Genomic DNA, 70,440 nt, shown 5'->3' on the forward strand with positions numbered 1-70,440 from the left:
CACCCCCATGTACTTCTTCCTCCTCAACCTCGCCCTCCTCGACCTGGGCTGCATCTCCACCACTCTCCACAAAGCCATGGCCAATTCCCTCTGGGACACCAGGGCCATTTCCTATGCAGGATGTGCTGCACAGGTTTTTCTGATTGTCTTCTTGTTTTCAGCAGAGTATTGTCTTCTCACCATCATGGCCTATGACCGCTACGTTGCCATCTGCAAGCCCCTGCACTACGGGAGCCTCCTGGGCAGCAGAGCTTGTGCCCAGATGGCAGCAGCTGCCTGGGGCAGTGGGGTTCTCTATGCTCTGCTGCACACTGCCAATACATTTTCCCTGCCCCTCTGCCAAGGCAATGCTGTGGACCAGTTCTTCTGTGAAATCCCCCAGATCCTCAAGCTCTCCTGCACTAACTCCTACCTCAGGGAAGCTGGGCTTCTCACATTCAGTAATGTTCTGTTTTTGGGGTGTTTTGCCTCCATTGTGCTCTCCTATTTGCAGATCTTTAGGGCCGTGCTGAGGATGCCCTCTGAGCAGGGGCGGCACAAAGCCTTTTCCACGTGCCTCCCTCACCTGTTTGTGGTCTTTCTGTTTCTCAGCACTGGCATGTTTGCCTACCTGCAGCCCCCCTCCATCTCCTCCCCGTCCCTGGATCTGGTGGTGGCAGTTCTGTACTCAGTGGTGCCCCCGATATTCAACCCTTTCATCTACAGCATGAGAAACAAGGAGCTCAAGCGTGCTATCAGCAAAGTGATTACATGGATTTTTCTTAAGATTGGCACATTTCTCCTCTTTCTCCACAAGTGACTTCCTTTGTTTTCACTTGGAGGCTTGGTACTTACTTTCATTACCATGATGTTATATTTATCTTCAGTGTCATTTCCATGTATTACTTTTGTAGAAAGAAGTATTTTATTCACCCCACTTCTCCCGAGCTATGAAATTGCTATTTTTTTTTCTCTGGACATTTTTTGTCTACCTGGATGCCAGTACTCTCTCTTAGCATCTGCTTAATAAAATGGAATCTCCCCAGTGCACTACCTGAAATCCTGTCTCTTCTTTCAAAGATGTTGCCAATAACATGGCTGAGCAGTGTGGTGGTTTCACATCGATGGGCAGCTGAAGTCCTCCACACTGCTCTTTCACCCCCCTCTAAAGGAAAAGCTGGAGAAAAAAGAGTGGAAAAGGACTCCAGGGTTGATTTAAGGGAGAGGCAGATGACTGATATATTTCAGTCATGGTCTTAACAGACTTAGTAGAGAGATTCAGGTAAGTTATTGAGCATTACTAACAGACGAGAGCAGTGAGAAACTAAAGGCCTAAAAACACCTTCACCCCAATCCACCGTCTTCTACCTCCTCCCCCCAGTGGTGCAGCGGAACGGGGAATGGGGGCTGCAGTCAGTCTATAACACTTTGTGTCTGCCGCTCCTTCATGGTCACCCTCTGCCCCTGCTCCAGTCTGGGGTCCCTCCCATGGATGCCATCCTTCCCGAACTGATCCCCCCAGGCCCCCAGCTCCTGCGTGGGCTCCTCTCCATGGGATACAGTCCAGCCTGGAGTCTGCTCCGGCAGGGGTCCTCCATGGGCCACAGCCTCCTCCAGGCCACATCCACCTGCTCCACCGGGGGCTTCTCCATGGGCTGCAGCGTGGAGATCTGCTCCGTGTGGGACCCGTGGGCTGCAGGGGGACAGCCTGCTCCACCAGGGGCCTCTCCACGGGCTGCAGGGGAACTTCTGCTCTGGTGCATGGAGCACCTCCTGCCCTCCTTCTGCACTGACCTTGGTGTCTGTACCAAGGACTGCTTCTCACTACATTTTCTCACTCCTCTCTCCCAGTTGCAGCTTCAGAGCAGATTTTTTTTCCCCTTCCTTAAATCTGTTCTCACAGAGGCCAACCCAGCATCGCCCATTGGCTCGGCTCTGGCCAGCAATGGGTCACTTCTGGAGCCATCTGTAACTGGCTCTTCTTTAACATGGGGCAGCTTCTGGACTCTGCTCACAGGGTCCAGCCCTAGATCCCCCCTGCTACCAAAACAGTGACACCTAAGCCCAATACAAGCTGCTGCACCTCAGAAGGCCTGTAACTCCATGCGTTTGGGAGACAAAAAGCTCATCACCATCATATGAGTTGTGACATATCAAGGGTAGGATTTAGGAGTAACCTGTTGGTGTCTGATGACAGTGAAAGTGGTGAATGGCCACTGAGGTACATCCCCGCGTCTGTCCCACATGGGGCAGGGCAGAGGACATCCTCCAGGAGAGTAATGTGGAGCTGCCTGGGAAGCTCAGGGGTTCTCCCTAGGGAGCATGTCCCAGGGGTGGGCAGTGCCTGGAGCCCTACAAAGTGAGAGATTGCCCAAGGGGGAGTCACCCATAGGAACAGTGCCAAATTTTGATGTCCCCAGGCAAACAAGAACTCAGTGCCTGTGGGATTCAGTGAGGGACCAGCATGCTCAAAGAAGGAAGGCTGGAGAGGGGTTCGCCTCATCCTCAGGGAAGTCCAGCTGCCTGGATCTATAAAATACCTGGAAACCCCTAGAGTCCTTGGAAATATTCCCTAGTCTTCCTGAGCATCTGCCACAGATGTTGAATCCAGAGTGAGAGTTTAGCAGCAGTGATCCCAATACAGATAGGTCTACTTCCCACCGTGTGCAGCACAGCCAGTGTGCCGTCCCCTCTTGGGCACCACAGCATGCTTGGTCTCCTCATAGCACCACCAGCTCAGGACCACAGGGGGAGCATGGGGAGGTGGCCAGGAAGAGCTGGAGAGGAGAGAGGAGGCATGAGGAGAGATCAGATGGGAGCTGACCTTGTCTAGAAGTTGCCTCAAATACTGGTGTTCATCTCATCCAAGACAAGGTCTGGACATATCCATTAGTCCCTAAACCTAAATGCTACTCCACACCCTGAAAGGAATCCACTACTCTAATGTTTGTCCACAATATCCCTTGAAGCCAAACTTAGTCCATAGCCTTTTTCCATTACCCTTACACTCTTGCTCACCCTGATCCCTGCCCTTAACACTAGCATTAAAATGCTCTAGTTAACCCTAGTCTTCTTGCAGACCTAAACAAAACCCTAAACCACAGAGCTTGACCATACCCTAACCACAGACCTGACACCACAAGCAGAACACCAAACACTTCCACTAGATTTTGCTTAATCTCTAACCCAGAAAAGTGAGCTCTAGTCACTAATGCCATACATGAACAACTAACACCCAAAGCCCCCATTCCTGTGCATTAACCTCCTCACCTTCAACCCCTCTCCTAACCCTTAACTTTAGGCGCTTACCCCCTTGGCGCAGGGCAGGAGCTGTGAGGTTGCTGTGCAGTCACATGGCATTCAAAGATGAATGTGAGGGGCCATGGATCTGATCAGCTCGTCAAACACAAGGAGGAGATGGGTGGGAATGCTCTGATGAGCTCAGCTCTGCCTCAGGATCTCCTGCCCCAGCAGGAGGAATGTGGCTGTGGCAGTGACTGTGAGGTCACTTCTGTCTCTGCAGATGATAGGGCAGCAGCAGGAACATGTCACGGAAAGGGACTGTGAGGTCACTTCTGTCTGAAGTAGCTGACAGGTCACCCTTGACTTCTCCCTGGGATCTGCACTTTTGGGCTGACATCTGCCAGTGGCCCTGGTAGGCCAGCAGAAGGCACCTGGCTGGCATGCTGACTGTGGGATCCCCTCTGCCTCCATACCCAGGAGGACCCAGACAGAAAGAAGGCCCGCATATGGGTTGTCCTGTCCCTTCTGCTTGAGTCCATGACTGGACAGCAGGAGGCACAAGGCTTGGGTGTGTCCAGCCAAGAAGCTGCAAGGCCAGCAGCAAGCCCATGCCTTGGAAGATGCTGGTGAGGTGACTTGCGTCTGCTGGGCTGACAGGCCACAAGGAGCCTGATGGGTTGGGATGCCTACTTCAGGAGTGGTTTCCACCCTTATGGAGCTTTCTTTGGTATTGGGAAAGAGCAGGAGAGAAAAAACTGCCACAAAGTGTATCTTAGAAGTGTGGCACTGGCCATGAGGAGGAAGAAATATCTAGGGGAACAACTGGTCTTGCTGCTAGAGACTGGGGCAAAGAAAGCATTAAGTGGCTCAGCCTTTACCGCATCTCTTTTCACCAGGTTTCGCCCCACATCCAATAAAATATGATGATTCTCCTTAATCCTCCTTTATTAAATATTTATAAATATATTATTTATTTTATATATTATTATAATAATATATTATAATAATTATTATTATATATTATTTTATATATTATTTATTTTTAATTATATAAAATTTATAAATATATTATTTATATAAAGCCACCAAGAAGATCTGAGTTATCAGACTCAGCTGAGATCCCGTGAGATACCACATGGACAAGGGTCTAGAGCCAGCAGGAAAACAGGTACAGGTGTGGGAGTCCCTAGGACAGCCTGATGTGGAGAGGATCAGGGGTTCTACCAAGTCTGAAAGTCCCAACAGGATCCAGGTCTTTGTGTCCGTGGCTATGGCTGTTGTCTCCGCCACTGAGGCCTATGAGGAGACACCTTATCGTTAAAGCACCAGGGCCTCATTGCCTCCTCGCTCACAGCCATGAATCAGGTAGTGGTTGTACCATCCTCCTGCACTTGTCCATGCACATCCCCATCTCCTACTGCCCCAGGAAGAGCCCTGAGCAAGGTGTGAAGGGAAAGGATCTCCCTTCCCAGGGGCTGGGGGTCAAGGCTCAGCCCTTGTGCTTGGTGAAACACATCCAGGTTGTCTACACATCAGTGTCACTTTCACATTGCCTTTGTCTCCTTGTCCTCACTGCCTCCAATGTTCTGCTCTAACGAGCTCCAAGGGGGCTGTGTCAGTGCTGGCCCTCAGGCGGACACTGCAGGAAGCTTGCATCTGACCTGGACTTCTTGAGAGATTTCTTCAATTGTCTCTCAGTGCCTGAGGTTCGTGGGCTCATCACCAAAGCCCCCAGAGGGGTGATTCCAATGCCTTGGGCTGGGCCTCTGCTGCTGATCTGGGCCGGGCTCCTGGGACAGAGAGTGCTCGAGGCAAGAGGGCCCTGGTGCAGAGAGACAGCTCTGCCCAGGAGCAGCTCCTTTGCACAGCGCAGCAGGGCTGGGGGCTCTGACTGCAGGCACCCAGGCAGAAAGTGATTCCAGGCAGCCTGGAGGGTGCGGGCAGAGGAGAGCTCAGTGCAGGAGAAACCTTCACAGCTCTGCAGATGTTAAGTCTTCGGCTGCAGGACAGTGCAGGAGAGGTTCCTGGAAGGGGCTCCTGGATCTGGGACGTCTCTGCCTGGCCAGGAGCTGCCAGGATGTCTCTTGTGGCTCGTGCTGTGTGGAGGAGAAGGTGCTGCAGAGCAGCCTTGCGCAGAGGAAGGGGAGGGCAGGGGCTGCCTGCAAAGAGGGCACTTTCTGCAGTCTCTGCCTGCATTTTCCTGCTCTAATTCTTGTGCAGGCTCTGTGTTAACAGAGTTGTAGGGATTGCACAGGTGAAGGAACTTCCTATTGCATTGAACTGAGACATAAACAGGTTAGTGATGAACCTGAGAATATCCCTTCCCTTCTCTCTGCTTACACACTACACCAGGGCTTTTCTGAGCTGTTCTTTAGGACCTGCAGAGAGGGAGATGTCCCCAGAGCTGTCCCCATCCCTGGGAGGTGTCTGCAGGGCAGAGCTGGGCACACTGGGCGGATGGAATGGTGTCTGTGAGCATGGACGGGAGGAGACGTGGGGACAGAGAAAGAGCTGCTGGCAGGGACAGCTGCAGGCAGCAGGAACATGGGCAGGCAGTGAGAGGGAGCTGCTCCCTCCCTGCCATCCCCTGAAGTGCAGGCGCTTTCCTTGCAGCAGCCCCTGGTCTCCTCTCCTCCCCAGCACAGCTTCTGTCATGGCATGTATAATCTGTGGGGCTGAGAATACGGGGTGTCTGAAGCCTAAATCTCTGTGTAAGTAGGCACATTTGCTGCAGGCCCCCTCCACCTTCCTCCATGGAAGAAGGCATAGAATCACAGAATCATAGAATATCCTGAGTTGGAAGGGACCCACAAGGATCATTGAGTCCAGCTCCTGGCTCCACAGAGGTCTTACCCCAAAATTCCTACCATATGACAAGGAGCATATTCCAAACGCTTCTTAGACTCCAGAGCTCTTTTCCCTCTGCTGCCTGTGCCGGCCAGGTGGCACAGGGGTGTGAGGACAGGTTCTACCTCACCGACACCGCAGCCTCGGCACCGGGTTGGGTCCGCCCTGCCTGCCCATGCCTGCTTCTCTCCCTTGCCCAGCGTGGCAGCTGCTGGTGCTTGATTCTGACAGGGAATGCTGTGCATGGAGGGTGAAGCAGGAGGAGATGCTTCCTGTTCTCTCCGGCCAGACACAGGCAGTCTGTGAGCTGATTTCCTCTCTCAGGGTGGGGAATAGAGAAGACTCACATGGAGTCACACAGCCAAACACCCCTCACTCAACAGAGGGATCCCCTTCCCTGGAACCCTCCTCCAAGTACATGGCTCTGTTGGCACCTCTGTGTACCACTGCTCTGGAGCAGAGGTGGCCCATCGGGAGCTGCTGGGCAGAGGCATTTGCTGTGTACAGGACACTCAGCCAGCACAGAGCAGGGCTCCAGCCAGGGAGAGACAAAAAGGTCCCCTAGAAAGAAAGGCAATGTGAAGGCTGCATTGAAGAATCAAATGGCTGTAGCTCAGAGCAATTTTCCCTAACACTCTATATTTTTTCTTCTTTGGCAGTGTCCCTGATGAAGGGCAGCAAATGCCCAACATCAGCTCTGTGAGCGAGTTCCTCCTGCTGGCATTTGCAGACACGCGGGAGCTGCAGCTCCTGCACTTTGGGCTCTTCCTGGGCATCTACCTGGCTGCCCTCCTGGGCAACGGCCTCATCCTCACAGCTGTAGCCTGCGACCACCGCCTCCACACCCCCATGTACTTCTTCCTCCTCAACCTCGCCCTCCTCGACCTGGGCTGCATCTCCACCACTCTCCCCAAAGCCATGGCCAATTCCCTCTGGGACACCAGGGCCATCTCCTATGCAGGATGTGCTGCACAGGTGTTTGCATTTGTCTTCTTGATATCAGCAGAGTTTTTTCTTCTCACTGTCATGTCCTATGACCGCTACGTTGCCATCTGCAAGCCCCTGCACTACAGGACCCTCCTGGGCAGCAGAGCTTGTGCCCAGATGGCAGCAGCTGCCTGGGCCAGTGGCTTTCTCCATGGTGTCCTGCACACGGCCAGTACATTTTCCCTGCCCCTCTGCCAAGGCAATGCTGTGGAGCAGTTCTTCTGTGAAGTTCCACAGATCCTCAAGGTCTCCTGCTCAGATGCCTACCTCAGGGAAGTTGGGTTTATTGCATTTAGCTTTTGTTTAGGTGCTGGTTGCTTTGTTTTCATTGTGGTGTCCTATATACAGATCTTTAGGGCCGTGCTGAGGATGCCCTCTGAGCAGGGCCTGCACAAAGCCTTTTCCACGTGCCTCCCTCACCTGGCTGTGGTCTCCCTGTTTATCAGCACTATCGTGTTTGCCGGCGTGAAGCCCCCCTCCATCTCCTCCGTATACCTGGACTTTGTGGTGGCAGTTCTGTACTCTGTGGTGCCTCCAGCACTGAACCCACTCATCTACAGCATGAGGAACCAGGAGCTCAAGCATGCACTGAAGAAGCTGTTTCAGTTGTCTTCCAGAAGCAATTAGCTGCTGCTCTGCTGCTGCAATGGGAAAAACTCACCAAAAAAACACGGTGTGAGACACAGCCTTTCAGTGCCAGGTACCAGGTCCACAAATGCTGGCCCCAAACTGTGAGAAGCAAAGTAACAATGTTACGTACAGAAGGAGAGAAGATGGATCCTGAGGATACAGGGCTGCAGGCACCTGTGAGCAGTACGGACACTGACCTGCGGTCTCAATGCTCTTAGGGTAGGGAATAGGAGAAAGAGGCCAGTGCCTGTCCTGTGCCACCTCCCCTCCAGCCCTGCCCTCCTACAGGTGGAGTATTTCTCCCTTACTCGGGCACCAGCAGCGCTTTGCCTCCTCCTCCTCCACAGGGAGATGAGCCACAGGCCTGGCTGTGTGTGAGGGAGCAGCAGACCTGAGCAGAAAAAAAGCCAGTTTCATGGCACCGGGGCATCTGAAGGGTCCAGCCCCTGCGGTTGGGTCTGTTCTCCGCAGCAAAGAGCTGTCACCAAGCCCCAGGTCTGTGGTTGCTCCTGCAGCTCTGAGGACCACTCCAAGGGCATCACAGTAATGATGGTCAGGACCTATGAGGGTCAGCCCGCCCATGGATCGCAACAGGAGGTTGGTAGGATTCCATAGTACACAAGGACACAGACACCTCGTTGCTCCGTTTTCATGAATGTCTTTATTACATATTGCTACAAAACCCTACCTGTAAAGCAACTACATAGTGCAAGAAACTACTAAGTTACCACTAGGAAAGCAAATATGGGCTTGTGATGCTTTCCCTAAATCTGCACCAATAAATACTATTTGAGCTGCTACTGGTACGACACTCATGAATCCACTTGGTGGAGGGCACAAGGCAGGGCACCTTCCCCTTCTTTCTTTGGGGCCAGTCATGATAGCTCTTGAGTATTGTGAACATCGTTGGGCAACCCTAATGACATGCCTCCAGACTCTGTTTCTGGCTTTTTCCAAGGGTAAACAACTAAAGAAAAGGGTACCGGAGGGCTGTTGGCATAACTGCCTTGAATACAGAGAACGTCAAATAGTTGTCTACCTTGCCTGGTCTCGCACAGGACCCTTCTGTTGTGGGGTTGCTGAGAGCCAAAGAAGAGCAGGTGCCGATGGCTGCCACAACGGTGCACCGGCAGCAATAGTGCACTGACCTCCAAGTCCTCCAAGCTCAAGAGCTGTGTATTCCTGTGAGCAAAAAGTCAGACAAAGGGGGCAGGAGACCTGCTTGGATGATCAAGGAGATCCTGGAGTGACTTAAATGAAAGAAGAAAGCATACATAATGTAGAAAAGGGGACAAGCCACTTGGGAAGAATATAGGGACATTGTCTGAGGATGCAGGGAAGTGACAGGGAAGTCCAAGGCCTATTTGAAGTTAAATCTTGCAAGAGGTGTCAAGGACAACAAAAAGGGCTTTTTCAAATATATCAAGAGCTGAAGGAAGACAAAGGAAAATATGGGCCCACTGGTTAACGAGGTGGGTGCCCTGGTGACAAAGGATACACAGAAGGCAGAATTACTGAATGCCTTCTTTGCTTCAGCCTTCACTGCTAAGACCAGCCCTCTGGAATCTCTGAGCTTCGGGACAAGGGAGGAGATCTGGAGAAACGAGGACTTTCCCTTGGTTGAAGAGGATCAGGTCAGAGATCTCTTAGGCAAACTTGACACCCACAAATCCATGGACCTCGATGGGATACATCCATGAGTGCTGAGGGAGCTGGCAGATGTTATTGCTGGCCCACTCTCCATCATCTTTGAAAGGTCATGGAGAACAGGAGAGGTGCCTGAAGACTGGAAGAAAGCTCATGTCATGCCAGTCTTCAACAAGGGCAAGAAGAAGGCCCCAGGCAACTACAGGCTGGCCAGCCTCACCTCCATCCCTGGAAAGGCAATGGAACAGCTCATCCTGCAGGTCATCTCCAGCATGTGGAGGAGAAGGTGATCAGGAGTAGTCAGCATGGGTTCACCAAGGGAAACCATGCTTCACCAACTTGATAGCCTTCTGTGATGGAATGACTAGCTGAGTGGGTGAGGGAGAGCAGTGGATGTTGTGTACTTTGACTTCAGCAAGGCTTTCAGCACTGTCTCCCATAACATCCTCACAGGCCAGCTCAGGAAGTGTGGGATGGATGAGTGGACAGAGAGGTGGATTGTGAGCTGGTTGGATGGCAGAGGTCAGAGGATTGTGTTTAGTGGAACAGAGTCTAGTTGGAGGCCTGGAGCCAGCAGTGTCCCCCAGGGATCTACACTGGGTCCAGTCCTGTTCAACTTATTTGTCAATGACCTGGATGATGGAATAGAGTGCACCCCCAGCAAATGTAAAGATGTGCTGTGTTTCAGGTCAAAGTGCTCTGTTTTGAGTCAAAGCTCACCTTTTTTTTTTTTTTTTTTAACCCAAAGACCTCATGTACAGGTGCTGATAAGGTCTTGGTAGATAACCAAATAAAGGAACCAGCAGGTAGTCATTTTCTGTTTCATTTTCTGTGACTCTTGTTTCTCATAATTTCTCTTCAGGTACAGCAGTGCTTGTGGGATGAAGAGCCCAGCTGCAATGCGGAGGAAAAGCCCTGGTGGCCCTTGGGGCTGCCCCATTTTGCCCTGGCAGGCACTCCCTCTCTGTGAGTCGAGGTATTGCTGGCATTTGTAATCCCTGCTCAACTTTGTCCTTGGGGTTACATCGTGAACGAATTCATCCTCAAAAGAAGGCTCTGCCCCATGAGCACCCGGTGTCCAGCTGGTTTGGAGATACTGCCAAGGAGTTCTCAGAAACACTGACAAGCATTGCAGAGTGATAGGTTCACTGAGACTGGAGGGGACGTCCAAAGCCCATCTAGCCCACCCCACTAGCCAAGCATGGACACCTAAACCAGGCAGCCCAGGCCCATTTCCAGCTGTTCTTTGGGTATCTCCAGTGATGGGGACTCCGGTACTTTTTAGGAAACATGATCCAGTGCTTGGTATTGCTCACAGTAAAAGTGTTTTCCTGTGTGGAATGTCATGTATTCTCATGTCTTGTCCTGTCATGGAGACTGCTGAGATTGTCAGAGGAAAATACCTGATAGCAAATCCATGTCTCATAGCCACGTCATAGCAGCAGACAGAGACGGGGCTGAGGGACTCAATGTTTTCTCTGTATTAGTCTGTACCAAAAAGTTCTCCTAGGCCTATGTATTCAGTAAAAGAGTTCAAGGATGAGAAGAGAATGTACTGAGAGGAAGGCCAAGAAAAGCCACCAGGACAAGGGCCAGTTTCTGCCCCTGCAGGGGACTGACCCTGGGCAAGGCCCAGCTTGGGAAGCAGCCCTGTCAGACGTTCTTGGTGGGCAGTGAGCTGGGAATAAGGCAGCTGTGTGCCCTGGCAGCACAGGAGGGAAGGCTGAGGGGCACCTCACCACAGACTGCCAGGAGCTGCAGGGATGTCAGGAAGAGCCCAGGACCAGGCTCTGCCCTGTGGTGTGCAGGGAGAGGGCAAAGCCACAGGGTGTGGGGCGAAGCAGGAGCTGTTCAGCCTGCAGAGCAGGAAAAGCTTTGCCCCCCAGCTCGGGGCTCGTCTGCAGCAAGGCGGCCACGAGTCCTGCCTGTCCTCCTCCTGCCACACTCCATGTGGTGGCTGCAGCAGAGGGGACCCCCAGCCAGCCCCTGCATGGGGCTCTGCCACCCGCCTCGCCCCGGCCCTCTGCAGCACCCTCCTTGCTGCTCTCTGATGCACACCAGGACCTCCCTGTGTGTGCCAGCCAGCACATCTGCTGAGGGCCAGTGCAGCTGCTGCAGGGGCAGGGAGCTCAGCATGGCCCTTGCAGCCCCCTGCCCTGGGCCTGCCTCTCCCCCTGCCCTCGGCCCCAGCCTTGTCTCTGCTGGCAGGAGCGCTTTTGGCTTGCTCTTCCTGGCCTCCCCTTGCCTGTGCACAGCTGCTGCCCACTCAGGTTGCTGGCACAAACGTGTCCTCACAAGCAGCACCACTGATTGGGATGCTTCTGCTGGCCTCCCCCACCCCACTGCCTTGACTGTTTGTCTCTGCTGAGCCCCACCTCCTGCACCGAATTGCATCCCTTGGCTGTCAGCTCACTCTCCCCTGTCCTGTGGGATGACAGTGCTATGGTGGGACGTGTTTCCAGTGGGCCATCTACCAGACACAGTAATGAATACTATGAGCAGGACTAGAGACGTCCTGCTTCCAGCCAGGGGGAGGCAGGGAGGAAAGGGACAATAGGGTTTACTGGACTGTGTATATTTAATGGCCTGGCACATCAGACCCACAAATTTATCAGGCTCTACTAGACACCGGTGCACAGTGTACCCTAATGCCATCAAGCTATAAAGAGGTAGAACCCACCTGTATTTCTGGAGTGACAGGGGGATCCCAAGAGTTAACTGTATTGGAGCCTGAAGTGAGTCTAACTGGGAAGGAATGGTGAAAGCACCCCATTGGGACTGGCCTGGAGGCTATCTGCATCCTCAGCATAGACTACTTCAGGAGAGGGTACTTCAAAGTTCCAAGAGGGCACCGGTGGGGCTTTGGCATAGCTGTCTTGGAGATGGAGGACATTAAACAGCTGTCTACCTTGCTTGGCCTGCCACAGAATCCTTCTGTTGGGGGTTTGCTGAGGGTTGAAGAAGAGCAGGTGCCAATGGCTACCACGCTGGCACACCTGAGGCAGCGTCACACTGACCGAGACTCCCTGATTGCCATCCATGAGCTGGTTCATCGACTAGAGAGCCCATGTGTAGATGTAGAACTTAGTAGCATGGTTTAGTGATGGACTTGTCAGTACTAAGGTAAAGTTGCATGACCTGGCTTACACATCCCAGAGTAGTGTAAGGCACAATGCAATTCTTCTTGCCTTCTGCATCTATAGCACAGGAAGTATGACTTTGCCCTACCCTATTGACCGGACAGGTCTTTTCACATTACTCAATTTAGTTTTCTGTGGCTGGACGATTTCCCAAAAGAGGCTAAGCTCATGGGTACAGCTACAGCCACTTGAAGATACATTTTCTTTACTTTCATCCTGAGTTTTCAACAGAAGACCCAAGAGAGACCATGGATGTCCAGGTGTCTACTAAGTTTCAAGCCGAATTTCTCAGGTTCCAATGGTAATTTCAACTTATTTTATTTTATTTTATTTTATTATTTTATTTTATTTTATTTTATTTTATTTTATTTTATTTTATTTTATTTTATTTTATTTTATTTTATTTATTTTATTTTATTTTCCCAAGGAAGCCAGGACTTATCTTAGAAAGGGTTTCATGTGCTGGGCTGGGCTGCAGTTACAGGGACAAAGACCACTGCTGGCAGTGGCGGTGTCAGACCTCCAGACTCTGCTTTTCTTCCCGATGAAGGTCTCCAAAGAAGTCACCCTGGATCAACAGCAATAGGAGAATGATGCTCAAAACTGAAATGCAGCAAAATTCAGCCTTTAAAACAAGAAAAGATTTGTGTTAGGTGCTTTTTGAAATCTTCCTTAACTACATCATGCAGGCTCTGCAATTAGCTGTACAAGCTGTGAAGACTTGAAGAAAACTGTGGAAGAGACGTTAGGAGTTTCTGCATTTTAATGAGTTCCATGGTGTACTTTGGTGCTGAGTCTATGAAGCTCAGGTGCTGAGAGGAGAATGTTGTAACCGCTTGAGCAAGTAAAGTCAGGAGGAAAAGTTGAAGTGACTTGGAGTATTAATGGGCCCCACTGAGGGCTGTTACTAACAAAGTCTCCCCTGGGGTGCGTTAAGGCAGATAATTGGAGGCCATGACTACAGACAGGCAAAGCACTGTGCTGAGAAAAGTCTTGGTTGGTTTTGGTGAAGCAGAAGAGCCAAGGCCTGACCCCAGCCACTGGGAGAGGAGATCCTGCACCCCCACATCTGGCTCAAGGCTCTTCCTGGGGGTCTGTGGGATGCAGTGGGCAGTGTGATGCCACGAGAAGAACAGTGGTATGCCACCTCCGAGCTGCTGCACAGGGTTGAGAGGAATCAATGAGGCCCCATTGCAATGAATATAACATATCTCCTCATAAGCTCTAGCCAAGGGGACAAAAACTTCAGGGCTGCTGGGTCCTACCCTTCTTACCAGCACGCTCTGCCCTCTCCTCTGCAGGCTTTCCTATGAATCCCAACCCATCAGCCTTCTTGCGGCCTGTCAGCCAACCAGACAGAAGTCACCTCACCAGCATCTTCCAAGCCATGGGCCTGCTGCTGGCCTTGCAGCTTCTTGGCTGGACACACCCAAGTCTTGTGCCTCCTGCTGTCCAGTCATGGACTCAAGGAGAAGGGACAGGACAACCCATATGCAGGCCTTCTTTCTGCCTGGGTCCTCCTGGGTATGGAGGCAGAGGGGATCCCACAGTCAACATGCCAACCAGGTGCCTTCTGCTGGCCTAGCAGGGCCACTGGCAGATGTCAGCCAAAAAGTACAGATCCCAGGGAGAAGTCGAGGGTGACCTGTCAGCTACTTCAGACAGAAGTGACCTCACAGTCACTGCCCCAGCCACATTCCTCCTGCTGGGGCAGGAGATCCTGAGGCAGAGCTGAGCTCATCAGAGCATTCCCACCCATCTCCTCCTTGTGTTTGACGAGCTGATCAGATCCATGGCCCCTCACATTCATCTTTGAATGCCATCAGACTGCACAGCAATCTCAAATTTCTGCCCTGCCCCAAAGGGCCAAGTGCATAAAGTTAAGGGTTAGGAGAGGGGTTGAAGGTGAGGAGGTTAATGCACAGGAACGGGGGCTTTGGGTGTTAGTTGTTCATGTATAGGATTAGGGACTAGGGCTCACCTTTCTGAGTTAGAGATTAAGGAAAATCTAGTGGAAGGGTTTGGTGTTCTGTTTAAGGTGTGACCTCTGTGGTTAGGGTATGGACAAGCTTTGCGGTTTAGGGTTTTGTTTAGGTCTGTTAAGAAGTTGTCCAGGGTTAAACAGAGCATTTCAATGCTGGTATTAAGGGCAGGGATCAAGGTAAGCATGAGAAAAAGCATAAGGGAAAGAGGCTATGGGCTGAGTTTTGGCTTCAAGGGATACTTTGAGGTCTGGCATTAGAGTAGTGTATTCCTCTCAGGGTGTGGAGTAGCATTTAGGTTTAGGGATTAAGGTTACTGGTTGAGACATGGGAAGGGCCTCACATGAATTTTTGAAGTTAGTGTGAGAGCAGCATTAACATTACCTGAACTCTTTTCCTCTTCAAAATCATTCAAAAATCCGTCATCGCGGAACCTCTCTCAATTATTTTTCTCAATTATTTTAAAATTATTATTATTATTTAAAATTATTATTATTTAAAATTAAAATTTCTCAATTATTTTTCAACGATCCTGGGAATTTGGAGAGGTCCCGGTAGACTGGAAGCTGGCAAATGTTGTGCCGATTTACAAGAAGGGTCAGAAAGAAGACCCTAGCAATTACAGGCCTGTCAGTCTCACGTCAGTGCCTGGTAAAATCATGGAGAAGATGGTTCTCAAACTTATTGAGGCTCACCTGGGGGACAAAGCAGTCATTGGTCCCAGCCAGCATGGGTTTGTGAAGGGTAGGTCCTGCCTAACTAACCTGATTTCCTTTTATGATAAGATCACCCGTATGATGGACCGAGGGAAACCAGCTGATGTGATTTTTTTGGACTTCAGCAAGGCTTTTGACACGGTTTCCCATAGGATCCTACTGGACCAAATGTCCACCATACAGCTAAATAAAAACATCATACGATGGGTGAGCAATTGGCTAACGGGCAGGGCCCAAAGGGTTGTGGTAAATGGGGCTGTGTCAGGCTGGCGGGCGGTCACCAGTGGGGTCCCTCAAGGCTCCATTTTAGGGCCGGTACTTTTCAATATTTTTATAAACGATCTGGATGTAGGAATAGAAGGTATTTTGAGCAAGTTTGCTGATGACACCAAACTTGGAGGAGTTGTGGACTCGAATGAGGGTGGAAAGGCCTTGCAGAGGGATCTGGATAGGTTGGAGAGCTGGGCGATCACCAACCGCATGAAGTTCAATAAGAGCAAGTGCCGGGTCCTGCACCTGGGACGGGGAAACCCTGGCTGCACATACAGACTGGGCGATGAGACGCTGGAGAGCAGCCTAGAAGAGAGGGATCTGGGGGTCGTGGTAGACAGCAAGGTGAATATGAGCCAGCAGTGTGCCCTGGCAGCCAGGAGGGCCAACCGTGTCCTGGGGTGCATCAAGCACGGCATCGCTAGTAGGTCAAGGGAGGTGATTGTCCCGCTCTACTCTGCGCTGGTGCGGCCTCACCTCGAGTACTGTGTGCAGTTCTGGGCACCACAGTATAAAAAGGACATGAAACTGTTGGAGAGTGTACAGAGGAGGGCTACGAAGATGGTGAAAGGCCTGGAGGGGAAGACGTACGAGGAACGGCTGAGGTCACTGGGCCTGTTCAGCCTGGAGAAGACGAGGCTGAGGGGAGACCTCATCACAGTCTACAACTTCCTCGTAAGGGGGTGTCGAGAGGCAGGAGACCTTTTCTCCATTAACACCAGTGACAGGACCCGCGGGAACGGGGTTAAGCTGAGGCAGGGGAAATTTAGGCTCGACATCAGGAGGGGGTTCTTCACAGAGAGGGTGGTTGCACACTGGAACAGGCTCCCCAGGGAAGTGGTCACTGCACCGAGCCTGTCTGAATTTAAGAAGAGATTGGACTGTGCACTTAGTCACATGGTCTGAACTTTTGGGTAGACCTGTGCGGTAACAAGAGTTGGACTTGATGATCCTTAAGGGTCCCTTCCAACTCAGGATATTCTATGATTCTATGATTCTATGATTAATTTCTGCTGCCCTAGGTCCTCTTCCCTCCCCTAAATCTCACATTGCTCCTAGCCAGGGTTTAGCTGACCTGCCCATAGCAGTAATCTTGTTGGGATCAGCTTTCTGATGGCTTTCATGATCTCAGAGTATCTGTCTCACCTCTGTTGGCTACTCCATTCCTAAAACAGAAGTGTCACCTAAGGCAAAATGGAAGAGGACACAAACATGTCTGGGAGCACCTTGCACAATGTGCCCAGCAGCTCTGCACCACCACAAAACTGAGCTTCTTGCTCTTAAGTTTTGGTTCCAGAATGGCTCCTATGGATTCAAGCTAACTATTCCCAGGCCCTCATGCATGCTTCAGTTTCCCCCAAGGATCATGGAGGCACTGGCTGACTCTGTGTAGAAAACTGAAAGCAGCCGTGGAGGATGACTTTAGGCTAAAGTTGAAATCTCTGACATGACAGCCAGAGGTGCTACTCTGCAGAGAGAGGGGGCTGTGGTGCCTGGGGCATGGGGGCACTCTGCAGAACTGTGTTGGGCAGGCTGGGAGGCAGACCCAGCTCATGGGGTCACTGCCGTTGCCCCAGGGCTGCAACAAATCACTCACCAGACTCCTTTGCTGGGGCTGCTGCATGCCCTGGGGCTGCAGAGCTCTCCTCTGCCTGCTCACACCAGATTGAGCACTTGAGCTCTGGTCAGTCCACTTTGGACATAACATGGTGCTCAGCAGGAAATACTGGGGTCATCTTTCCAAGACAAGGTGGCAGTTTCTCAGAGATTGGCAGCACAGCGGTCTGCTTGTGGGAACTGATGAGTTACTAAATATTCATCATGTTTGGGGTTGGAATTTCTTTTTCTTTAATTTTTCTTTTCCTTTCCCTTCCTTATGTGTCTATCTCTCTGTGAGTTTTTATGTTCTTTCCCTTCTCTCTCGAGATGTGTTTCCTCCTCTTCCTCTAGAGGAGGAGGAAGCAGGCAGCTCATGCATGTGTAGTTGCTGGTTGGGGTGAGCAAGGAGGAGGCTGGCTATGGTGCAAGGAAATGGAGGTCGGTGAAGCTGCAGGAGCCCTGGTCTCTTGCCTGGGAGATCCCCAGCACAGAGTGCCTGTGCCCCGCAGGGCCAGCCCCGCTCCCCAGGCCAGCACAAGAGGCCTGCCCCAGGCACAGAGCTGCCTGCCCCAAGCAGGTCCCTGCAAAAGAGCTTTCCCTTTCTCCTTTACCCATCTGTGCAGGCCCAGAAATGCTGCCCTACTCTTCCCCAGGGCCATCCCTGCTCCCAGAGAGCCTTGCCCAGGGCAGTGTGTCTGTGATGGCCTGGCCGGCCGTTGCTGCTTCCCTCCCGGTGCTCCCCGCAGGGCCCCGAACTGGTGGTGCTGCTGTGCAGAGCCAGGGGCTGTTGTGCCCTGGGACCCCCGGGGGTCTCCCCCCTGCCTGTGCTGCTCAGGGTGGGCAGTAGACCCAATTCCATGGGGATCTCTGCTGCTGAACCCATTTCCATCTGCCCTGATGGCTCAGCAGCACAGGACAGTGCTTGGCAGGGCCACGGGGTGTCTCTAAGGGCACAAAGGGCAAGCGAATGCTGCACCAGACCTCGCCCACAGCACTTCAAAATGGTTATCCTCAATTAATCTGCAGTCTTATGGGCCTTTGCCTGCTGGCTCTTCACCACCTCTTCTGCCATTGCAGAGCCCTCCTTTAGCCCATGGACTCCTCAGATTTGCCTTTTCCTTTACCAGACCCTTCTTTGGATGGTCACTCATTTTATGAGGTTCTAATCACTGCCCACTGAGCACATTGTCCCTGCAGATCCCCTGACATCTGCTGGAAGCTTCAGATTCCTCTCCAGGCTGGCATTGGACATCTACCCCACTTCAGGGGACAGTGTTGTCTATTTGGGCATGTGCTGCCACAAAAGGAGTTCTTGGCCCAGCCCTTGGTTCCTCACAAACCACACTGGGACTTTCAGCCCGTGTCCTTCATTCCATGAAGAACCCCAAAAAATCAGAAGAGCAGGGAGCAACCCCTTGGCTCTATTCCTGATAACACATTTGGAAGAGGTGTCCAGGCTTCTGGATTTGCCCTGAGCAGCCCCTTTTGTGATTTTGGAGCTAGCAGGGAGGCCAGCTGTGACCCAGGGCTGCACAGTGCCTGCTGCTGCCTGCAGGGACAGGGATGTCACTGTAGGGACAACAGGACTGTCACCAAGGTACATGAGATCTCACGGATTATCCAAATACAAGAAGCACAATGAGGAAGCCAAAATAGAGCAGCAGTGAAAAGACCAGGTCCTGCTGCTGGCCATGGCCATGGCTCCAGGGAAGCAGCAGCCCCAGCCTGAAGGCAGCAGAGAGGCAGAGCCCAGGGGGCAGTGAGGGGCAGCCCCGAGGGCCAGCAGGACTGCTCCTCCATGTGGCAGCTGGACTCTTGGCTCCGAGCCCCTCCTGCATGCTGGGGCAGCTCTCCAAGCTGCAGAGGAGGTGGGAAGAGCGGGATACTGAGACCAATCAGGTTCTGACAGCTTCTCAATTGTCATTATCTACAAGGCAAGCATGGTTCTACAGGTACATGAGACATTTATGTGAAAAAAAAAAGAATAATTAAGAGATATGAAAATAAAAATACCATTATTAAATGAAAATCTAAAGATGCAGTATAATATATTATAAAAGAATTATAACAAAAGACTATCCTAACAATTTTATAGAAAAACAGTGAGTTCTGATTGGATTGTGGGCTTCAGTATTACTGATGAAGAAGCATGTATCCAAAGAGTACCCTCACTGCGTCCTTGAGCTCGTGGTTCCTCATGCTGTAGATGAGGGGGTTCAGAGCTGCAGGAAAGACTGAGTACACAAGTGCCACCACCAGATCCAGGGACGGGGAGGAGATGGAGGGGGGCTTCAGGTAGGAAAACATGCCAGTGCTGAGAAACAGGGAGACCACAAAGAGGTGGGGGAGGCACGTGGAAAAGGCTTTGTGCCGGCCTTGCTCAGAGGGGATCCTTAGCACTGCCCTGAAGATCTGCACATAGGAGAAAACGATGAAAACAAAACAAAGAAAGACTAAAGAAACACTAACTACAATAAGCCCAACCTCCCTGAGGAATGACTTTGAGCAGGAGAGCTTGAGAATGTAGGGGATTTCACAAAAGAACTGGTCCACGGCATTGCCTTGGCAGAGGGGCAGGGAAAATGTATTGGCAGTGTGCAGGACAGTATACAGAAAGCCACAGCTCCAGGCAGCTGCTGCCATCTGGGCACAAGCTCTGCTGCCCAGGAGGCTCCTATAGTGCAGGGGCTTGCAGATGGCAACGTAGCGGTCATAGGCCATGATAGTGAGAAGGAAATACTCTGCTGATATGAAGAAGAGAAAGAAAAAGACCTGTGCAGCACACCCTTGATAGGAGATGGCCCTGGTGTCCCAGAGGGAATTGGCCATGGCTTTGGGGAGAGTGGTGGAGATGCAGCCCACGTCGAAGAGGGCGAGGTTGAGGAGGAAGAAGTACATGGGGGTGTGGAGGCGGTGGTCGCAGGCTACGGCGGTGAGGATGAGGCCGTTGCCCAGGAGGGCAGCCAGGTAGATGGCCAGGAAGAGCGCGAAGTGCAGGAGCTGCAGCTCCCGTGTGTTTGCAAATGCCAGGAGGACGAACTCGGTGATGGAGCTGCTGTTGGGCATTTGATGAGCTTGGACACAGTTGTCTGTTGAAGAGAAGGCGGCAGAATGAACAGATTCCTAAGAAGAAAACCTATTGCAAGACTTAGAGCACCCCCAGCCTGAGCCTCTCTCTTTGCAAAGAACCTTTCTGCAGCTCTCTTGAGCTGTGGCTGGTGCTGGCTGAGAGTGGCACTGGAAGCTGGGGCTGCTGTGGGCTCCAGAGGAGTCCCTCCTGCTTTGCAGCAGGAGGAAAGCAGGAACATGGGGGAAACTCAAGTTCAGTCTATGAGTTTTGCAGTGTTGTTGCAACAACAGATCTGAATACAGAGCAGAGCAGAGCTGCGGGGATTTTGTTTGCTTTCTTTTTGTTTGCTTTTCTTATCCCAGTTGCCCCATAATGCTTAAGAGAGGCGTTGGATTGTTGAACTACCTGACATTTCCTGTGCGCTCCTCGTGAAATCCTGTGGGTGCTAGGAGGCAAAGGGACTGTGCCTTGCTGAAGACTGAGCAGAGCAGATATTCCCACCAGACCTGTTCTCAGCAGCCCTGTGTCACCCCTCTGTGAGCTGCAGGACCATCCCACTGAGGTGTTTCCCTGAGAAGAAACTGGAGACAGCTGAGAACAGAGAAGCCCCAGTCCAAGTGCAACTGGACAGCATCCTCACCTTGTTTCTGTAAGGCTGATCAGGATCTCAGCTCTTCCCTCCTAACCAGGGGTGCAGAGGCCTCCCTCCAGGTGCCCACAGACAGCCATCCAGCAGCACGGACATAGCCTTTGCATGGAGGTGTCTTCTTCTTGGGGAACCTGGATAACACAAGGATGCCATGAGAGAGCGGCTCTAGCTGGAGAACAGCCCGCAGCCCAGGAGTATGCCCCATGCACAGAGCCTCATGCACCCCACAAGCTGGAGTGTCCCAGAATTGCAGCTGCAACCCCTGCAATGTCTGGAGGATGCCTGGCGACTCCGCTCTTGGCTGACCAAGGGCAGCTAGGTTAGGGCACTCAATGTGGCTTCTGCCAGTCTTCCTCACCACGCAGTGCAATCCAGCAGGACTCTCAAAGCCCACTGCATTGCCCACTGCCCTCCCAGAAACAAGACCCAGGAGGAGACCCTTCCAGGACGTGCAGCTGCATGGCCCTGCAGCCAGACACTTACCTTGTCAAGGGCTGTGCAGATTTCTCCTGCAGTCAGCTCTCAGCATCCTCCCACTCCCAACTGCCTCCAAGCCCTCTCTCCTTCTCTCCTCTCTGTGTCTCTGCTGTGGCCAGAGCCCCCAGCCCTGCTGTGCTGTGCAGAGGAGCTGCTCCTGGGCAGAGCTGTCTCTCTGCACCAGGGCCCTCTTGCCAGGAGCTCTCTCTGTCCCAGGAGCCCGGCCCAGCTCAGCAGCACAGGCCCAGCCCAAGGCATTGGAATCACCCCTCTGGGGGCTTTGGTGATGAGCCCACGAACCTCAGGCACTGAGAGACAATTGAAGAAATCTCTCAAGAAGTCCAGGTCAGATGCAAGTTTCCTGCAGTGTCCCCCTGAGGGCCAGGACTGACACAGCCTCCCTTGGAGCTCGTTAGAGCAGAGCATTGGAGGCAGTGAGGACAAGGAGACAAAGGCAATGTGAAGGTGACACTGATGTGTAGACAACCTGGATGTGTTTCACCAAAGAAAAGGACTACGCCTTGTCCCCTGGCACCCTGGAAGGGAAATCTGTTTCTGTCACACCTTGCTCAGGGCTCTTCCTGGGGCAGTAGGAGATGGGGATGTGCATTGCCAAGTGCAGGAGAATAGTATGACCCCTGCCTGGTTCATAGGTGGGCGAGGTGTCAATTAGACTCTGGTGCTTTAGCAATTGGTTGTCTCCTCATAGGCTTTAGTGGCAGAGAGAACAGCCATAGCCATGGACACAAATATCTCATAAGACAGCTGTCTATGAAGCCGGCCTGGTTCCTGGTGACCAGGCACCTCTGCTCTATGGCATCGCTCGTGGTGCCCAGGCCCTCCTCCTCCTGGGCACGGCTCACTCAGCATGGTCCCAGTCTGCCCTGATGTGTGGGGTTACTCTTGTCTGGTACAGGACTAGGCTCTTCTCCTTGTAAACGTCAAGAGGTTTCTGCAGGAGAAATCCTGGGATTTCTCAAGGTTCTCCCTGACTGACGCTCCATTCTGTCAGCTGTTAATATCTGCAGGCGGATGGCTCACCCTGACTGTGCTGTCTATTATAAGATAACTGCATCAACAATTGCAGGAGTATTTGGACAATACAGGATTTAGTGGAATAAAACTGCAGCACAGTATCACAGAATGATAGGGGATGGAATTCCACTGGATTCTACCTTTTCTCTGCTTCCTTCTCATGCATGCTGTCATTTTGTTTGGAACCGTATCCTAAATGTTGTGAGGCTGTGCAGGGACAAAATTAGAAGGTCGAAAGACCAACTGGAGCCCAATTTATTTACTAAAGATATATAAAAAATAATATATATTTTTAAATTCATAAAATTAAAAAAAAAAAAAGAGGATATATGAGAATCTTCATCCTCTATTGGTTGTGGGGGGAAACATAGGTAAAAGTGATGATGAAAATGCTGAGGTTTTTATTGCTTCCTTTGCCTCAGTCTCCAGCAGCAAGAACAGTTGTTCCCCTGGTACTCAGACTCCTGAACTGGTAGATAGGGACAGTGAGTGGAATGAAGCTCTCATACTCCGTGAGGAAATATTTAGAGACATGCTACTCCACGAAGATATATGCAAGTCTACAGGGGCCAGATGGGATCCACCCAAGGGTACTGAGGGAGCTGGCCGAAGCACTCACCAAGCGGCTTTCCATCACTGATCAGCAGTCCTGCATATAAGGGGAGGTCCCAGTCAACTGGCGACTAGCAAAGGTGACGGCCATCTACAAGAAGGGCCAGAAGGAGGATCTGTGAACTGCAGGCCTGTCAGTCTGACCTTGGTGCCAGGGAAGCTCATGAAGGGGAAGCAGATTATCTTGAGTACCATCACACAACATTTACAGGACAACCAGGAGATCAGGCCCAGTCAGCATGAGGGAAAGTAGTCAGCATGAATAGATGAGGTAAAGTCTGTGGATATGGCCTACCTAGACTTCAGTAAGTCTTTTGAGACCATTTCGCACAGCATTCTCCAGGAGAAACTGGTTACTCGAGGCCTAGATGGATGTATGCTTCATTGGGTTAAAAACTGGCGGGGTGGCCAGGTCCAAAGAGTCATGGTAAGTGGAGCTAAATGCAGTTGGAGGCTGGTCACTACTGGTGTCCCCCCGGGCCCAGTACTGGGGCCTGTTCTCTTCAATATCTTCATCAATGATCTGGATGAGGGGAACAAGTGCACCCTCAGTAAGTTTGCAGATGACACCAAATTCAGAGCGAGTGTTGATCTGCTCAAGGGTAGGAGGGCTCGGCAGAGGGATCTGTATAGGCTGGACCCATGGGCTGAGTCTTGCACTTGGGGCACAACAGCCCCATCCATGCTGGGGGAAGAGTGGCTGGTCAGCTGTCCGGCAGAAAGGGCCCTAGGGATATTGGTGGATAGTCGGCTGAATATGAGCCAGCAGTTTGCTCAGGTAGCCAAGAAGGCCAAGAGCATCCTGGCTTGTACCAGGAATACTGTGGTCAGCAGGACTAGGGAAGTGATTGTCCCTTTGTTCTTGGCCCTGGTGAGGCCACACCTCAAGTACTGCTTTTAGCTCTCAGGTCCCCAGCTCAAGAAGGACATGGATCTATTAGAATAAGTCCAGAGGAGGGCCATGAGGATGATCAAAGGGCTGGAGCATCTCTCCTATGTAGACAGGCTGAGGGAGTTGGTGTTGTTCGGCCTGGAGAAGAGAAGGCTCTGTGGAGACCTTACAGTGGCCTTCCAGTACCTAAAGGGGACTACAGGAAAGCTGGGAAGGGACTCTTCATCAAATAGTGTAGCGATAGGGCTACGCGTAATGGTTTTAAACTGAAAGAGGGTAGATTTAGATTAGATATTAGAAAGAATAGGTTGGAATTATATGATCTTTAAGGTCTTTTCCTACCCAGACCATTCAGTGATTCTGTAAATATGAAACACAGCACCATAGCAGCTATTAGGAAGAAAAATTATCGCAGCCAAAACTAGGACAATATCCCCCGCTTATTCCATACATTCTACGTCATGCTCAGGTCTGACACTTTCCAATTAATCACTACCACCTTTTCTGTCTTTTGAGACACATAAAGAATGTCATGTCCTTAGTCTATTGGTGTCTATAATAATAATAATAATAATAATAATAATCATAATAATTCCTTTTGTGTCCTATGAAACAGCCTTTATCTCAACCCATGAACTTTTACTTTTTTTTTCTCCCAGTTCTCTCCTCCATCCCATTGGATGAATAGCTTAGGCATCTGAGCAAGAGAGCTTGAAAATCTGGGGGATTTCACAGAACTGGTCCACAGCATTACCTTGTCAGAGGGGCAGTGAAAATATGTTGGCAGTGTGCAGGACAGCATTGAGAAAGCCACTGCCCCAGGCAGCTGCTGCCATCTTCACAGAATCACACAGAGAATCACAGAATGTTAGGGATTGGAAGGGACCTTGAAAGATCATCTACTCCAATCCCCCTGATGGAGCAGGAACGCCTAGATCAGGTCACACAGGCATGTGCCCAGGTGGGTTTTGAATGTCTCCAGAGGAGGAGGCTCCACAACCCCCCTGGGCAGCCAGTTCCAGTGCTCTGTCACCCTCACTGTAAAAAAGTTTCATCTCATATTTAAGTGGAACCTCCTATCTTCTAGCTTGCACCCACTGTCACTTCTATCATTAGATGTCACTGAGAAGAGCCCCTGGTTCTGTCCTCCTGACACTCACCCTTTACATATTTATAAACATTAATAAAGTCACCCCTCAGTCTTCTCTTCTCCAGGCTAAAGAGACCCAGCTCTCTGAGCCTTTCCTCATAAGGGAGATGCTCCACTCCCTTAATCATCCTCCTGGCTCTGCGCTGGACTCTCTCAAGCAGTTCCCTGTCCTTGAACTGAGGGGCCCCGAACTGGACACAATATTCCAGATGCGGTCTCACCAGGGCAGAGTAGAGGGGGAGGAGAATCTCTCTCGACCTACTAACCACAGCTGTTCTGATACACCCCAGGAGGCCATTGGCCTTCTTGGCCACAAGGGCACAGTGTTAGCTCATGGTCATCCTGCTGTCCACCAGGACCCCCAGGTCCCTTTACCCTTCGCTGCTCTCCAGCAGGGCAGTCCCCAGCTTCCACTGGTGTCTGGAGTTGTTCTTGCCCAGATGCAGGACTCTACACTTGCCCTCATTACATTTCATTAAATTTCTCCCCACCCAACTCTTCAGCCTGTCTAGGTCTCACTGGATGGCAGCACAGCCCTGTGGCATGTCAGTCACTCCTCCCAGTTTAGTGTCATCAGCAAACTTGCTGACAGTGCGCTCCATTTCCTCATCCAAGTTGTTGATGAATATATTGAATAGTACTGGTTACAGTACCAACCTTGAAGGACTCCAGTAGATACAGGCCTCCAACTAGACTCCATCCCATTAACCAGAACCATCTGGCTTCTTCCCTTCAGCCAGTTCACAGTCCACCTCACCATCTGATCGTCCGCACCACACTTTCTCAGTTTAGCTGTGAGGATGCTGTGGGAGACGGTGTCAAAGGCTTTACTGAAATCAAGATAAACCACGTCCACTGCTTTACCATCATCTGTCCACCCAGTTATATCCTCATAAAAGGCTATCAGGCTGGTCAAGCGTGACTTCCCCTTGGTGAAGCCATGTTAACTGCCTGTTGACAGCTGTTCGTTTGAGGAGGGGGAGTGAAAGAGCAGTGTGGCAGAGTTCAGCTGTGCATCAATGTGAAACTACCAAACTGTTCAGCTCTGTTATTGGCACCAGCTACGAAAGGAGAGGAAAACTTTCTGTCAGTATATTGGGGAGATTCTGTTTTATTACAGAAAAGCAAAGAGAGAGGCAGTGCTGACATATAGGTAGACAAAAAAACAAAACAAAACAAACAAACAAACAAACAAACAGACAAAAAAAACGCATAGAGCAGTTTCATAACTGAATGGACACTGTATAAATCAAAACCATTTTTCTAGGAAACTAATGAACAGAAGTGACAATGAAGATAAAAGTAACAATAATGATAATGAAACAAGTATCCAGGAAATCACTTTTGGAGAAAGAGGAGAAATTTATCAATATTCAGAAACACCCATGAAGCTACTTTTCTAACAGCATCTCTGAGCTCCTTGTTTCTTATGCTGTAGATGAGGGGGTTCACTACTGGAGGCACCACCGAGTACAGAACTGCCACCACCAGATCCAGGGATGAGGAAGAGATGGAGGGGGTCTTCAGGTAGCCAAATATGACAGTGCTGAGAAACAGGGAGACCACAAACAGGTGAGGGAGGCATGTGGAGAAGATTTTGTGCCATCCCTGCTCCGAGGGCATCCTCAGCACTGCCATGAAGATCTGCACATAGGACAGCACGATGAAAACGAAACAGCCAAACCCCAAAAAAGCACTGAACATAAGAAATCCAACTTCCCTGAGGTAGGAGTCTGTGCAGGAGAGCTTGAGGATCTGGGGAACTTCACAGAAGAACTGGTCCACAGCATTGCCTTGGCAGAGGGGCAGGGAAAATGTACTGGCCGTGTGCAGCAGAGCATAGAGAAAAGTACTGCCCCAGGCAGCTGCTGCCATCTGGGCACAAGCTCTGCTGCCCAGGAGGCTCCCGTAGTGCAGGGGCTTGCAGATGGCAACATAGCGGTCGTAGGACATGATGGTGAGAAGAGAATACTCTGCTGAAAACAGGAAGACAAACAGAAAGACCTGTGCAACACATCCTGCATAGGAAATGGCCCTGGTGTCCCAGAGGGAATTGGCCATGGCTTTGGGGAGAGTGGTGGAGATGCAGCCCAGGTCGAGGAGGGCGAGGTTGAGGAGGAAGAAGTACATGGGGGTGTGGAGGCGGTGGTCGCAGGCTACGGCGGTGAGGATGAGGCCGTTGCCCAGGAGGGCAGCCAGGTAGATGCCCAGGAAGAGCGCGAAGTGCAGGAGCTGCAGCTCCCGCGTGTCTGCGAATGGCAGGAGGAGGAACTCGGTGATGGAGCTGCTGTTGGACATCTAATCTTCCTGGACAAAGGGAACTACACAAGGAAGAAAAGATGGTGATAAACTAGGAGAGACAACTCTGAGGAAAACCTACCCCAGTTCTCATCGAAGCCCCCCTACAGTTACTTTCCCCTTTCTGAGACCTTGCTTGGGATCTGGTTGGTGATGGCTTGAGGGTGCCCCTGGGAGCAGCGGTCTGTGCTGTGGGCACTGGAGGAATCAGACTTGCCCTACAGCTCTAGGTAAATAAGAACAGGTTGTTTTCTCTGCTTTAATCTCTCTCTGATCTATGTAGCATTACAACTGTCAATACTCTTGACTGCAGAAAAGCGTTTGTGGTTTAGTTTCTTCCAGCTGCCTATGTCACACTCAGAAGCATTTTATATGAGGGAAGAAAACCCTGGCATTTGTAAGGTATTCCAGGGGAGATCTTGTGAGTCCCAGGAGGCAAAGGAACTGTCCTTACTACAGTAAGGACAGCCAGTCTTTCCATTTGTCCTGGTCCCAGCCAGAGCCCTCAAGGGCTTGGTCTAGTTGCCCACAAGGAGCTGCCCAATTACTGTGGCCTCAGGAACTCACTGGACAGAGATTCAGCTGCTGTTGGATATTTGGTCCTCCTGCGAACGGAGATCTGCTGCCTCTGAATAGGGAGGCCTGTCCAAGGAGGAAAAAGAGTTAAAATGCTATGGTAGACCTCTGTAAGGAAAACCTACCCCATTTCTTGTGGTAACCTGAAAAAAATTGCCTCTTCACTTTCGGGAAGACTGGTCCTCTGTTAGATCTCAACTTGGTGCTTCAGGACTCAAGGGACTCTGCAGGAGACGGTCCTGCCCTAGAGCAGTATACAGATGGAACACAGGGTGCTCTCAGATGAACTGTGCTTGGCAAAACTAGGAGTTTGTCACCTAAAACTAGCAGTTTGTCATTCTCAAAATTCACCCAACTGCAGAGCAAGGATTTCTGCATAACGTTCTGCTCTGTTTCTTTATACTTGTCCCCCCACACCTGAGAAGTGTATATAAGGCATACATCCTTGGCACTTGTACTGCCCACCAAGGGAAATCTTGGGGATCCTGCAAGGCAAAGGGACTGTCCGTCAGGGCAGAGTGAGGACAGCAGTTGTTTCCATCCATCCTGGTCCCAGCTGCCCTGTGCAGGAACCTCTGGAGGATGGTCACACTCAGGTGTTCCCCTGAAAAGAACCTGGATGCTGCTGAGAGCAGAGGAATCCAGGTTCAAAGGACAGATCTCCAAACCCCTCACCCATCTCATCGTACCTGAGGAGGATCTCAGCCCCCTGCTTTTCACCATGGACACAGAGGGATCATAGCAGCTGCCCACATACAGCCATCCAGCAGCATTTCTACGGCCTTAGGACTGACATGTCTTCTCCATGGGGCTGCTAGACGTGGAGCAGCTCCCTCTCACTCCCTGCCCATGGCCCTGCTGCCTGCAGCTGTCCCTGCCTGCAGCTGGGTCTCTGTCCCCACGCCTCCTGCCTGCAGGTCACAGCCCCCATCCCACCCGCTGGGTGCTCAGCTCTGCCCTGGAGACACCTCCTGGCAGCAGGGCTCTGCCCAGGGGCAGCTCGCTGGGGGCATGTCCTAGAGACCAGGTCACATAGACCCTGCTGGCACTGCACGTGTGGTGGTGGAGCTTTCTAGGGGATGAGCGGAAGGAAAGAGACTTGCTGGGGTCCTTGTAAATCTCCTTGTGATGGTTTAGCAGCCTCAGCCTCTTCTTGGAAATAAAAGCACCTATTTCTATCCCCACTGAGACAAAAGGAGAAAACTGAAAGCAGAGATTCAGAAATACCAAAACAGGATTAGGGAAACCCTTCCTTGTCTCTGCTTTTGCAAAGTCCCCTTGGATACATCCTTGTGGTGCTGTGGAGCTCTGAGCAGGCTGCAGCCTCCCGCCAGCAGCAGGACCCTGCCCTGCCGGGGGGGCTCCTTCCACCCGCAGCTTCTCCCCGCAGCGCCCTGGGCAGCTCCCCGGGCAGGCTGAGTGCTGAGCCTGGCAGGCGGCAGAGGCCCTGCCCCGGCACACAGCCCCTGGGGCACAGCAGGGACCCTGCTCTGCACCACAGCCCTGGGCACCCCTGCCTGCACCCGCGGCTTCTCCTTCCTCCAGGAGCTGCGGCTGCATTGCCCTCCAGCCAGAGACTTACCAGGGTCAGGGCTGGCAAGTGTTCTCTCCCAGCGAGCTCTGTGCATCCTGCCACTTCTGCCTGCCTTTACCCACTCTGTCTCTGCAGGCAGTGCCCCCAGCCCTGCTGCGCTGGGCACAGGAGCTGCTCCTGGGCAGAGCTGGCTCTCTGCAGCGCTGCCCGCTTGCCAGGAGCTCCCCTTGGGCCCAGGAGCCCGGCCCAGCTCAGCAGCACAGGCCCAGCCCAAGGCCTCCCTTGCTCTGCCCCCCACCAGGCTCCCTGCCCATGGCCCTGGGGCTGCAGGGGAACCTGCTGGGAAACAGCCCGAAGGGATCCCTGGGCTTCCCTCCCTCCCCTGGGCACACACACTTCTTGACAGCAGGCTCATTTCTCCTTGCAGAGAGCCAAGTAAGTGTAACAATCACATCTTCTTGTCCCACTATCAGTTTGGGCATCCAGACAAAGTCAGGGAATCACCTTCTTTATCCCCTGTTCAGGGAAGGGATTCAGCAGAGTCAGTTGAGACAGCTCATGATGGATTTCAGAACTGGGACCAAAAGGGAGATCAGCTCACACCCATGCCTGCCCCAGACCCACAGGACCTGGGATTCCTCTGCCCTCCCTTTAATGTACACCACATGGGCACCTGAAGGTGAGCTCCTTGATAACAATCACATCTTCTTTTCCCAGTATCAGTTTGGACATGAAGTCATGGTCAGGGACCGATCTCCTTCATCCCCACTTGAGGAAGGAATTCAGCAGAGTCAGTCGAGGCATCTCATGCTGCTTGTTATTCCTGGGGTTGGAAGGGGTCTCAGCTCCCTCCCATGCCTGCCACAGACCCGCAGGACCTGGGATTCCTCTGGCCTCAGTTCAGGTGTCCACAGCATAGGCACCTTAACGTGAATTACTGAGCCACAATAGCTCCTTAGTGGAGATGGAGGACAGGCAGGAGCTGTTCAGATGCAAACATCTGGTGAAATTTGTGGTTGATCCTCTGAGAGTCAGCTGGAGGCATATGTCCTTTGGGTAACTGAAATAGCAGCAGATGCCACATGTAGGACAACTGAACCTGTCCCTACTCCTTATGTGCAGGGCAGCCTGCAGAGGCTGTCAGCAGAGCAAAAGGAGTCATGTGTCACAGGGAGAGCTAAACCTATTCTGTTCTCTTCTACATGTCCCTTGGCTGTAATGGCTGTTGTGTCACGGACATCTCCACAGGGCCTCAGCTCTCACCAGCAAGGTCTCCCTGCCCTTTGTGCCTTCAGGCAGGACTCTGCAGGGGTACAACAGGTGGTGGGTGGGGACAAAATCAGTGGTTACTTTGCAAACTACACCCTTAACAGTTCATGGGACCTTAGGGCGTGCATCCACGGGTACAGGGAGAGTGTTCTGGCCAGGAGGTACTGGTTCCTTATGATCCCAGGAAGGGATCGGACAGCAGCATTCAGATACTGTAAGGGATCATTTAACTGCTCTTAGAGCTAAGACTGTAAGGAGAGAAGACTATAGATGACCTACTGAATTTGGTGTGACTTCATTCTAGACACAGTACTCCACTGTTAGTTGCAGCTCTCCACTAGATGTTTGCACTGACCCTATGGGATTATTAAAGGGTGAGCGAGTTTTGCTGATCAGTCCTTGGCTCTCTAGTAATGAAGCAGCATATATGTGGTAATCAGGGAGTCTCGGATAGTGCCATATTGCCACTGGTGCACCATTTGGGTAGCTACTGGCACTTCGACCCTGAGCAACCCCGCAACAGAAGGATCCCATGGGGAACCGGGCAAGGTAGAAAACTGTTTAATGTGCATAAATCACCATAAATCACCTCCAGCATGGCCAATTCCATCAGATAAGGGCTGCCTCTCTCCCTGGTGGTCCATTTGCCTGGGTGACATACAACATCTTCCTTGAAGGGATACCTTTCCTTTAGGCCTGACAGGAGTTGCCTCAAGAGAGTGAGGATTTGTGCCCCCTTTCCAATGCCCTCTTCCCTGGGGAGGGATCCCAGCTGCTTGGCTTCCCTGCCCTCTAATTCCAGGCTACTGGCCCTGTTATCCCAGTATCAGAGCAACCAAGTGACAATGTGCTGGCCTAGATGATGGCTGAAATCTTTTTGCCTATCTCGCAGCTCCCCAAGGAATAATGATCAGGTGCTTATCGCTGCTTTTATGATATCATTATTCATCCACCTTTTCCTATGATGGCCCTACTTCAGGGTAACCTGCCTCATCTTCTTCTTCTTCCCTCCCTGTATGAGCAGGAGCTTTTTTCCTTGCTAAACAAGATGATTTTATCTCTCTTGCTTCTTCTCCTGTGTATGTATGACTGATACAGGCACAGGTTGGTTCTGTGGCCCAGTCACAGGGATTGGAGTTGTGTAGATTGCAACTCAGTAAGCATAGGCCAAGCCCCAGCACATTGCAGTGAATTCTGTCTCTTTGGAATTGCCAGGGTGATGACACTCCTTTTTCAAGCATTCTGCCAATTTTTTAAGATTCTGCACTTGTTCAGGGGTGAAGTTCCAAGGCACTGCAGGTGCTCACTGTTGTAGGTGCCTGCCCATATCCTCCCACACTCCCTGCCACTCATAGCTATCCTGCCTCAGGGCAGATCTTTGAGTGGCATTCTGAAATAGTTCACCCTAATCATAAACAAAAAATGAAACACATTCATGAGATAGAACAATAGGTACAGGCTGGTTTGAACATCCCAAGGATATTTGAAGTTTTGAAGAGGTATTGTAACTAGCCTGGAGGAGAAAGGGGGAGGTGAAGGAGAAAGGGAGGGGGAAGAAGTGAGGAGAAGAAGTGTCCCCCCTCATCCCTCCCACAGATTGGCTCCCCGAGGAGAAAAGGTAAAGACTGTTAATTATGAATAGTTTCCGAGAGAAGGTTCCTCAAGTATGGAGGTGACAGCAATGCTGAGTACAACTACCAGATTAGTCTCATGACCAGCAATTTTATCATAACATAAGGCAGTGTTAGGCAGTAGAGTAAACTAATAACCATAAACCAGCCCCCAGAAAGGATAAACAGCACAACAGGGAACACACACAGTATGTAATGTGCTATCCAACACAATTCTGAGGCCAAACAGAGCTACTACGTCGAGATAAAAACAAAATAAACATTGTGGTCAGCAACTATGAAGGTGATATAATGCTTATAACAGATTTATTTTAACATAATCCAGTCATAGCTGTCATTATCTCAACCCTTTGGGCCCCGCACAGGATCCATTTGGGAAGGACGGCATCCCATGGGAGGGACGCAGGGGCAGAGATTGACTGTCAAGGAGCGGTGGAGACAAGTGTCATGGACTGACTACAATCCCCATTCCCCTGTTCCACTCAGGGGAAGGAGATAGAAGAGTGTGGTTGGGGGGAATGGTGTTTTTAGTTTGCTTGTGGTTCCTCACAGTTGTAGTCCACCGGTGATAGGCAATAAATTATATTAGTCTGCCTATGCTAAATCTGTCTTGCCCCGATGATAACTGGTGCCCATGAGGATATTCGGTGGGTGACCTCCTATTCTACCTGAACCCTTGATCTCTTTTCATCATATTTCTCCCCCTTTTCCTTGTAGGTGTGGAAGTGAAAGAGCAGTTGCTGTGGAGTTCACCTGCATAGCCGGGTAAAACCACCATAGCAGAGATATAGGAAGGGTTCAGCACCAGGATTGTGGCCATCCAGGGATGGCATCTCAGCATCCAGGACATGCTCTGCCAGCCTGGTGGAACAGGAGGGAAGGAACAGAGGTTCCCCTGAAGGAGAGCAGTACAAGGGGAAGGCTTGATTTCCAACTCAGGCATGGCTGGAACATTCCTGAGAGGCCTGTGGGAGCTGCAGGCCACACCAGTCTCTGGGACACCAGAGGTCTTTCCTCCCAGAGACAGATCTCAAAGAGGCACGAGCTCCCAGGGAAACCTAGCCCTGCATTGTCCCCCATCACGACGAGGCTGAGCCATGCCTAGTGGATCCCTGGGGCTCAGGGCAGCCCTAGCATCAGGACCAAGGAGTCGTGGTTGCTGCAACATCCCCTGAGCCCATCGGAATCCTCAGGCAGGGCTCTTGCAGCAGCCACCTGTCCTGTCCAGCCCCCCAAAACAGCCCAGGGCTTGCAGCTTGGGACAGCTGACAGCCCCTGGGCCACCCCTTCGGAAGGGGCTCCTGACACCCTCACCTTTAGGGGAGAGCTGCAGGAGCACTGGAAACATGGAAGTCAGGTTGGAGGTGATGGTCGCACTCCAGCAGCCCTCCATCTCGCTTGCTGCTGGCCCTCAGCTCACGACAAGGGATGCCCGCCCTGGCTCCTCAACCACAGCTCCTCTGCAAGGTGCCCCTGCTCCTCCGCCCGTCAGCGAGGGTCGCCCAGTGCAACCTTGCTGCCTGCTGCCCCCACTCCTGGCCACAGAAGGACAGCGGTGGGGAGCACCCAAGCAGTGCCCAGCAGGGACCAGGCCTTGCAGGGAAGTGCCGGCACTGCTGCTGCTCCAGTGACGATATCCTGGTGATGCAGTGCATCCATCCCCCTGTGACATCAGCACATGTCATTTGAAGGTCTATGAGGTCAGCAGCATGGAGATGGCACAGCTTGGGAGAGAGACGAGAGATTTCCCTTCTTGTCCTGAGAAACTGTCACCTCCCTTCTGCCCTGTTCTTTTCAGGATCAGGAACAGATGAGGGAAATCTCCAAATGGTGCCAAAGGCCATGGAATATAGGAAGTGGAGTGCTGGAGGAGTCGCCACTGTGTTCCTGCACCAATATGCCTCTTGTTTGGAGCCCTTCCAGGAAGGTGGGGTTTTCAGCTTCTCCTTGGCCTGGGCTTTTTTCAAAAGATGGGAGCGAAGGCACCTGGGATGCAGCAGCCCCTCACTGTGCCTGAACTCCTCTTCTGCATGAATCTGGGCTCTCTCTTACAACCTGACCAAGTCTCTCATTTCAGGAGACCTGTGGCATGCTGAAGGCAGGACTACCGTCCCTGACTGTACTGCACAGAGATCCACGTGGTCCTGTGTCAGCTGGACTATGCTGCAAGCGAACCCTGCTGGATCATGTGGAGCTGATCATGGTGTCCCGGCCATTAGCTGCCATGTCTGCAACCAGAGCCCCAGAAGAGGAGAGGCGCATCTCTGCGGACATGCTCCCCTTTCCTCTTGCATGACAGAGGGGATGCCAGTGACTGCCCAGCAGTGCCCATCCCTGGGGGCTGTGCACAGCTGGGTGAGGCTCTCGGGGGGGGTTTCTCTGGCTCTTTGTCTTCCACAGAGTGAGCACCGTGATATTTCCCCACATTTCTCCACCCATTCATGCTGCTCCTGCTATTGTGTTTAGGCTCTCTAGGGATGGGGGTTTCAGGTGCAGTTCCAAAAATGACCCTGAACATCCTGCCACAGATGTGTCAGCACAGCAATGAGGTGTTCCATCGCCCATCTGACTTGTGGGGCCACAGGCAATGCAGTGCAAGGGGGTGGGTAACATGCCAACTGTCCCTGCACAAGACCTAGAGTGCCTTTCTCCTGGGATCATAATGAACCAGCACCTCCTGGTCACAACCAAGAATTCTTCAGTGCAAACCCTACTGTCCCATAGACTATAAGGATGTAGTTTGCAAAGTACCAGTGATTTTATCCCCACCCAGCACCTCTTGCACCCAGGCAGAGTCCTGTGTCAGGGCATAAAAGGCAGGCAGACCTTGCTGGTGTTAGATGAAGCCATGTGGACATGTCCATGACATAACAAACTAATTCTCAGAGAAGATGTGATTGTTACACTTAGTTGGTTTTCTGCAAGGAGAAATGAGCCTGGTGTGAAGAAGTGTGTGTGCCCAGGTGAGGGAGGGAACCCCAGGGATTCCTTGAGGCTGCTTCCCAGCAGGTTCCCCTGCAGCCCCAGGGCCATGGGCAGGGAGCCTGGTGGGGGCAGAGCAAGGGAGGCCTTGGGCTGGGCCTGTGCTGCTGAGTGAGTCCTGCTCTGGAGATGTGTCACTGGGAGCAAAGTGCCCAAGCTGTTCTAGTCAAAATGTCTCAGGGCACTGCAGTGCCTAGTGCCGGGAAATGAGCTGGCTCTGTTCGGGTCACTCTGGTTAAAGGTGATCCAGCAGTGTCCCTGGGGTTATCCTGCTGGAGGATGTTGAACCGCCTTTCTTTATTATAGATGCACTACATCTGAACAAAAGTATGTGTTTCAGAACGTTCCTTTCCCAGAACGTTCAGTTCCTTTCCCAGGAACACACTGCTGCACAGCAGGGCAGAGTCCTTGAGAGCTCATGGGCAGAGGCCGCTGCTCCAAACAGTGCTCAGCCAGCACAAACCAGAGCTCCAGCCAGAGAGGAGAATGAAGCTGCTGCTGAGAAAGCATGTGTTTGTGACTGATAGGAACAACATCGTCACTGTTCCAGCTGCATTAGGGATCATAATTCATATGCAGCTCAAACAGTGACAATGTTGTTCTTATCGCTCAGGTATGTGCATGAACAAAAAGCATCCATGTTCCCTCCTAACTTTTGGGCCTCTAAGGTGTGTTGGGCTAGGAAGGAACTCTCCCTTCAGGACACCACATCTAAGGATGTTTGACTCTTTACATGGGGCTTCTGCTGGGCTGCAGGCTGCCATGCTCAAGGGTACAGCTCTGCCCTAGCAGCTCTGTGTTATCTAGCAGCTCCATGGAGAAGACACATCAGTCCTAAGGCCATAGAAATGCTGCTGCATGGCTGTATGTGGGCAGCTGCTGTGATCCCTCTGTGTCTGTGGTGAAGAGCAGAGAGCTGAGATCTTCCTCAGGTATGATGAAATCAGTGAGGTGTTTGGAGATCTGCCCTTTGAACCTGGATTCCTCTGCTCTCAGCAGTATCCAGGTTATTTTCAGGGAAACAGCTGAATGTGACCATCCTCCGGAGGTGCCTGTACAGAGCAGCTGAGACCAAGACTGATGGATACACCAGCTGCCCCCACTCTGCCCTGAGGGACAGTCATGCTGAAAAATTCTTTGATAGCTCAACTGTATTCTATCTGAGGAAAGCCCATGTTGTCATCTACCTAACTCTGTAGGGCAGGACTCCCTCCTCCAGAGCACCTCTGATCCTGGTGGTACCTTCAATCAGCACCAATCACAGCTCATGAAAGGGACCTGCAAAGGCCTTCCTGGAAGGGCAGAGGCAGTCAGGGAGGTTTCTACAAGAAATGGAGTAGGTTTCATCACAGACTTCTGTCCTAATGTTTTCCTGTTTTTTCCTCCTCAGACAGCTCTCCATACCCAGATTACTTCCCTCGCTCTGATCTAAAGGACAGAGTTGTTGCCTTGCAGGACCCACAAGATTTCACCTGGAGTGCAGCAGAAATGCAAAGGGTTTCCATAGTCACCTGCTCCCAGTAGCACTCTCTGGCACCACCAAGCAGGGCCCTAGAAAGGCACTTGCAGAGGTCTTCCTTAAAGGGAAACATCATTTCTGAGGTTTAAGAAGAAACGGAGTACATTTTGCTCACACAGTCTAGCTTAACATTTTGCTGCATTTTCTTTCTCAGACAGGTCTCCATGCCCAGAGGAATCAAATGTCCAACAGTAGCTCCATCACCGAGTTCCTCCTCCTGCCATTCGCAGACACGCGGGAGCTGCAGCTCCTGCACTTCGCGCTCTTCCTGGGCATCTACCTGGCTGCCCTCCTGGGCAACGGCCTCATCCTCACCGCCGTAGCCTGCGACCACCGCCTCCACACCCCCATGTACTTCTTCCTCCTCAACCTCGCCCTCCTCGACCTGGGCTGCATCTCCACCACTCTGCCCAAAGCCATGGCCAATTCCCTCTGGGACACCAGGGCCATTTCCTACTCAGGGTGTGCTGCACAGGTCTTTCTGTTCGTCTTCCTGTTTTCAGCAGAGTATTCTCTTCTCACCATCATGGCCTATGACCGCTACGTTGCCATCTGCAAGCCCCTGCACTACGGGACCCTCCTGGGCAGCAGAGCTTGTGCCCAGATGGCAGCAGCTGCCTGGGGCAGTGGGGTTCTCTATGCTCTGATGCACACTGCCAGTTCATTTTCACTGCCAGTCTGTGGAGGAAATATCCTGGACCAGTTCTTCTGTGAAATCCCCCAGATCCTCAAGCTCTCCTGCACAGACTCCTACCTGAAGGAAGTTTGGCTTCTACTGGCTGGTTTCTGTTTAGCATTTGTCTGTTTTGTTTTCATCATACTGTCCTATGTTCAGATCATCAGGGCCGTGCTGAGGATGCCGTCTGAGCAGGGACGGCACAAAGCCTTTTCCACGTGCCTCCCCCACCTCACTGTGGTCTCCCTCTTTCTCAGCACTGGCTTTTTTGCCTACCTGAAGCCCCCCTCCATCTCTTCTCCATCCCTGAACCTGGTGGTAGCAGTTCTGTACTCCGTGGTGCCTCCAACACTGAACCCCTTCATCTACAGCATAAAGAACCAGGAGCTCAAGGGTGACATTAGGAAAGTGATTTTATGGATATTTCTCAATAGTGAAAAATTTCCCTTCTTTTTCCAGAAATGACTTAACTTAGTATCTCCGTGCAGGCCTGGTCCTTCTTTCATATCATTATTGTAATTGTTAACTTTGGTATCATTTGCATTTTTTACACTCTTAGAAAACTATCCTACTTCTCCTGAGGAATTACATTACTCTGTTTACTCTTGAGGTTCGATAAACATATGTCTAACAATAGGTCAGAGCTCACTCTTACATAGCTTTTGAGAAAAGAAAAAAAAAAAAAAGAAAAGAAAAAAAAAAAGCATCTCCAGAGTGCATTGCCTGAAGACTTGGCTCTTTTTTCAAAGCTGGTGCCAAGATCAGAGCTGTGCAGCTGCTCCCCAAAAGGCCTGTTGCTGCATGGATCTGGGAGAGGAAAAGCTCATTGCCGTACTGTGAGCTGTGAGAGATTGTGGGTGGGATTTAGGAGCACCCTGTTGGTGTCTGATGACAGCAGAAATGGTGAATGGTCACTGAGGTACATAGCCATGACTGTCCCTCATGGGGCTGGGCAGAGGACAGCTTCCAGGACATGAATGTGGAGCTGTGTGGAGAGCCCAGGTGTTCTCCGTGGGCAGCATGTTGTCAAGGTGGGCAAGGACTGGAGTCTTACAAAGAGAGAAAATGCACGAGAGCTTGTCACCAAAAGGGGTAGTGTGAAATTTAGATGTCCTCAGGCAAAGGAGAGCATCGCAGTTCCTGTGCAATTCAGTGAAGAACCAGCACGCACAGGGAAGGGAGGATGGAGAGGGATTCCTGTCACCCTCACAAAGTACCACCAGCTGGATTTAGAAAGACACCTGGAAACCCCCTAGGTCCTTGGCAATGTCCCTTGCTCTTTCTGAGCACCTGCCAGAACTACACACCATAAAAAGCAGGATTAGCAACAGTGATCCCAACCCATCTGGGTCTACTTCCCGCCGTGTGCAGCTCAGCCAGCGTGCGGTCACCTCTTGGGCACCACAGCCTGCTTGGTCTGCTCAGAGCACCACCAGCTCAGGGCCCTGTGGGGAGCATGGGGAGGTGGCCAGAGACATCTGGAGAGGTGAGAGGAGGGATGGGGAGAGATCAGATGGGAGCTGACCTTGGCTGGAAGTTGTCTCAAATACTGGTGTTCACCTAATCAAGACAAGGTCTGGACTGTGGGTACCCCAATGCATGCTCATGACTTAGGGTAGATGAGCCAGAAATCCAGTTTTCCTGGTGCTGCACTAGGTTGGGAAGTGGCTGAAGAAGGACTGGTGTCCTCTGCTCTGCATCTCATAACTCCATAATCTTTCCTGAAGGGTGGCATCGGAAGCCAAGTCTGGGGCCCTGTGCCAGGGCTTCTAGGGATGGAAGCACGACACAGCAGCCATACCAGTTTGCTTCTGTTCCTCAGTCTGAGTCTAGCACACGTCCATGTGACAGTCTCCTCCAACCTGTGTGCTGAACCTGAGCCCAAAAGTCCTCAGCAAGTCCTCAGCTCGGGTCCACCCCAGGGACTGGAGTGCAGCTGCGACCACACGAAGGACGAGCCCTCTCCTTGGGCCTGTCCATGGCTGGATGCCTCTGCATGCCGCCCAGGAAAAGGGAGTGTATTACTAATATGTTAAGGCCCCTTTCACCTTCTCTGTGTCTGTGGGGCCCTCAAGAAATGACCCTCAGTCCTGAAATCAGGCCCAGCTTCTTCTTGCATCAGGAGCCTGGAGACATTGCCCCAGAAGTCTCAGCCCTGTTCTGCACACAGGCAAATACACACAAGTGTATGCACAAGCACACAAACACCATCTCATACACACACAGATGTGTGCACAAGGCATGGACATGGCCAAACATACCTCTGTGCATTCTTTACCTTCTCATCTGTTTCTCTAGGTGATCCTGTGAATCACATCAGGCAGACCACGTGGTTCAAATGGCACAAGCTTCCTCCTTATTGCCTTTTCTCTTTTCTAGTTATAATTAGTAATGTACAGTTCCCAGGATGCAATGGTGGGACCTGCTACTTCAAAGCTGCCTATCCTGCAAGGGCATTTCCCTTGTTTAAGGACAAGCTGCCCCAGTTCAGATCAGAGCCAGTTCCTCCAGCTTGAAAAGGAACCTGCCGGCTGCTGGCCAAAAGCTGAGCCAATGAGCGATGCTGGTTGTGCCTCTGTGATAAATTTTTTTGAAAGTGTCAAAATACTCTGTGCAGCAGCAGCTGGCAGAGGAGTGAGAAAATGTGAGAGAAGCAGCCCTGCAGACACCAAGGTCAGTGCAGAAGGAGGGCAGGAGGTGCTCCAGGCGCCAGAGCAGAAGTTCCCCTGCAGCCCGTGGAGGAGCCCATGTGGAGCAGGTGGATGTGGCCTGAAGGAGGCTGCAGCCATTGGAGAGGAGCCCACACGGGACCAAGATTTCTGGCGGGAGCTGCAGCCCATATGGAGGAGCTGACACTGGAGCGGACCACTTCCGAAGGACTTTCCCCAGCTTTGTACGGATCCATGTTGGATAACATCTTAAGAACTGCAGTCTGTGGAAAAGTCATCTTGGATCGGTTTGGGAAGAACTGCATCCCATGGGAGGGAGAGACCCCACCCTGCCCTACCCTGGAGCAGCGGAAGAGGGTGAGGATGGAGATGAAGTGTTATGGACTGACCACAACCCTCATTCCTCATCCCCATGCATCACTCGGCGGGGAGGAGGTTAAGGAAGTGCAGTGGGGGGTGAAGTTGTTTTTTGTTGGCTCTTAGTTGTCACTGCTCTAGACTCTTATTAATTCGCATTAAATGACATTAATTCTCCCCAAGCCAAGTCTGTCTTGCTGTGACAGTAATTGTGAACGGTTTCCTGCCCCTTACCTCAACCCACGAGTTGTTTAATTGTATTCTCTCACCCTGTCCATAAGGAAATATTCCCCCAGCACAGCCCCCTGCCAGCCCTCACTGCCCCAGCCCCCCACTGCCCTTCTGCTTTAGCAGCCTCCCCCCCTTCACCCAGCCTTGTCCCAGCCCCAGCATGTCCCACACAGGCGTTCGCAGACAGTCCTGCCCTGGGGCTGGCTGGGCTCTGGGCCCGGAGAGGAACCAGGCTGGGCTGGCCGTTCCCCCGGTACAGGCCCTGAGCCCAGCAGGAGGATGGAGGTGCTCACATTTCAGCAGTCGGCCCTCCACAAACCGTGGTGGAAGGCTGGTGCTGGGAACTGTGAGGGGCGGGGGCTGGTGGTAGCTTTCTTGGGCAGTTCCTCCTTTTTGTTCATGCTACAAGCTGGGCTGAATCTGTGCCCTGACACACCTGGCTTGAGGGCCCTGTGGGTGTGGGGATAGTGTTTACTGTCTGACCACCCTCATGGTAAGGAAATTTTTCCTAATGTCCAGTCTGAAGCTCCCCTGGTGCAGCTTTGTGCCATGCCTTTGTGCCTGAGGATGACATGAATCCTTTTCCAGACCCACCTTCCCTTGCCCACTGGGTCCACATTTCCTCCATGGAGACTGCAAACATCTCATTTGCCTGTAGAAGCCGAGATATCAAACAGACACTATGGGAGAGTCAGCTCAGTCCCAGTGGCACACATATTTTATAGGGGCTACAGAGAAAGAGAGCAGGTTGATGTTTCAGATGAAATGAGACGAAGCCAAATGTGTGTAGGAACATCACAATGGTACTTAACAACAACAACAAAAATAATATAATATAATAATAACAATAATAATAATAATACAACACACAGGAATGTACTGAATATACAATGAATATACTGTGAGTCATTTGTGGAGACAGATGAGAAGTTTACCACCAGTGAAAAATGTCAATGAAATCACTTTGTTCAGTGCAACTTTCAGCTCCTGGTTCCTCATGCTGTAGATGAAGGGGTTCACTGCTGGGGGCACCACCGAGTACAGAATTGCCACAACCAGGTCTAGGGATGTGGAGGAGATGGAGGGGGGCTTCAGGTAGGTAAACATGACAGTGCTGATAAAGAGAGAGACCACAGCCAGGTGAGGGAGTGTCCTGGTTCCAGTTAGGACAGAGTTAAGTAGCTCATAGTAGCTGGTAGGGTGCTATGTTTTGGATTAGGATGAGAAGAGCGCTGATAACATGCTGATGTTTTAATTGTTGCAGAGCAGTGTTTACACCAGGCCAAGGACTTTTTGGCTTCTTGCTCTGTCCTGCCAGCGAGCAGGCTGGGGGTGCAGCAGGAGCTGGGAGGGGACAGACCCAGGACAGCTGACCCAAACTGGCCAAAGGGGTATTCCATACCATCTGACGTCATGCTAAACAATATATAGGGGTGGCTGGCCGGGGTGGGGGGGCCGGCTGCTCGGGAATAGGCTGGGCATCGGTCAGCGGGTGGTGAGCAATTGCATTGTGCATCACTTGTTTTCTTACACATTATTATTGTTAATACTATTATCATTATCACTATTATTATTATTATTGTTATTATTATATTCCTTATATTCCTTATATTATTATATTCCTGTCTTAATAAACTGTCTTTATCTCAACTCACAGGCTTCACTTTCCCGTTTCTCTCCCCCATCCCAGAGAGGGAGGGGGGAGGGTGAGCGAACGGCTGTGTGGTGTTTAGCTGCCAGCCGGGTTAAACCACAACAGTCCTTTTGGCGCCCAACGTGGGGCACGAAGGGTTGAGATATCGACAAATCTGACCAGAGTGTGTTAAACTAAAATTGGTATAAGTATTGGACCTGCTTAATAGTTGCTAGTCACGATGTTGATTGCCTTAATCTCCAGTCTGCTGTGCCTGTTTTCCAAATTGAGTTTTATGGTGCGTTACTTTCTGTATGTGCTCCCTGTTGCACTGTTTATCCTTTCCGGGCCCTGGTTTAAGATTGTTATGGTACTGTGCGGTGTAGCAATGGCTTATGAAATGATGAAATATCTGGTCACGACTTTAACCTGGTATTTGTACTCAGCACTGACGTCGACTCTATACTTTGGAACCCATATCTCGGAAACTATTAGCAATTACACCTATTGCCTGTTTTCGTTAGGGAGCCAATCTGTGAAGGGGACAGGGGAAGACATGTTTCCCTACCTGTTCACTCTCCCTTTCTCCTTCACCACCACCCTCTTATCCCCCGAGCTAGTTACGGTGGCTCTCCGAGATGTTGAATATCCTTGGGATACTCAGACCAGCCTGCTCTTGTTGTTATGTCTCCTGAATGCGCTTCAGATTTTGTGGAGGGTTAAACAACTACTTAGGAATCTCATCCGGAGATCTGTCTTGAGGCGGGATAGTTGCGAGTGGCAGGGAGTGTGGGAGGATATGGGCAGGTTTCTAGAGCAGTGGTCACCTCCAGTGTTTTGGACATTCACCCCTGAACAACTGCAAAATCCTAAAAAGCTGGCAGAATGCTTGAAAAAAAGGTGTCATGACTCTGGCAGTTCCAAAGTGACACAAATCACTGTAGCGTGCTGGGGTCTGGCTTGTGCCTATCGAGCTGCAATTGATGCTACTAGCAACCTAGCTCCAGCTCCTGCAGCCGTTCCAGCTCCAGCTCCTGCAGCCGCTCCAGCTCCAGCTCCCGCAGCCACTCCAGCCCCTGCAGCAGCTCCAGCTCCTGCAGCTGCTCCCACTCCTGTGGCTGGGTCAGAGAAACGAGCTGTAGCAGTGCAAGTTGACCCCGCAGAGGGTATTCCAACCCCTGTGGCAGACCCTGTGTCTGGGTCAGAGAAACGAGCTGTAGCAGTGCAAGTTGACCCCGCAGAGGGTATTCCAACCCCTGTGGCAGACCCTGTGTCTGGGTCAGAGAAACGAGCTGTAGCAGTGCAAGTTGCCCCTGTAGACAAGGTGAAAAAATGGTATAGAGGCTCAGGTCGTTTAAAACGCAGACAGTCTTCTGCTAAGTCTGGGCATAGTGAAGACGAGGCTGGGCCATCAAAGGTGCAGGAGACTGAAGATGAGGATGAGGATGGCGAAAAATCAACAGTAACTACCCGGACTCCATACCAGCCATCAAAGGTGCAGGAGACTGAAGATGAGGATGAGGATGTCAGAAAATCAACAGTAACTACCCGGACTCTACACCGGCCATCAAAGGTGCAGGAGACTGAAGATGAGGATGAGGATGTCGAAAAATCAACAGTAACTACCCGGACTCTATACCAGCGTGAGCTACGAGATGTGCGAAAAGATTTTGGTCGCTGTATAGGCGAGCAGCTTGTCACCTGGCTGCTCCGGTGCTGGGACACGGGAGCCAATTATGTGGAATTGGAGGGCAAGGAAGCCAGGCGGCTGGGAACCCTTGCTAGGGACGCATGCATTGACAAAGCAATTGGAGATGGAGCACGATCTCGCAGCCTCTGGAGGCGTCTCCTGTCAGCTGTGAAGGAAAGGTATCCCTTCAAGGAAGAACTTGTATGTTTACCAAGCATATGGACCACCATGGAGAAGGGAATTCAGTACCTGAGGGAATTGGCCGTACGGGAAGTAATTTATAAGGACCTAGACGACGCACAAACATCCGCAGATCCAGATGCAGTCCGGTGTACACTACCCATGTGGCAGAAGTTTGTACAGAGTGCACCATCATCATATGCCAGCTCATTGGCAATACTAGCCTGGAAAGCGGAGGAGAATCCCACAGTGAGTGAAGTGACTAAAATACTCCGGCAGTACGAAGGAAATCTCTCCTCTTCCCTAAAGGCCTGTGTCTCAGCTGTGGAGAAACTCTCTGAAGAGGTCCACCAACTTAAAGAGAATTTATCTTCCCCTCCACCTGAACGAACCAGTGTCCACCAGCTAAAAGAGAATGCTTTAGAGAAACTTTCTGAAAAGATCCACCAACTTGAAGAAAGATTATCTTCCCCTTCACCTGAACGAACCAGTGTCCACCAGCTAAAAGAGAATGCTTTGGAGAAACTTTCTGAAAAGATCCACCAACTTGAAGAAAGATTATCTTCCCCTTCACCTGAACGAACCAGTGTCCACCAGCTAAAAGAGAATACTTTGGAGAAACTTTCTGAAAAGATCCACCAACTTGAAGAGAGATTATTTTCCTCCCCACCTGTACAAACCAGTGTCTCAGCTATTAGGGGTAAACGTTCATCTATGCAAGGAAGACAATATGGTGGGCACACACACCGCGCCACCCTGTGGTTTTACCTACGTGACCATGGAGAGGACATGAGAAAATGGGATGGAAAATCTACTGCGACCCTAGAGGCACGGGTACGTGAATTGCAAAGGAAAACAACTGGGAAAAAGGAATTCTCTGAAAAGTTTGCTGCTCCAACTTTCAGCAGGCAGTCCTTTAGACACAGAAACGAAGATTCTGACCAGGACTAGAGGGGCCCTGCCTCCAGCCAGGGGGAGGAAAGGGACAATCGAGTTTATTGGACTGTGTGGATTCGATGGCCTGGCACGTCAGACGCACAGAAGTATAAGGCTTTGGTAGACACCGGTGCACAATGTACTCTAATGCCATCAAGCTATAAAGGGCCAGAGCCCATCTGTATTTATGGTGTGACGGGGGGATCCCAGCAGTTAACTGTATTGGAGGCTGAAGTGAGTCTAACCGGCAATGAGTGGCAAAAGCACCGTATTGTGACTGGCCCAGATGCTCCGTGCATCCTTGGCATAGACTATCTTAGAAGAGGATATTTCAAGGACCCAAAAGGGTTCCGCTGGGCTTTTGGCATAGCTGCCTTGGAGACAGAGGACATTAAACAGTTGTCTACCTTGCCTGGTCTCTCAGAGGACCCTTCTGTTGTGGGGTTGCTGAGGGTTGAAGAACAGCAAGTGCCGATCGCTACCACAACTGTGCACCGGCGGCAATATCGCACCAACCGAGACTCCCTGAGTCCCATCCATAAGCTAATTCGTCAACTGGAGAGCCAAGGAGTGATCAGCAAGACTCATTCACCTTTTAATAGTCCCATATGGCCAGTGCGAAAGTCTAATGGTGAGTGGAGACTAACAGTGGACTATCGTGGCCTGAACGAAGTCACGCCACCACTGAGTGCTGCAGTGCCGGACATGCTAGAACTCCAGTATGAACTGGAATCAAAGGCAGCCAAGTGGTATGCCACAGTTGATATCGCTAATGCATTTTTCTCCATCCCTCTAGCAGCACAGTGCAGGCCACAGTTTGCTTTCACTTGGAGGGGAGTCCAATATACTTGGAATCGGCTGCCCCAGGGGTGGAAACACAGCCCTACCATTTGCCATGGACTGATCCAGTCTGCGCTGGAGCATGGGGAAGCTCCTGAACACTTGCAGTACATCGATGACATCATTGTGTGGGGTGACACTGCAGAAGAAGTTTTCGAGAAAGGGAAGAAAATAGTCCAAATCCTTCTGAAGGCCGGTTTTGCCATAAAACAGAATAAAGTTAAAGGACCTGCACGAGAGATCCAGTTTTTAGGAATTAAATGGCAAGATGGACATCGTCAAATCCCAATGGATGTGATCAACAAGATAACAGCTATGTCTCCACCAACTAGCAAAAAAGAAACACAAACTTTCCTAGGTGTCGTGGGGTTTTGGAGAATGCATATTCCAAATTACAGTCTGATTGTAAACCCGCTCTACCAAGTAACCCGTAAGAAGAATGCTTTTGAATGGGGCCCTGAGCAACGACAAGCCTTTGAACAAATTAAGCAGGAAATAGTTCATGCAGTAGCCCTCGGGCCAGTCCGAACAGGACCAGATGTAAAGAATGTGCTCTACACCGCAGCCGGAGAGAATGGTCCCACCTGGAGCCTCTGGCAGAAAGAACCTGGGGAAACTCGAGGTCGACCCCTGGGGTTTTGGAGTCGGGGATACAGAGGATCTGAAGCCCGCTATACTCCAACTGAAAAGGAGATATTGGCAGCATATGAAGGAGTTCGATCTGCTTCGGAAGTGGTCGGTACTGAAGCGCAGCTCCTCCTGGCACCCCGACTGCCGGTACTAGGCTGGATGTTCAAAGGAAGGGTCCCCTCTACGCATCATGCAACTGATGCTACATGGAGCAAGTGGGTTGCACTGATTACTCAGCGGGCTCGAATAGGAAACCCCAGTCGCCCAGGAATCTTGGAGGTGATTATGGACTGGCCAGAAGGCAAATACTTTGGGATATCATCAGAGGAGGAGGTGGTTCGTGCTGAAGAAGCCCCCCTGTACAACAAGCTACCGGAAAATGAGAAGAAATATGCCTTGTTCACTGACGGGTCCTGTCGTATTGTGGGAAAGCATCGGAGATGGAAAGCTGCTGTATGGAGTCCTACATGACGAGTTGCAGAAGCTGCTGAGGGAGAAGGTGAATCGAGTCAGTTTGCAGAAGTAAAAGCCATTCAGCTGGCTTTAGATATTGCTGAACGAGAAAAGTGGCCAGTTCTCTATCTCTATACTGATTCATGGATGGTAGCAAATGCCCTGTGGGGGTGGTTACAGCAATGGAAGCAGAACAACTGGCAGCGCAGGGGCAAGCCCATCTGGGCTGCGGCATTGTGGCAAGATATTGCTGCCCGGGTAGAGAACCTGGTTGTAAAGGTACGCCATGTAGATGCTCATGTGCCCAAGAATCGGGCTACTGAAGAACATCAAAACAACCAGCAGGTGGATCAGGCTGCTAAGATTGAAGTGGCTCAGGTGGACCTGGACTGGCAACATAAAGGTGAATTATTTATAGCCCGATAGGCCCATGACACCTCAGGCCATCAAGGTAGAGATGCAACCTACAGATGGGCTCGTGATCGAGGGGTGGACCTGACCATGGACACTATAGCACAGGTTATTCATGACTGTGAAACATGTGCTGCAATCAAGCAAGCCAAACGGTCAAAACCTCTTTGGTATGGAGGACGATGGCTGAAATATAAATATGGAGAGGCCTGGCAGATTGATTACATCACACTCCCTCAAACCCGCAACGGCAAGCGCCACGTACTTACAATGGTGGAAGCAACCACCGGATGGCTGGAAACATATCCTGTGCCCCATGCCACCGCCCGGAACACTATCCTGGGCCTTGAAAAGCAAGTCTTATGGCGACATGGCACCCCAGAGAGAATTGAGTCAGACAACGGGACTCATTTCCGAAACAACCTTATAGACACTTGGGCCAAAGAACATGGTATTGAGTGGGTGTATCACATCCCCTATCATGCACCAGCCTCTGGAAAAGTTGAACGATACAATGGACTGTTGAAGACTACACTGAAAGCAATGGGTGCTGGGACATTCAAAAATTGGGATACACATTTGGCAAAGGCCACCTGGTTAGTCAATACCAGGGGATCTGCCAACCGAGCTGGACCTGCCCAATCAAACGTGTTACGCACTGTAGAAGGGGATAAAGTTCCTGTAGTGCACGTAAGAAACATGCTGGGTAAAACAGTCTGGGCTACTCCTGCCTCAGGAAAAGGCAAACCCATTCGTGGAATTGCTTTTGCTCAGGGACCTGGATGCACTTGGTGGGTAATGCAAAAGAATGGGGAGGTCCGGTGTGTACCTCAAGGGGATTTAACACTGGGTGAGAATAGCCCATGAGTTGAATTGTAGTATGTTAATTATTATATAATAATGTATGTCATCACTACCATGATTGCTATATATCATAGATGAAAATGGTGATTAATTAGAATGTATTGGAAAGAGTGTAACCTGAGCATGACACAAATGGTATGGAATAAGGGGTGGATATCTGTCCTGGTTCCAGTTAGGACAGAGTTAAGTAGCTCATAGTAGCTGGTAGGGTGCTATGTTTTGGATTAGGATGAGAAGAGCGCTGATAACATGCTGATGTTTTAATTGTTGCAGAGCAGTGTTTACACCAGGCCAAGGACTTTTTGGCTTCTTGCTCTGTCCTGCCAGCGAGCAGGCTGGGGGTGCAGCAGGAGCTGGGAGGGGACAGACCCAGGACAGCTGACCCAAACTGGCCAAAGGGGTATTCCATACCATCTGACGTCATGCTAAACAATATATAGGGGTGGCTGGCCGGGGTGGGGGGGCCGGCTGCTCGGGAATAGGCTGGGCATCGGTCAGCGGGTGGTGAGCAATTGCATTGTGCATCACTTGTTTTCTTACACATTATTATTGTTAATACTATTATCATTATCACTATTATTATTATTATTGTTATTATTATATTCCTTATATTCCTTATATTATTATATTCCTGTCTTAATAAACTGTCTTTATCTCAACTCACCGGCTTCACTTTCCCGTTTCTCTCCCCCATCCCAGAGAGGGAGGGGGGAGGGTGAGCGAACGGCTGTGTGGTGTTTAGCTGCCAGCCGGGTTAAACCACAACAGGGAGGCACATGGAGAAGGCTTTGTGCCGCCCCTGCTCAGAGGGCATCCTCAGCAAGGCCCTGATGATCTGAACATAGGAGAGCACAATGAATACAAAACACCCAAAGTCGATGAAAACATTACCCACAAGAACCCAAACTTCACTGAGGAAGGACTGTGAACAGGAGAGCTTGAGGATCTGGGGGATTTCACAGAAGAACTGGTCCACAGCATTGCCTTGGCAGAGGGGCAGGGAAAATATATTGGCAGTGTGCAGCAGAGCATAGAGAACCCCACTGCCCCAGGCAGCTGCTGCCATCTGGGCACAAGCTCTGCTGCCCAGGAGGCTCCCGTAGTGCAGGGGTTTGCAGATGGCAACATAACGGTTGTAGGCCATGATAGTGAGAAGAGAATATTCTGCTGAAAACAAGAAGACAATTAGAAAGACCTGGGCAACACATCCTGCATAGGAAATGGCCCTGGTATCATGAAGGGAATTGGCCATGGCTTTGGGGACGGTGATAGAGAGGCAGCCCAGGTCAAGGAGGGCGAGGCTGAGGAGGAAGAAGTACATGGGGGTGTGGAGGCGGTGGTCGCAGGCTACGGCGGTGAGGATGAGGCCGTTGCCCAGGAGGGCAGCCAGGTAGATGCCCAGGAAGAGCGTGAAGTGCAGGAGCTGCAGCTCCCGCGTGTCTGCGAATGTCAGGAGGAGGAACTCGCTGATGGAGCTGCTGTTGGACATGTGCTGCTCCTGAACATCAGGACCTGCTGAAGAAATAAAAGACAGTGACAAATTCTGCAGCATTTCTGAATGGCTGCGAGGCCTGAGAGTTAAAGAGATTCTCTGCAGTTTGGTGTAGGGTGATGGGAGCTAGCTGGGCTTGATCCCAACTGCCCTGAGGTTGTAGCTTTTGCTGATGGAGGGCCATCACAATCCCAGGTTACCCTGGAAGCCAGACACTGGTAAGAGCAGAGGAACCCGCTGTCCATCCCTCAGTGAGCAGCCTTTCTTAAGGTATCTAAGCAAGGTCTCAGCATCACACTTCTAGCCAAGGACACCTATCACTCATTTCTCAAGCCCAACAGCATGTGCTTCCCTGTAGCGTCTCCACTACTACATGTGGGTTTCAGATAATGCAATCATAGCATGGGAGAGACTTCTACCCTGCAGGGCAGCTCACTGCTCAAGAGGACACCCCAAGTGTCCTAATGACAGTTTCTCATTAAGAGAAAGTCAACTCCTTCCCCAGCCTCACAGAATGCGTTGCCCACACACCGGGCTGTTGCTCTCAGCCCCCCTGCACCACAGAGGGAAATGGGCACATGGCTGGAGAGATGCACCTCTGCTCTGCCGGAGCTGTGGCTGCAGAGGACGTGCTTCATGCCTTGGACCAATGGCTGTGAGGGCAGAGGCTTTTCTGTGTGGGAGAAGAGGCAAGGGAGCTTGTTCACAGGAAAGTGCCTTCATTGAAGGGAATAATACAGTTTTCTGATGAATTCTCCCTCCCACATTTCTGGCTTTACTTTCCTCTCATTCCCTGATCCTGTCCCTCCTGCCTTAACATTTTACTCTAGGAAAGGGTTTCCTTGTCTCATGTTGTTTCCCTGTCTGTGCTCACAGACTCATGCTAAACTCCATGCAGTAACGTTTGCTTTTCAGAAACCTGCGTGTTTATCTGACAGTGCCTAGGTGCCTGTATATCTTTGCAGGTAGAAAAGGACCTGTCAGAAAGCTCTGACAGGTTCAGCAAAGTTGATGCTGCTGCTTTCGATAGGAAGAGCAGAGGTTGCAGGCATTCTCAGGGCTTGCTCACAAACATACTGATCGTAAAAGTTACAGTTCAGGAGTCTGGGCAATATGCTCATAATTGCTCACAACTGACAAAATTGCTCAGGTCTCCTTTTCCATTTCTCCCTGTTCCCACCCCTCCCGCCCCTCCCCCGGTCAAGTAGAGTAGGTAACTGAAAATACAGTAGAAAAATCACTGTTTTGACCTTTCTTCTGAAAAAGAGGCTCGGAAAATGCCCTTGTAGTGCTGGGGAGCCAGGAGCAGGCTGCCCCAGGCTGCAGCCTCCCACCAGCAGCAGGACCCTGCCCTGCCGGGGGGGCTCCTTCCACCCGCAGCTTCTCCCCGCAGCGCCCTGGGCAGCTCCCCGCGCAGGCTGAGTGCTGAGCCTGGCAGGCGGCAGAGGCCCTGCCCCGGCACACAGCCCCTGGGGCACAGCAGGGACCCTGCTCTGCACCACAGCCCTGGGCACCCCTGCCTGCACCCGCGGCTTCTCCTTCCTCCAGCAGCTGCGGCTGCATTGCCCTCCAGCCAGAGACTTACCGGGGTCAGGGCTGGCAAGTGTTCTCCCCCAGCGAGCTCTGTGCATCCTGCCACTTCTGCCTGCCTTTACCCACTGTGTCTCTGCAGGCAGTGCCCCCAGCCCTGCTGCGCTGGGCACAGGAGCTGCTCCTGGGCAGAGCTGGCTCTCTGCAGCGCTGCCCGCTTGCCAGGAGCTCCCCTTGGGCCCAGGAGTCCGGCCCAGCTCAGCAGCACAGGCCCAGCCCAAGGCCTCCCTTGCTCTGCCCCCCACCAGGCTCCCTGCCCATGGCCCTGGGGCTGCAGGGGAACCTGCTGGGAAACAGCCTGAAGGAGTCTCTGGGCTTCCCTCCCTCCCCTGGGCACACGCACTTCACAACAGAGTCATTTCTCCTTGCAGAAAAAGAATTATGTGTAACAATCACATCTTCTCCGAGTATTAGTTTGTTATGTCATGGACATGTCCACATGGCTTCATCTAGCACCAGCAAGGTCTGCCTGCCTTTTATGCCCTGACACAGGACTCTGCCTGGGTACAAGAGGTGCTGGGTGGGGATAAAATCTCTGGTACTTTGCAAACTACATCCTTATAGTCTATGCGACAATATGGCTTGCACTGAAGAATTCTTGGTTATGACCAGGAGGTGCTGGTTCATTATGATCCCAGGAGAAAGGCACTCTAGGTCTTGTGCAGGGACAGTTGGCATGTTACCCACCCCCTTGCACTGCATTGCCTGTGGCCCCACAAGTCAGATGGGCGATGGAACACCTCATTGCTGTGCCAACACATCTGTGGCAGGATGTTCAGGGTCATTTTTGGAACTGCACCTGAAACCCCCATCCCTAGAGAGCCTAAACACAATAGCAGGAGCAGCATGAATGGGTGGAGAAATGTGGGGAAATATCACGGTGCTCACTCTGAGGAAGACAAAGAGGCAGAGAAACCCCCCCCCCGAGAGCCTCACCCAGCTGTGCACAGCCCCCAGGGATGGGCACTGCTGGGCAGTCACTGGCATCCCCTCTGTCATGCAAGAGGAAAGGGGAGCGTGTCCGCAGAGATGTGCATCTCCTCTTCTGGGGCTCTGGTTGCAGACATGGCAGCTAATGGCCGGGACACCATGATCAGCTCCACATGATCCAGCAGGGTTCGCTTGCAGCATAGTCCAGCTGACACAGGACCACGTGGATCTCTGTGCAGTACAGTCAGGGACGGTAGTCCTGCCTTCAGCATGCCACAGGTCTCCTGAAATGAGAGACTTGGTCGGTTGTAAGAGAGAGCCCAGATTCATGCGGAAGAGGAGTTCAGGCACAGTGAGGGGCTGCTGCATCCCAGGTGCCTTCGCTCCCATCTTTTGAAAAAAGCCCAGGCCAAGGAGAAGGTGAAAACCCCACCTTCCTGGAAGGGCTCCAAACAAGAGGCATATTGGTGCAGGAACACAGTGGTGATTCTTCCAGCACTCCACTTCCTATATTCCATGGCCTTTGTCACCATTTGCAGATGTTCCTGGTGGATTTGTCAGGATCCTGTGGAAAAGAACTGGGCAGAAGGGAGGTGACAGTTTCTCAGGACAGAAAAGGGAAATCTCTCATCTCTCTCCCAAGCTGTGCCATCTCCATGCTGCTGACCTCCCAGGCCTTCAAATGACACATGCTGATGTCACAGGGGGATGCACTGCATCACCAGGATATCGTCACTGGAGCAGCGCCAGTGCCGGCACTTCCCTGCAAGGCCTGGTCCCTGCTGGGCACTGCTTGGGTGCTCCCCACTGCTGTCCTTCTGTGGCCAGGAGTGGGGGCAGCAGGCAGCAAGGTTGCACTGGGCGACCCTCGCTGACGGGCGGAGGAGCAGGGGCACCTCACAGAGGAGTTGTGGTTGAGGAGCCAGGGCGGGCATCCCTTGTCCTGAGCTGAGGGCCAGCAGCAAGCGAGATGGAGGGCTGCTGGAGGGTGACCATCACCTCCGAACTGACTTCCATGTTCCCAGTGCTCCTGCAGCTCTCCCCCAAAGTTGAGGGTGTCAGGATCCCCTTCCCAAGGGGTGACCCAGGGGCTGTCAGCTGTCCAAAGCTGCAGGTCCTGGGCTTCGGGGGGAGGCTGGACATGGTTGGTGTCTGCTGCAAGAGCCTTGCCTGAGTGTCCCTCTGGACTCAGGGGACAATGTGGCAGTCAGGACTCCTGGGTCTTGATGCTAGGGCTGTCCTGAGGCCCAGGGCTCCTCTGGGCATGGCTCAGACTCCTTGTGATGGGGGCCAACGCAAGACCAGGTTTCCCTGGGAGCTGGTGCCTCTTTGGAATCTGGCTCTGGGAGGAAAGACCTCTGGTGTCCCAGAGCCTGGTGTGACCTGCAGCTCCCACAGGCCTCTCAGGAATGTGCCAGAAATGCCTGAGTTGGGAAATCAAGCCTTCCCCTTCTACTTCTCTCCTTCAGGGGAACCTCTGTTCATTCCCTCCTGTGCCACCAGGCTGGCAGAGCATGTCCTGGATGCTCAGATGCCATCCCTGGATGGCCACAGTCCTGGTGCTGAACCCTTTCCATGTCCCTACTGGGGTGGTTTTATCATGCTATGCATCTGAACTCCACCACAACCACTCTTTCATATCTCCACATACAAGGAAAAGGGGGAGGAAATACGACGAAGGAGACCGAGGGTTGAGATAAGAACATGAGATCATCCTCCGTGCATTGTTACGGGCACCAATTATTACTCAGTCCTCGTGAGGCCATGCTTGGAATAGTGTGTCCATTTCTGGGCTCCCCCAATAAAAGAGGGACATGGAAGTCCAGAGGAGGTCTATGAAGATGATTAGAGGAATTGGAGCACCTGTCGTACTAGGACAGGCTGAGGGAACTCTTTAGCCTGGAAAAGAGAAGACTGAGAGGGAATCTTAACCAATGTGTACAATTATCTGAGGGAAGGGTGTCCAGAGGATGGGGCCGGACTCTTTTCAGCGGTGCCCAGCAACACGACAAGAGGCAAGAGGCACAAACTGACACAGAGGAAGTTCCGGCTGAATATGAGAAAACATTTCTTTACTGTAAGGGTGACAGAGCACTGGAATAGGTTGCCCAGAGAGGTGGTGGAGTCTTCTCTGGAGATATTCAAAACCTGTCTGGATGCCATACTGTGCAACACGCACTAGGTGATCCTGCTTGGCAGGGCGATTAGACTAGATGATCTTCAGAGGTCCCTTCCAACCTCGGCCATTCTGTGATTCTGTGATTCTGTGACTGAAATGCAGCTGCAACCACAGGAAGGACGAGCCCTCTCCTTGGCTCTGTCCATGACTGGATGCCTTAGCATGCTGCACAGGAAAAGGGAGCATCTTGATAACATGCTAACACCTCTTTCACCTTCTCTGTGTCTGTGGTGCCCTCAAAGAACGTCCCTCAGTCCAAAGATCCAGCCCAGCTTCTTCTTGCATCAGGAACCTGGAGAAGTTGCCTCAGAAGTCTCAGCACTGTGGTGCACACTGGCAAATACACTCACACACAGGCATACACAAACACACCATCACATACGCACACAGAGATGTGCACACAAGGCATGGACACAGCCGACCACACGCATACCTGGCCTGGCCACAACCTGGCCCCAATTCAGGTTGGGTAACTCTGGTGTTGCCCACCAACTGTACTACTCCAGTACCTTCAAGATTGGTCAGTTTGGGTATCCAGGAGTTCCAGGTGCAGATAGGGAGTGCCTAATCATCCCAACTCACTGCAGTTGTAACAATGGCAAGCCTGAGATTACAGAGTGGCTCAGAGAGGTGGGGCTGCACCACCATGCATCTAAATTTGGTCGTCCACCTGTGTGGGTGACTCCACCTTGGGTGATCTCTCACTCTGTGGGGCTCCAGGCACTGCCCACCCTTGGCACGTGCTGCCAGTGGAGAACCCCTGGACTCTCCAGGCAGCTCCACGTTGCTCTCCTGGAGGACGTCCTCTTCCCTGCCACATGTGGGACAGCTATGGAGATGCACCTCAGTGACCGTTCACCATCTCCACTGTCATCAGACACCCAACAGGTTTCTCTTAAATCCAACCCTTGGTGTCTCACTCCACACGGTTTGGCAATGAGCTGTTTTTCACCCCAGTCAATAGAGCAAGAGGTTTTTGGGGTGCAGCTCCTCAGCTATGTTCTTGGCACCTCCTTTGAGGCACCTCCCTTGAGTTCCTTGTTTCTCATGCTATAGATGAAGGGGTTCAATGCTGGAGGTACAACCGAGTACAGAACTGCCACTACCAGGTCAAGGTATGTGGAGGAGATGGAGGGGGGCTTCAGGTAGGAAAACATGCCAGTGCTGAGAAACAGAAAGACCACAAACAGGTGAGGGAGGCATGTGGAAAAGGCCTTGTGCTGTCCCTGCTCAGAGGGCATCCTCAGCACAGTCCTGAAGATATGCACATAGGACAGCACAATGAACACAAAACACCCCAAAAAGAGAAAACTACTAAATGTGAGAACTCTAAGATCCCTGCTATAGGAATGTGAACAGGAGAGCTTGAGGATCTGAGGGGATTTCACAGAAGAACTGGTCCACAGCATTGCCTTGGCAGAGGGGCAGAGAAAATGTATTGCCAGTGAGCAGCAGAGCATTGAGCAACCCACTGCCCCAGGCAGCTGCTGCCATCTGGGCACAAGCTCTGCCGCCCAGGAGGCTCCCATAGTGCAGGGGCTTGCAGATGGCAATGTAGCGGTCGTAGGACGTGATGGTGAGAAGAGAATACTCTGCTGAAAACAAGAAGACAATCAGAAAGAGCTGTGCAGCACATCCCGAGTAGGAAATGGCCCTGGTGTCCCAGAGGGAATTGGTCATGGCTTTGGGCAGAGTGGTGGAGATGCAGCCCACGTCGAGGAGGGCGAGGTTGAGGAGGAAGAAGTACATGGGGGTGTGGAGGCGGTGGTTGCAGGCTACGGCGGTGAGGATGAGGCCGTTGCCCAGGAGGGCAGCCAGGTAGATGCCCAGGAAGAGCGCAAAGTGCAGGAGCTGCAGCTCCTGCGTGTCTGCGAATGGCAGGAGGAGGAACTCGCTGATGGAGCTGCTGTTGGACATCTGGTGCTGCCTCTAGGTACGGGGATCTGCACAGGAAGGGAAAGACAATGATATGTTAGGACAGGCTTTTCTGAGTGAAGCCTATGCCATTCCCCCAGCCATACTGCCATGCTTTTTCTTTCTCTATTGGAATCTTTCATCCAGCTCCCTGATACGAGCTTCATTTTTTAAGGTTCAGTGTGCAATGAGGAGCAAGGGCCTCTGCTCCTGGGCTCTCAAGGGAATCAGTCCTGACCCAGCACAGTGAGTGTACAGGACCATGGCAGCAGGACAAGGTTTTATTTTCAGATTTTGTCAAATGAAATCATTTCTTACCCAGAAGGGCATGTCTGCATCTGCATTCCCAGAGCTACAGAATGTAGCTTGCAGAAAAGTGCTTTAGGGCCACTTTTATTCTACACACCCTCATCCCCTTCATCATGCCCCAACAGTGTCCTCTGAAGTCAGAAATCCTGAGATTTTCTGCTTAACTCAGAGTGAATGGCTGTGAGACCTGAGAGGCAAAGGGATTCACTGTGGCTTGGTGCAGAGTGAAGGGAGCTGGCTGGGCTTGTTCCCAGCTGCCCGGCACTTGCAGATTTTGGGCACCAAGGGCAATAACATTCATATTACACTTGAAAAGAAGCCAGACTCTGCTGAGAGCAGAGGAGGCCACTGCCAATCCCTAAGTGCCCAGCCCTTTTGAAGGTACCTGAGCAAGGTTTCAGCACCACACCTCTAGCCAAGGACACCTAACATTCATTTCTCCAGCGCAACAGCATGTCCTTGCGTGTAGCATCTCCTCTACTATACAAGGCTTCTAGATCATGCAAGCAGACGATGGGAAAGATTTGCATCCTGCAGGGCAGCTCACAGCTCTAAAGGCTGTGAGGGCAGAGGCTTTTCTTAGCCGGACAGAAGGGGGCTTGCACAGGGGAAGCGGTCTGCACTGAATGAAAAAATATGGAGTTTTGTGATGAATTCTCCCTCCGACAAGATTTCTGATTTACCTTCCACTCATTCCTCGATCATATCCCTGAAGCTTTTACTTCCAGGAGCTCTTTCCCTGTCTCACGTCTTCTTCCTGTTTCTGCTCACAACCGCAGTGTGAGAAACAATCTTGTGTTTTTGCAGTAGAATGTGTTTTTGCAGTGGAAAATTCCACTAACCTTGCATATTCAAAAGTGATTGTGCAGGCATGACAGTGACATGGAAGTGGGGAGTATGATATGCAGTTAAAGGAAAGGTCCCACTCTCCCAAAACTAGGATAGCTAAGAAAAACAGGATGATCCATGCAGAATCAGTAAAAACAAAAAATCATGCACCCTCTAGTCATGAGAGAAGAAGGAAATAAAAAACGAAAAGGAGAAATTAACAGCTGGTCAAATCAAATTGTACATATATGGTATAGTAATAAGCATCGAATAGTTTGTGAACTTGTACTCAGCCAATGAGGAAACGGGAGGAATCAAGTGTTGGGTAATAGGAAATACGGGGTTATGATATACTTTTGCTGGGCTCTCCTGCCTGCAGGACACTCGCCATTGCAATCACGAATAAAATAGCTTCACAGAAGATCCTGTCTGAGAAGATTATTGGTTTTTTTCTCACACCACCCCAAACTCTATGCAGTAATCTTTGCCCTTCAGAAACCTACCTGTATACAGGACACTGGCTAGCTGGATGTGCGTCTTTGTAGGTGGAAAAGGACCTGTCAGAAAGCCCTGCTGGGTTCAGCAAAGTTGATACTGTAGCTTTTGATAGGAAGAGGAGAGGCTGAAGGCAGTTTTGGGGCTGCTCACAAACCCACTGATCATCAAAGTTAACAGCTCAGGAGTCTCAGCAACGTGCTCACGCTGGACAGCTCCTTTTCCGTGTCTCCTTAATTCCCCTCCCTGTCCAGCAGAGTAGGTAACTAAAAAGAGGGCAGAAAATCCCTTCTTTGATCATTCTTGTGCAAAAAAAATTGCCTGGGAAATGATACTGGGTGCTTTGGAGCCGTGAGCAGGCTGCCCCAGGCAGCAGCCTCCCGCCAGCAGCAGGACCCTGCCCTGCCGGGGGGGCTCCTTCCACCCGCAGCTTCTCCCCGCAGCGCCCTGGGCAGCTCCCCGCGCAGGCTGAGTGCTGAGCCTGGCAGGCGGCAGAGGCCCTGCCCCGGCACACAGCCCCTGGGGCACAGCAGGGACCCTGCTCTGCACCACAGCCCTGGGCACCCCTGCCTGCACCCGCGGCTTCTCCTTCCTCCAGGAGCTGCGGCTGCATTGCCCTCCAGCCAGAGACTTACCGGGGTCAGGGCTGGCAAGTGTTCTCCCCCAGCGAGCTCTGTGCATCCTGCCACTTCTGCCTGCCTTTACCCACTCTGTCTCTGCAGGCAGTGCCCCCAGCCCTGCTGCGCTGGGCACAGGAGCTGCTCCTGGGCAGAGCTGGCTTCTCTGCAGCGCTGCCCGCTTGCCAGGAGCTTTTTAGGACTGGGACCAAAAGGGAGCTCAGCTCACACCCATGCCTGCTACAAACCCACAGGAACTGGGATTCCTCTGCCCTCCCGTTAATGTACACCACATGGGCACCTGAAGGTGAGCTCCTTTTCTCAGCTCCAGCATCATTAATGGAGATGGAGGAAATCAGGGGGCTGCAAACACTTGGTGACATGTCAGGGTGCAGAGGGACATGCAGGTATCTGCAAGCTCTCATGGAGGAACCCTGAGGGACAGGGCAGCACCTGGGGGCATCCCCTTGGAGGCTGGTGGGGAATGCCTTTGGCCAGCTGAAGCGACAGCAAATGCACACATTTAGGACAACTAAACCTGTCCCTCCTCAGTAGGCTCAGGGCACCTGACCCATGGAGAACTGTGCCACAGGGAGACCTGAGTCTCTCTCCCTCTTCTCCATTTAGTTTTCCCTCCATCTCCAGTGGCTATAACGGCACTTGTCTCACGGACATCCCTACATTGCCTAACCTCATTCAGGGCAGCTGCTCCATGTAATAGCCAATTCCAGGCCTGCAGTGCTACCTGAGATGCCAACGCTGCCCAGCACCAATGGAGCATGCAGCTGACACGGGCAGCACAAGACCCACGGGACAGCTCTGGCCATTCATGGCTGGTACTTAACGGGAACCCCGATGGCATCTCCGACAGATCTGCTGCTTATGAGCAAGTGGCCGCTTCTCAGGGCTGCAGCAAGCCTAGGTCTGTCCCTCCTCCATCCAGTAGAGGCAGGCAGTGCATGGATATGAGGCACATCACACCAGGGTTTCCACTTGTGTTTGCAAACACTGCTGCTGCTTCTTACCCCCATCCTTTACTCAGTCAAGACACAGCCCAGTGATTTTTTTCCGTGTCCATGGATCACAGGACGCCCATAGCCAAGGACTTTGGCAGCAGCCCCTTTTCCTGCCTGGAGATCAGCCCCAGCTCCAGCACTGGCCCTCAGGGCTGCACCAACACCACAAAAGGCCCTCTGCTGTCAGGGCGCCACAGCCCAGGCCTGTTGCCTTCTGGCCTCAGGAACACCAGGGCGTGATCTGCTTCGGGCCCCTCATTTCATCTTCCCATGGCCATCTGCCATCCACGGCAGCATGTCTCTGCTGTGAAGGAAAGCCTCTGCATGCCCAGGCTTGGGCACAAGATCTGGGACAAGGCTGAGTTTGGCCCTTGTGCCACAGCTGAGGTGCTGCAGCCCAGATGTGCCCCAATGTCCTCAGCGTGGGGCACAGGCAGGAGGAGCTGGATCCCCGCCTGCTGACACAGGGCTGGGACATGGATGGAAGAGCTGCTGAGGTGTGGGGGGACAGGTCCCTCAGCTTGGGGGGCTGTGCTGGATGGGTGCAGATTCTTCAGAAGAGACAGGTGGGGATGATCAACAACGATTACGTTTGCCATTCCCTCGTGTACCACCTCTGCCTGGAGGGCTGCTGGAGGGTGACCATCACCTCCAACCTGACTTCCCTGTTTCCAGTGCTCCTGCAGCTCTCCCCCAAAGGTGAGGGTGTCAGGAGCCCCTTCCCAAGGGGTGTCCCAGGGGCTGTCAGCTGTCCAGAGCTCCAAGTCCAGGGCTTTGGGAGGAGGCTGGATAGGGCTGATGGCTGCTGCAAGAGCCCTGCCTGAGGGTCCTTCTCGGCTCAGGGGACAATGTGGCAGTCAGGATTCCTGGGTCCTGATGCTAGGGCTGCCCTTATCCCCGGGGCTCCTCTGGGCATGGCTCAGACTTCTCCCGATGGGGACAATCCAGGGCCAGGTTTCCCTGGGAGCTAGTGCCTCTTTGAGATCTGTCTCTGGGAGGAAAGACCTCTGGTGTCCGAGAGACTGGTGTGGCCTGCAGCTCCCCCAGGCCTCTCAGGGATGTGCCAGAAATGCCTGTGTTGGAAATCAAGCCTTCCTCTTCTACTGCTGTCCTTCAGGGGAACCTCTGTTCCTTCTCTTCTGTGCAGCCAGGCTGGCAGAGCATGTCCTGGATGCTCAGATGCCATCCCTGGGTGGCCACAGTCCTCGTGCTGAACCCTTTCCATGTTCCATTACTGTGGTGGTGTTATCCAGCTACGCAGGTGAACTCCACGGCAACTGCTCTTTCACTTCCAACCTACAGCACCTGTGGGAACGGTGTGAAGCTGAGGCAGGGGAAGTTTAGGCTGGACATCGGGAAGAGGTTCTTCACCGAGAGGGTGGTCACACACTGGAACAGGCTCCCCAGTGAACTAGTCACTGCACCAAGCCTGTCGGAATTTAAGAAGAGATTGGACTGTGCACTTAGTCACATGGTCTACACTTTTGGGCAGACCTGTGCGGTGGCAGGAGTTGGACTTGATGATCCTTATGGGTCCCTTCCAACTCAGGATATTCTATGATTCTATGATTCTACAAGGAAAAGGGGGAGAAAATACGATGAAAAGACCTCAGGGGTTGAGGCAGAGCATGAGGTCACCCACCAAATACCATCATGGGCACCAATTATCATCACGGACAAGACAGACTTAGCATAGGCAGATTAATAGAATTTATTGCCTATTACCAGTGGACTACAACCATCAGGAACCACAAGCAAACTAAAAACACCATTCTCCCCATCCAGCCTCTTGTAACACCTTCCCCTGAGTGGTGCAGGGGAATGGGGATTGCAGTCAGTCCATGACACTTGTCTCCACCGCTCCTTGACAATCCATCTCTGCCCTCTCTGGGTCTCTCCTGTGGGATGCCCTCCTTCCTGAATGGGTCTTGCGTGGGGCCCAAAGGGTTGAGATAATAACAGATATGACCAGATCATGTTAAAATAAAATGGTTACAAGCATTATATCTGCTTCATAGCTGCTGACCACAAGGTGTATTTTTTTATTTATTTTTTAATCTCAGTGTAGTAGTTGTGTTTCGCCTCAGAATTCTGCTAGATAGCACATTACGTACTTGGTGTATTCCCTGTTGTGCTGGGGGCTTTCTGGGGGCTGGTTTATGGTTATTAGTTTACTCTACTGGGTAACGCTACCTTATGTTATGATGAAATTGCTGGTCATGAGACTAATCTGGTAGTTGTACTCAGCATTGCTGTCACCTCCATACTTGAGGAACCATCTCCCAGAAATTATTCATAATTAACAGTCTTTACCTTTTCTCCTCGGGGAGACAATCTATGGGAGGGATGAGGGGGGACACTTCTTCTCCCCACTTCTTCCCTTTCCCTTTCTCCTTCACCTCCCCCTTTCTCCTCCAGGCTACTTACAACACCTCTTCAAAACTCTGAATACCCTTGGGATGTTCAAACCAACTTCTTATTCTTATTTCTCCTGAATGTGTTTCAGGTTTTGTTTAAGGTTAGGGTAACCTATTTCTAGAATGCCACACAGGGATGTGCCTTGAGGCAGGATAATTATGAGTGGCAGGGAATGTGGGAGGATATGGGCAGGCACCTAGAATTGTAGGCACCTGCAATGCTTTCTTACTTCACCCATGAACAAGTGCAGAATCCTAAAAAAAAAATCACAGAATGCTTGAAAAAGGACTGTCATCACCCTGGCAATTCCAAAGAGACAGAAATCACTGCAATGTGCTGGGGCTTGGCCTTTGCTTACTGAGTTGCAATCTACACAACTCCAAGCCCTGCGACTGGGCCACAGAACCAACCTGTGCCTGTATCAGTCATACGTATACGTGAGAAAAAAACAAAATCAGCTTGTTTAGCAAGGAAAGAAGCTCCTACTCATAGAGGGAAGGATGAAGAAGAAGATGAGGCAGGCTACTCCCAAGTAGGGCCATCAGAGGAACACGTGGATGAAGAGTGAGATATCATAAAATCATCAGTAGGCTCCTGATCACTATTCCCTGGGGAGCTGTGAGATGTGCGAAAAGATTTCAGCCATCATGTAGGCCAGCACATTGTCACCTGGCTGATCTGATACTGGGATAACAGGGCCAGTAGCCTGGAATTAGAGGACAGGGAAGACAAGCAGCTGGGATCCCTCCCCAGGGAAGGGGGCATTGACAAAGCAGTTGGAAAGGGGGCACAAATCCTCACTCTCTTGAGGCAACTCCTGTCAGGTGTAAAGGAAAGGTATCCCTTCAAGGAAGATGTTGTATGTCACCCAGGCAAATGGACCACCAGGGAGAGAGGCAGCCCGTATCTGATGGAATTGGCCATGCTGGAGGTGATTTATGGTGATTTATGCACATTAAACAGTTTTCTACCTTGCCTGGTCTCTCATGGTAACTTTCTGTTGTGCGGTTGCTCAGGGTCGAAGTGCCAGTAGCAATCCAAATGGTGCACCAGTGGCAATATGGCACTATCCAAGACTCCCTGATTACCATATATATGCTGCTTCATTACTGGAGAGCCAAGGACTGATCAGCAAAACTCGCTCATCCTTTAATAATCCCATAGGGTCAGTGAAATGTCTAATGGAGAGCTGCAACTAACAGTGGAGTACTGAGTCTAGAATGAAGTCACACCAAATTCAATAGGTCATCTATAGTCTTCTCTCCTTATAGTCTTAGCTCTAAGAGCAGTTAAATGATCCCTTACAGTATCTGAATGCTGCTGTCCGATCCCTTCCTGGGATCATAAGGAACCAGTACCTCCAGGCCAGAACACTCTCCCTGTACCCGTGGATGCAGGGCCTAAGGGCCCATGAACTGTTAAGGGTGTAGTTTGCAAAGTAACCACTGATTTTGTCCCCACCCACCACCTGTTGTACCCCTGCAGAGTCCTGCCTCAAGGCACAAAGGGCAGGGAGACCTTGCTGGTGAGAGCTGAGGCCCTGTGGAGATGTCTGAGACACAACAGCCATTACAGCCATGGGGCATGTAGAAGATGAAGAAAATGGTTTAGCTCTCCTTGTGACATGACTCCTTTTGCTCTGCTGACAGCCTCTGCAGGCTGCCCTGCACATAAGGAGTAGGGACAGGTTCAGTTGTCCTACATGTGGCATCTGCTGCCATTTCAGTTACCCAAAGGACATATGCCTCCAGCTGACTCTCAGAGGATCTACCTCAAATTTCACCAGATGTTTGCATCTGAACAGCTCCTGCCTGTCCTCCATCTCCACTAAGGAGCTATTGTGGCTCAGTAATTCGCATTAAGCTGCCTATGTTGTGGACACCTGAACTGAGGCCAGAGGAATCTGCTCACAGAAACTCCATGGTAGGGGAATTTGGGCACCTCAGCACCATCCCTGCACTGCTGACACCTTCCATTATCTAGACTGCCATCCAGCAAAGCCTCTGTCCCCACAACTATGGGATCTCAGGCTGCATTGTCCCCTTGGCAGCAGGACCCTCAGAACAAAGAACCCCCCCAAGTGCCCATCTCTCACTCCATTTCCTGCCTCCCTCACTAGGAACCCTGGACCTTTTCTCTTTGTTTCCCCTCCCATCCATCCTGCCCTTGCTATTCCCCTCAGACTCCCTGGGCAGTGGGTTTAAAGATAGAGCTCAAACAGCAGAATAGTGACTCCTGCTCTGGAGGTGCATCCCTGGGAGCAAAGTGCCCAAGCCGGCTCTAGCCAAAATGGCTCTGGTCACTGCAGTGCCTAGTGCTGGGAAATGAGCTGGCTCTGTTCAGGTCACTCTGGTTTACGGACATCCAGCGGTGTCCCTGGGGTTATCCTGCTGGAGGATGTTGAACAGCCTCTCTGTATTACAGGTACACTGCATCTGAACGAAACTATGAGTTTCAGAATGGGTCACCAGCTTTCCCAGGTACCTGCTGCTGCACAGCAGTGCTGAGTCCGATGGAGCTCATGGGCAGAGGCCGTGGCTCCAAACAGTGCTCAGCCAGCACAAACCAGAGCTTCAGCCAGGAAGGAGAATGAAGCTGCTGCTGAGAAAGCGCGTATTTGTGGAGGTGGGTGAGAAAGGAAGGGTGTTGCTGAAAGGACAGAGATTTTCTCAGAGAAGTCTGCCCAAAGTTCTCCATGTGCTTTTGTCTTTGGACAGGCCCCAAGGCCAAGAGGCATCAGATGTCCAACAGCAGCTCCATCAGCGAGTTCCTCCTGCTGGCATTCGCAGACACGCGGGAGCTGCAGCTCCTGCACTTCGCGCTCTTCCTGGCCATCTACCTGGCTGCCCTCCTGGGCAACGGCCTCATCCTCACCGCCGTAGCCTGCGACCGCCTCCACACCCCCATGTACTTCTTCCTCCTCAACCTCGCCCTCCTAGACCTGGGCTGCATCTCCACCACTCTCCCCAAAGCCATGGCCAATTCCCTCTGGGACACCAGGGCCATTTCCTATGCAGGTTGTGCTGCACAGGTCTTTCTGATTGTCTTCTTGTTTTCAGCAGAGTATTCTCTTCTCACCATCATGGCCTATGACCGCTACGTTGTCATCCGCAAGCCCCTGCACTACGGGAGCCTCCTGGGCAGCAGAGCTTGTGCCCAGATGGCAGCAGCTGCCTGGGGCAGTGGGGTTCTCTATGCTCTGCTGAACACTGCCAATACATTTTCCCTGCCCCTCTGCCAAGGCAATGCTATTGACCAGTTCTTCTGTGAAATCCCCCAGATCCTGCAGATATCCTGCACACACTCCTACCTGAAGAGTTTTTGGGTAGTTGTGATTGGTGTCTGTTTAGCATCTGGCTGTTTTGTTTTCATTGTTTTTTCCTATGTGCAGATTTTCAGGGCTGTGCTGAGGATGCCCTCTGAGCAGGGCCGGCACAAAGCCTTCTCCACCTGCCTCCCCCACCTGTTTGTGGTCTCCCTGTTTATCAGCACTGGCTTTTTTGCTTACCTGAAGCCCCCCTCCATCTCCTCCCCATCCCTGAACCTGGTGGTGGCACTTCTGTACTCGGTGATACTTCCAACATTGAACCCCCTCATATACAGCATGAGGAACCATGAGCTCAAGTGGGCTTTTAGGAAAGTGATTTCATGGATGTTTCTGAATAGTGAGAAATTTCCCCTCTTTTTCCAGAAATGACTTAACTTGGTACCTCCCCTCAGGCCTGGTCCTTCTTTCATTATCATTATTGTTATTCTTATCTTTGGTATCATTTGCATTTATTATGCTCTTAGAGTAATATTTCTTTTTCATCCTACTTCTGCTGAGGATCGACACTGCTCTATTTGCTCTTGAGGCTCTGTAAATATGTGTCTAACAGAAGGTCAGAGCTGACTCTTCCATAGCATCTGCAAAATAAAATGGGATCTCCACAGTGTACTGTCTGAAGCCTTGGCTCTTTTTTCAAGGTTGTTGCCAAGCTTTCCCAAAGCTTGTGCCGCTTTCCATCACCTATCAGACTCTTTCCATCATCTGTCAGTGGTCATGGTCATCCAGAGAGGTCCCAGATGACTGGAGACTTCCTAATGTGAAGCCCATCTACAAGAAGGTTTGTAAGGAGGACCCGGGGAATTACAGGCCTGTCAGCCTCACCTCGGCGCCAGGAAAGGTGATGGAACAGATCATCTTGAATGCAGTCACACAACGTATGTGGGACAACCTGGGGATGAGGCCCAGTCAGCATGGGTTCATGAAAGGCAAGTCCTGCCTGACCAACCTCATCTCCTTCTATGTCTGGGTGACTTGGGTGCTGGATGAGGGAAATCATGTTGATGCAGCCCACCTAGACTTCAGCAAGGCCTTTGACACGGTCTCCCATAGCATTCTCCTGGAGAAGTTGGCAGCCCATGGCTTGGACAGGTACACTCTTTGCTGAGTTAAAATCTGGCTGGATGGCTGGGCGCAGAGAGTAGTAGTGAATGGAGTGAAATCCAGCTGGTGAACGGTCACTAGTGGTGTTCCACAGGGGTTGGTGTTGGGGCCCATCCTCTTTAACAGCTTAATTGATGATTTGGATGAGGGAATTGAGTGCACCCTCAGTAAGTTTGCAGATGACAACAAGTTGGGGGGAAGTGTCAATTTGCTGCAGGTTAGGAAGGCTCTGCGAGGGGACCTGGACAAGTTGGATCGATGGGCAGAGGCCAATGGGATGAGGTTCAACATGGCTAAGTGCCGCGTCCTGCCGTGTGACCACAACAACCCGCTGCAGTGCTACAGGCTTGGGGCAGACTGGCTGGAAAGCTGTGCAGAAGAAAAGGTTGGATGTAGTACTTAGGGATCTGGTTTAGTGGGTGATATTGGTGGTAGGGGGATGGTTGCACCGTATGATCTTGGAGGTCTTTTCCAACCTTAATAATTCTATGATTCTGTGCTTCTTACGATACAGAGCCACAAGTCCACGGTTTCCTGGTGCTTCACCAAGCCTAGGAAGTGGCTGGGGAAGAACTGGTGCCCTATATTCTCCAGCCCTTAATGCAACCATCTTTCTAGTTGGGTGCCATCGAAAGCAATGCCTGTGCCCTGTGTCTGGGCTTTGACTGATGGAAACAGGGCCCAGCAGCCATAGCAGTTTGCTGCTGTTCCTCTGGCTGTGACTAGCACATGGCCATGAGACAGTCTCCCCCAGTCTGTGTGCTGAACCTGAGCCCAAAAGTCCTCAGCAAGTCCTCAGCTTGGGTCCACCCCAAGGACCGGACTGCAGCTGTGACCACAGGAAGGACGAACCCTCTCCTTGGGCCTGTCCATAGCTGGATGCCTTTGCATGCTCCACAGGAAAAGGGAGCATATTGATAACATGCTAACACCCCTTTCACCATCTCTGTGTCTGTGGGAGCATCAGAAAATGTCCCTCAGTCCTAAGACCCAGGAAAGCTTCTTCTTTCATCAGGAACCTGGAGAAATTCTCTCAAAATTTCCAAGACTCTTGTGCACACAGGCAAATACACACAGGGCATGGATACATCTGACCACACACAGAGCAACTCCAACAGGGAACAGCACCTTCACAGCCACCACACCACCAGCAGCACACACAGAGCCATGAGCAACACACCTGGCCCCACCCCATTCCCCACCTCAGCCTGATCTGCTCTGAAGGTCACCAGTGCTCCACGCATCCCCAGCAGCAATTACCCATGGGTGCAGACGCACACATGGCTATGTGGTTCCATGATTGTATGATTCACCCCCAACACACCCAGGAGTGAGCACACTCACACAGCAAATAGCCAGCAACAGAGTTGAATAAGAAGGCAGGACAGTGATCAGGAACAGGGCCTGAGCAGACCAGCCCTGACCAGCCCCATATCCACATGCAGCTGGCCCCTTGCATCCCTCTCCCCTCCTCTTCCACAGGATTCTTCCTCCTCGAGACACTTTAATCCCTTCCTTTCTTACATGCAGTGCCCTGCTCAATTACCAGTGCTCACCAATCACATTTTCCCCCATTGATCCCTAGTTTGCTATACCTGCACCCGCATTTGGTAATTCAGATACCATTGCCTACATCATCTGGGCCTCTAAGAGGCAGGAGAGGTCGACATGTCACAGATTTGCTCTGTGCCAGGAGTGAAGGGTAGCACGAACAGTCCCGAGCAGGGATGGTTTTACGGTAACTGGGCTCCATGCAGGACTGAAAATCGTCATTTTATGGCTGTAGGCCCGAGTATTGCCTCCATTTTTTTAAACCATTTCAAACATTTCATTTCAATCAGCACACTTCAATCAGCTGAAATGATTGAACACTTCTAATACAATGTTTGAATTGTCCCATGACATCTTTTTTCTTTTTTTTCTTGGATGTTTATTACAGCAAAAGAAAAAATACCAATCTTCCCCTGTACTTGCATTGCCAGAACTCTGTCTCTTATGCACCGCACTTCATCTCCCCAGTCTTTCAGGTATTTCCACCTGGCTTTATGAAACAGACATTGTTGGAAGTAACCTTTCCAGCAGACTCTCTGGACATGTGCAGTTTCCATTCTTCTCCAGATTCCCCTCCCCTTACTCTTTGATCATTTAGATACCTCTCACCTACACAGTTGGTTCTCAGAACTTGAGGGATCTCAAGCTTGCCCATATTTCAGTTTTCTATCTCATCATCCCTACAGCCAACTCTGTAATTGCATTTCTATTCATCATTTCCTACCCATGTCAAAAATTTCTTGTATAGTCATCCCTTGTGGAAGTTGCACCTCACTGGAGGCAACTTGGATTTGGCTCACTGTTGAGGACTGTGAGGTTTGCTTGTTTGTGGTTAAATGTTAATAACAACGACTTCAAAAACTGTGCCTGTGTGCAGCCAGTTGTCTGAGGAAAGGAGATGGGACTTGGTGAAAAGATGCTGTAACATCCAGCTGCAGACTTCAGTGGAGAAGTCTGGTGTAAGGAAAAGTGATGCAAGTCCCAGGTGGCTGATGAGAGAAGTGGTGGGGATGGGGAGCTGAGCAGCAAGGTTGTCCATACAGTCTAGGACTTCAAGGGACTGCTTTTCCACCTATACAGACCTCCTTAGGAGGCACATTGGATTCATGACAACTAGAGAATGATGCTATCAGTTCTTCTGAAAACTCTAAACTAATGGAAACTGATCTTAAATAAGGAAAATGCTCTTAGTGAAGTGGTCATTGAAAACTTCCTCTTTAAACTGCATTCTTGAAACCTCACTAATTAATTGTACAAGTCTGGAAGACTGGATGAAAATGACTGAATTGTAATGAGCCATTTGGTGCTGAGACCGTAAACTTCAGGTAGTGATAAGAGAATGATGTAACTGCAGGAGAAGTTCAAGTCAGAAGGAAATCTTGAAGTGTCTAGGAGTATTAATGGGCCCCAGTGAGGGTCATTACTGACAAAGCCTCCCCATGGACTTGTTAGAGCAGATAATTGGAGGCCATGATTGCAGGTAGGCAAAGGCACTGGGCAGGAGACTCTGATGCTGAGTAAAGGTCTTGGTTTGTTTGGTGAAGCAGAAGGGCCAAGCCTTGTCCACAGCCCCTGGGAAGGGAGGCCCTGACCCTCACCCATGGCTCGGGGCTCTTCCTGGGGCAGTGGGATGTGGGGTGTGTGATGCTGTGTGAAGGACAATGCTATGACACCTCCTGGCCTCCCCACTGGGTTGCAAGGAGGCAACAAGGCCCCAGTGTCATGAGCACAGCAGGTCTCCTCATGAGCCTCAGTAGCAGAGACAACTGCCACAGCCAGGGGGACAAAGCCCTTGGCTCTGTTGGGGCCTTCCAGCCTTGCCAGTGCTCTCAGTCTTCTCCACCACAGGCTGTCCTGCGCTGTCTTATCCCTTCCCACTTTTCCCTGAAAGCTGTAGGCACCCACCTTGCTTCTCCACCTTGCTCTCATCCAGGCATTTCCTTACTTTCACTGATGTCTCCCCACCCTCCATGGCAGTTCACAGATTCACAGATTCACAGATTTCTCTAGGTTGGAAGAGACCTCAAGATCATCGAGTCCAACCTCCGACCTAACACTAAGTACTCCACTAAACCATATCCCTAAGCTCTACATCTAAACGTCTTTTAAAGACCTCCAGGGATGGTGACTCCACCACCTCCCTGGGCAGCCCGTTCCAATGCTTAATAACCCTTTTGGTAAAGAAGTACTTCCTAACATCCAACCTAAAACTCCCCTGTCGCAACTTTAGCCCATTCCCCCTCGTCCTGTCACCAGGCACGTGGGAGAATAGACCAACCCCCACCTCTCTACAGCCTCCTTTCAGGTAACTGTAGAGAGCGATGAGGTCGCCCCTGAGCCTCCTCTTCTCCAGGCTGAACAAGCCCAG

The 70,440-nt window shown here is 51.5% G+C and overlaps 4 protein-coding genes across 4 annotated transcripts; 2 read left to right on the forward strand and 2 right to left on the reverse strand.

Moving 5' to 3' along the window:
* Window positions 1-220: 220 nt before the first annotated feature.
* LOC136787191 (olfactory receptor 14C36-like) lies at window positions 221-7,683 on the forward strand (the record flags this gene model as incomplete). The annotated part of the gene is made up of 2 exons (XM_066984323.1): window positions 221-742; window positions 7,405-7,683. Coding segments are annotated over 2 exons (801 nt in total), but the record flags the coding sequence as incomplete, so codon positions are not given.
* An 11,490-nt stretch (window positions 7,684-19,173) lies between these two features.
* Window positions 19,174-20,106, reverse strand: LOC136787192 (olfactory receptor 14A16-like). Its single transcript, XM_066984324.1, has one exon. It carries the CDS (start codon window positions 20,104-20,106, stop codon window positions 19,174-19,176), a length of 933 nt encoding a protein of 310 aa, XP_066840425.1.
* Window positions 20,107-26,263: 6,157 nt separating this feature from the next.
* Window positions 26,264-27,285, reverse strand: LOC136787041 (olfactory receptor 14C36-like). The gene has a single exon (XM_066984148.1). It carries the CDS (start codon window positions 27,221-27,223, stop codon window positions 26,264-26,266), a length of 960 nt encoding a protein of 319 aa, XP_066840249.1. The 5' UTR covers window positions 27,224-27,285.
* A 9,630-nt stretch (window positions 27,286-36,915) lies between these two features.
* Window positions 36,916-44,507, forward strand: LOC136787285 (olfactory receptor 14A16-like). Its single transcript, XM_066984438.1, has 2 exons — window positions 36,916-37,821; window positions 44,326-44,507. The coding sequence occupies exons 1-2, from the start codon at window positions 36,916-36,918 to the stop codon at window positions 44,425-44,427; spliced, it is 1,008 nt and encodes a 335-aa protein (XP_066840539.1). The 3' UTR covers window positions 44,428-44,507.
* Window positions 44,508-70,440: the final 25,933 nt, after the last annotated feature.

This window comes from Anser cygnoides, chromosome 28 (assembly GCF_040182565.1).
Source record: "Anser cygnoides isolate HZ-2024a breed goose chromosome 28, Taihu_goose_T2T_genome, whole genome shotgun sequence".
Lineage (NCBI taxonomy): Eukaryota > Metazoa > Chordata > Aves > Anseriformes > Anatidae > Anser > Anser cygnoides.

Coding starts and splice junctions, on each gene's coding strand:
- LOC136787285 (XM_066984438.1), top strand. CDS start 36,916: ATGTCCAACAGTAGCTCCATCACCGAGTTCCTCCTCCTGCCATTCGCA. Junction 37,822..44,325: donor AGGGTGACATTAGGAAAGTG/ATTTTATGGATA, acceptor AGTCCGGTGTAC/ACTACCCATGTGGCAGAAGT.
- LOC136787041 (XM_066984148.1), bottom strand. CDS start 27,223: ATGTCCAACAGCAGCTCCATCACCGAGTTCCTCCTCCTGCCATTCGCA.
- LOC136787192 (XM_066984324.1), bottom strand. CDS start 20,106: ATGCCCAACAGCAGCTCCATCACCGAGTTCGTCCTCCTGGCATTTGCA.